This window comes from Gossypium raimondii, chromosome 5, assembly GCF_025698545.1.
Source record: "Gossypium raimondii isolate GPD5lz chromosome 5, ASM2569854v1, whole genome shotgun sequence".
NCBI classification, from domain to species: Eukaryota; Viridiplantae; Streptophyta; class Magnoliopsida; order Malvales; family Malvaceae; genus Gossypium; species Gossypium raimondii.
Genome location: NC_068569.1, coordinates 38,788,282 through 38,860,370, shown reverse-complemented (window position 1 = coordinate 38,860,370; position 72,089 = coordinate 38,788,282). Strand labels below are relative to the sequence as shown.

Genomic DNA, 72,089 nt, shown 5'->3' with positions numbered 1-72,089 from the left:
TTGTAGTTCGGCTAACCATGTTTCTTTGCATGTAAGTCCCTAGGCTATCCATTTTTAATAATTTTTCTATTTGTGAGATCGCTGCAACTAGGTCCAGTTTGCCCATAACTTTATTTTTGAAACTGTTAAAGATTTTGAATGATGCCATTGATGAATCTTTGTGATTTTAGATGTTAAATGATGAAATTGGGGTATTATTTGCGATTTAAAAGTATTTTTTAAATGATTTTTGATGAATTTGTCGATTAGGGACTAAATTGTTGAAATTGTAATAGTTGAAGGACTTGATGTGAAATTATTGTAAAAATGGACTAAAATGGATGCTATCAATATTCGATTGGCATGGGTTTGCTATAAAAATAGTTAATTTGCATGTTGTTGGCTTAGGGACTAAATTGAATAAAAGTAAAATGTTAGGGGAAATTTTGTAAAAATGTCAAAAATGAGTAAATTGCATAAAATAAATTGTTTTACTATCTAAATTAATGAATTGAATGAAATTCTTAATTTAGATCAAGAACGAGTGGAAAATCGAGGAGAAGATAAAATTACCAAAAAGCCCGTGTACTTAGTTATTTCTGCAATTTAGCCAGGTAAGTTCGTATGTATAGAATTGTACATACATATATATATATAATGTTATTGCTGATTTATGAATATATATATGATGTTTAAAATGTGAGTTGGAAATCAAAATATTATAACTGAATATAAGGTGAGAAAGGATTTATTAGAAAACTATTGAATATTTATGGAATATGATATATGTGAGTTGTTACAACATGTGTATTGAGAAATATGAAAGTGATTAATGGAAGGTGACAATGCTTGTGTTGGCGCATTGACAATATGATTATATATTGATATCATATTATGTGTACGGAAACGATGAAGTGCCCTTGATTGATAAATATGTATAAAGGTAATGGGTTATGTAAAATGCCAGGTTGAACATAGTAATCTCTAGGATACGATTGGCATGCCAATAGGGTTAGTATGCACGGTTGTACTAGATTTGCACTTCGGTGCCCCTGTTTGCACATTTGTGCCCCTGTTATGCATCTATGATGCCTTTGGTGTGTAGTTACCCGAGTATCTGAGTCAAGTTACTAGTTCGTCGGGTTAAATGTGATTGGATTTTACAAAATTATTTTAATGTTAAAGGCTAATGTATGTCAAGATATTAATAAATGTTAAATGTTAAATATTCAATGAATTACTTGATCATATGTGAGTATCGTTATATTCATGATTATTCAGTTAAAGATATATGTTTATGTACATATATGAATGAGTTTGGATTGAATTATTATAGTACAAGAAGCATACAATGAATTATTTTCAATACTAAGCCTATAAGTGCTTCGTAAATGTATAACATGTATGATTAATTTGTTCATTTAGCTTTAATCTTGTTTAGTGAAAATAAGTGATTCCAAAATGATATGTTTATAGGAAAGTTTGAGACGAATGATGAATTACAGAATGATTATTAGTTAATGTGAAAGAGTTATGTTTAAATGCACTAGTTGTGGTTGGCTGAGGTTTATGCTTATGTCTTGTGTGTTATGCAAATGAAACGGGTGAAAATAGATATTGAAATGATAAGTTCATAGATAAGATGAAATATGATGAAATAAAAAAGGATTGTTCAGTTAAAGGACTTACTTGTAAGGAAGGAATTTACTTATGATATATGTAAGTTTACTTCTGTCACGAATAAAAACACTAATTCGTGAATTGACAACGTACTTAAGCTTATGCTAAGCAAATGGAATGGTAAGTAAGTAAATGAGATGATTCATCGTTTTAAGAAAAGGTTGATGATTAAGTAATTCAACTTATAAGACCTTATTATGTTATAAATGGAATGTAACACCATAACCCGTATCTATCGCCATAATAGGGTTATAGAGCATTGCCAGAGTTTACTAATTAATTTTCAGACTTTTCTTCTCATCAAGCATTCATATTTATAACCAATCAAAATCAAAATATTAAGGAGCTAACGTTAAACAATTTCACTTGTACATGCCATTATAACCAGAATCAAATCAGCCAAATTTATCGATAGAACCAATGGATAATGTGATATATCTCCAACAAGCTTCCAACTTAATCGAGCTTCCGATAATCATTTCAATGCATCAAATAATTATACATATTACCAATAATAATTCAATTCCAATAATAAAACACATACACATATATATAATACTCATTACCAAATAGCATTCACTTCAATTAAAATTATACGAATATAGTTCATACGAACTTACGAGGCTAAATTGCAAAAATACCAAAATTGGGGCATTTTGGAAATTTTCTATTTTCTCAAATTTCCACCCAATCTTGATCTAAATTAATATTTCATTCAATTTAATAATTTAAATAATAAAATAATTCATTTCATGTAATTTGGTCACTTTTGACATTTTACAAATTTACCCTTAAAGTTATACTTTTATTCAATTTAGTCCCCGAGCCTAAAATGTGCAAATTATCCATGCTAGCTGAATATTCATATATATATATATATATATATATATATATATATATATATATATATATATTTCCATCTCCTCCTCCTCTCCATTCCAAAACCTTAATTTATATAATATGCTTATAAGTAAGATTATCTATGATTTTACTATTTACTTGTAAATTTATTCAAAATTGTCCATTTGAGTCATATCCACTAAATTATTTTTATCTTGAGATACAGAACTCAAAATTAGGATCTGATAATGTTTCCTGAAACTAGACTCACATATCTTCTTACCATAAAATTTTCAAAATTTTTGGTTCAGCCAATAAGTACTTTTTATTCTTTAAAGTCACCTCTGTTCTGCTGTCTGACAGTTCCAACCCTTCTTCACTAAAACTTAATTATCTCCTTGTACAGAATTCAGATGATATCCCCATTTGTTTTTATTGAAAATAGAATCTTAAAATATTTTAAACATATAAATTATAACCCATAATTATTTTTTATAATTTTTTTATGATTTTCCAAAGTCAGAACATGGGAACCCGAAATTATTCTGACCTTGTCTCACAAAATCTATTATATCTCATGATTTAAAATTCCATTACTTACACCGTTTCTTCTATGAGAAACTAGACTCAGTAGGATTTAATTCCATATTTTTTTCATCCTATAATTTCATTTCCATAATTTATGGTGATTTTTCAAATTTAACCTCTCTTCTTTGTCCAAAACTATTTTAATGCAAAATGTTAATTACTAAGTTTATAACTTCCTTATTCCCTTTCTCTATAATATTTCCCATCACTTTCACTTATTTCTCTTCACTAATATATCAAGAACATAAGAATTTATATTAGAAAACTCTACTATAATATCTTTTCCATGCTATTTCAATAATATCAAACTTAAAAATATATTGAAATCTCAATGTTCTTACCTTGTCCTTTTGATTTCAACCTTTAACTTGATTTTCTCTCTCCTCCAGCTTCAATTTCTTGAACCCAACTTGATATTCTAACTCCCCATAGTCTCCTTGTTATATTTCTCTCTTGATGGCAATGGAAATTCTTTTGATTTCTAAGTGAAAATGGTGAATTTTTTTGTTGGAAGGACCAAATTGTAAAGAAAGCAAAACTTTCTTTCTTCTCTTCTCTTCTAATGTGAATTGCATGGAAAAGATGGCGGGTTGGTTCCTTTTCATCTTTCTTTCCACTTATATATACTAAATAATAAAATAATAAAATATCATTTAAAAATCAAATTAAAATATTAATAAACTAATCTTTAATTAATTAATTAATCTAAAATATCTCCAACATCATCATTATCTTCTAGATTTCTCTCTCTTCTAAACGACCATTTTTCCCTTTATGATCTTTTAAAATTCCATCCTTGAGTCATTACTTAATTTGGTAAAATTACGATTTAGTCCCTCATAATTCTTCACCTATTCAATTTGGTCCTAATTCATCCATTTTTCGTAGTTTCTATATTATTCCAACCTTAAAATATTTGCACTATTGGTCCTTCAACTTTTTCTTATTTGCACTTTAACCCCTCAAATTTTAAGTATTTATCTTGGGCAACAAAACTTTTCTCACTTTTGCGATTTAATCCTTTCTTGGATTAATATGTCATAATTTACTTCTTAATGTTGACATAACTCAAAATTACCTTTTTATCACTTTATTTCCTTATTTTACTATATCAAGAATATTATCTTACTTTCTTACCGTAGTAATTTTGGGTATTACATGGAAAGTATTCGAGATGTTAATGAACCTATTCATTTGTGAGTTGATAGTTATATAGTTTGATAAATCTTGAGGCATTGGTATAGGTTTATTTATGACTTATAAAGTTCATATTTAAAATAGAATATTATGATTAAAGTTTATACGAGCTTACTAAGCATTCATTGCTTTTGTGGTTATCTTTCTCTTACTTTACAGATTATCAGAAGCTTGATCGGGTTGGAAGATAGTCGGAGGTCTATCACACTATCCAGTGATTGTATCTGATGTGATCCCGGCTACATCATGTTACGACACAACTCGATGCCACCGAGATTGGCCCAAACTCGAGGGGCCCAAGTGTAAAATGAAGCTTTTAATTTTAGCTTGTCAATTTGGCTACTAGAAAATAAGGACTTTGATTCATTAATTTTTAGTTATTTTAGTTTGTGTTTTTAATTATGTCATAGTTTGCACATCATTAATATGTGTTCTGCATTTAATAAAGTCATGCATTATGTAATTTTTATGTTAGTTAAGTTTGCATAATTAAATTAAGTCATGTTAGTTTAATTATGTAACTTTCATGTTAGTTAAGTTTGCATTTCAAACCATGCATTTAAGCATCTTAGTTTAAATAAATGAGTTCTTGGACATTTATTCAACTCATCTTAGTTTAATTAATAAGTGTTTTGTTGAACTTTATTTAAAAGTGTTGCTCTTAATTAATCTAGTTACTAGGATTATTTATTGATGCATGAGTAAAGTTCGTTTAATTATGCTTCTTTAATTAACTAGTTGCTAGAATAATTGATGCGTATGTTTTAGTTCATTAACTTAATTTAAGTATTAATGTCTGTTATGTTTAATAAGTGCTTACATGTGTTTAATAACCTCATTTTAATGTGTTTATTGCAGGAGTCTTTTCAAGTCATAACCGTTACAATTCAAGTCTGTTACAAATTAAATAAAGTGCCTGTTCAAGTCATTTTCAGTTAGAAAGTAAAGGGGCTGTTACAAAGGAGGTTTATACATCATTTAAGGAGGTTTTAAGGAGCATTATATCATCTATTTAATTTCGGCAGTAACCTTTTAAACTACCAGCCCATTTTTGCCATTTCAAAGGTTGATTCAAGCATTCAGATACCATTAAGGAGCTGGTGAATAAGTTGGTGTCTATTCGGCTGGCTAAGGGTTAACTCAAGAGTCATTTTTCAAGCAATTAAAGTCATTCATTCAGCTGAGTTGAAGTGAATTCAAGAATGGAGTTATTTGGCTCAATAATGTGAAAAGACTTGAGTTTTATTCAATTTTTTTAAATGGCACATTAAGTTGAATGTTTGTGACCATTTGGCTAGCCTATTTTAGCACTATAAATAGATGAAATCAACCTCTATAAAGGGACTTTTGATAAACTTTTTCCAATTTGTTTAATGAAACTTTGTTTCTGTGAGGTTAACTTCCTCTCCAATTTCGTATGAGTCTCGAGTGACTTATCTAGCGAGCTACTGGCGTCATCCCGAACTTGTTTCTGAACTTATCACCAACCCTGGTGTGGCGTTCGTCCATCTAAATATACCTTCGGTTCCTACTTTGCTAAGTAACGGGTCAAGGTCTATCAACCTATTCCCAACTATCACCTTAAACCATATAAGATTTAGGGCGATACTCGTTATAATATCGAATCTTTCTTGATGTTTAGGTTCTATTATTCTTCTCCATCACTTACTTTTTCTATCCTACTTCTTTGTTAAACCGAGCCCATCGAAAGTTATTCCATCTAAAATCCATCTATCTTTTAGCCACCTTAAACTTATTCCAACATACAATTCCATGCTGAACCAAAATTCATCCATTTTTGAAACCGAACGAAACTTCCTCATCGACGATTGGGCAACTCAAATATGACTCAACTTAACACCGAGGCAGATTGTATCAATATCGATAGATTTTAATGTTTGGTCATGATTATAATGGCATGTATAGGTGGACTTATGTCTAATGTTTAGTTGATGTTTATGGCATGTAATGTTGCTTTGGATTTGTGGTACTTATAGTATTTGATGCTTTGTTGGTGGTTGTTAATATGGTTAAATTGATGCCTGTTTGGAATGACCATATTTGGTATGTTTATAATGTGGCCAAGATGGATTATGCTTTGAGGTAGTCATGAACTATTAGTAATGATATAAATGTAGTCAAATATGGTAAGTTTGATATGGAAATAAGTTAGGTGTGATTGGTTGATGAATGGATCAATATGCACATGTTTTGATAGGTTTGATGAATTGTGATTGAGGTGCCTTTTGTCATATTGGTTTTATGGACACTTGATATAAAGATTTGGTCATTTTATGCATGATGTAGGTATGTTTTAAGGCCTTGTGTATATGTGCAAGTGGCTTGTAGGTTCATGTTTTAAAGGGTGAGAGAAATGACTTGATTTTGGTCATTTTCTTGTTCACAGGGCTTAAGACACGGGCGTGTGTCTCAGCCGTGTATGACACATAGCCATGTGACACGGTCGTGTGTCCCCTGTAGGTTTTAAAGGTTGCATTTTGAAGGTTACATGGCCTGGCACAGGGGTATGTGGCTTAGCCGTGTGACCTAAGTTAGAGAGTTGCACAGGCACGGACACGGACTGGGACATGGCTGTGTGTCCCTAATTCGATTGTAATACGGCCTGAGACATAGGCGTGTGTCTTAGCCGTGTGAGTCACATGGCCTGGCCACACGGTCGTGTGACCCCTACAATTTTAATTTTTCTAAATTTTTCTTTAAGGTTTCATATGTTTCTGATTTAGTCCCGAATCATTTCTAAAGTGTTTCTAAGGCCTCGAGGGCTTGAAAAATGAATGTTATGCATGTGTTGTGTAACAACCCTAACCCGTATCTGTCGTCAAAATAGAGTTACAGAGTATTACTGGAGTTTACAATTCAAAAATATAAAAAAATTTAAAATTTTTAAATCACAACATTATTCATAGCAAAATCAATCAATAACATAAATATTGTCCCTTATACGAGCCCTCGAGGCCCTAAAAAAACATTAGAAATGAATCAGAACTAAATTAGAAACACATTACCTGTCCTTATGTCATCAAATTCAAGCAATGTAAGAACAACATTGTGGTCGATGCCTTATCCCAAAGGTATGTCTTACTGTCTATTTTGGATGCAAAATTTCTTGGATTTGAATATATTTAGGATTTGTATGATGATGATATTGACTTTGGTAATGTGTTTAAGGCATGCAGAAAAGAAGCCTTTGGGAAATTCTTTAAGCATGATGTATTATTATTTTGAGAAAATAAATTGTGTGCACCTAAGAGTTCTGTACGTGAATTGCTTGTCAGGGAAGCTCATGGGGGAGAATTGATAGGGAATTTCAGAATGTCTAAGACCTTAGACGTTTTATATGAACATTTATTTTGGCCTCATATGAGAAGAAATGTTGGACAATTCTGTGAGAAATGCATCATTTGTAAAAGAGCTAAGTCTCGAGTTAACCTTCATGGTTTGTACACTCTTTTGCCCATCCCTAGTGAACCATGGACCGATATTTCAAAGGATTTTGTTTCGGGCTTACCTAGAAGTAGGATTGGTAGGGATTCTATATTTGTGGTTGTGGATCGATTCTTGAAAATGACACATTTTATTCCATGTCATAAAATTGATGATGGTTTAGACATAGCGGATTTGTTTTTCAAGGAAGTTGTAAGACTTCACAGCATGCCAAGAAGTATAGTTTCCGATAGAGATGCCAAGTTCTTGATCTAAGTTTGGAAGACTTTGTAGGGATAAGTTAGGTACTAAACTTTTGTTTTCTACTACTTACCATCCAAAAACCGATGGACAAACTGAAGTAATAAATAGAACTTTATCTAGCTTGTTGCGAGCTATAATACAAAGAAATTTAAAATCATGGGAAGAATGTTTACAGCATGTAGAATTTGCATATAATAGGAGTGTGCATTCTGCAACTAATTTTTATCATTTTGAAGTTGTGTATGGATTTAATCCTTTGACTCTGTTGGATTTAATTCCCTTGCCTTCGAATGAGTTTGTTAACCTAGATGGAAAAAAGAAAGTCAATTTTGTTAGACAACTTTGTAAGAAGTTCGAGACAACATCGAAAGGAGAACAGAACAATAAGTGATGCAAGCCAACAAAGGACGCAAGAAGGTTGTGTTTGAACCAAGTGATTTGGCTTGGATGTATATGCGAAAAGAAGGATTCCTTGTTCAAAGAAGATTTAAACTCCTTTTGAGGGGAGATGGGCCTTTTCAAGTGTTAGAAAAGATCAATGACAACTCTTATAAGTTAGATCTTCCGAGTGAGTATAATATTCGTGTGGGTTTTAATGTTTCTGATTTGTCTCCTTTTGATATAGGTAATGATTTGAGGACAAATCCTTTCGAAGAGGGAGGAAGTGATGTGAGCACCAGAGCATCCTTTGGATCAATATATTAAAAATCCCCAGCAAGCCTCAAATGGGATGAATTCTATAAAGCCAATACCCAATAGGCTACATCAAGCTGAAGAGACCCCATTAATCACCTTCGGACGTACAAACTTCAAGAATGTGAATACTGCAACAAAATATAGAAATACCAGGCAATATTCGCAAGTATACGGGTTGAGTTGTAATATAGTTTTACAATGAAGTAGGTGAGTACTCCAAGGATCGTACCCAAGGGAGGAGAGTGCCAGATCAATTCTAACATAGACATTGAAAGATCTAATTAGTACTTTAAATTAGTTATAGTACGAAAGCATAAAATAAATGATTTTTAGGGTTTTTATAATAATAAATCAAAATATCATAAAAGGAATAAACTTCAAGAGATAGAAAAGGAGAATGAATCAAATCTTGATTATAGGTGATTAGCTTGCTTCGATAATCCCTTTCAACCGTCATTTCGGGTTCCTCATCAATTAACTAGTCGCTACCCTAGCAGGATCTTCCAATCTTCCACTAACATAACGAGTCAACAATGACTACTTATCCTTCGACCTCACAGTCTAGACTAGCTTTGGGTAAAGGTGTTTAGGGATGGGCCATACCAATTTTGGGTTAATTCCCACCTTGATGACTTCTCGGGGTTGTCAGGCTTAGGGTTTGTTTCACATTATTCCTTTCCTAAACAGTTGATTCATTAAGTAACCCTACAAAATAGTCAGTAGATCACCTCCACTCGCTAATCCCCCATAGAGGGATCAATTTCTCATGGTTTTCATAGACAATATAGAATCAATATAAAGAGAAAACATACTAATTAAATCGATAGAGAGAAAGCATACTAATTAAATTGATAGTATAGAGTATATGAAATAGTCTGATTGTATTGAAATTAATTGCGAATCCATAAAGTTTGAATGCTTTGATCTCTTGAGTACAATGAAAAACAATTGAAATATATTCTAAAACCTAGAAATGAAAGAAAAACTAAACTAATTTTACTGAAGAAAATCTAGGCTAAGTGAATGATGTTCATAATGTGTGCTAAAGGAGGCAATTTATAGATTTTAGGTGGCCGTCGTCCTTAACCCTAGGTTAGCTGACGTCCTCAAGCTTGAAGTTTGATTGTGCAGACCAAAATGCCCCTGTTTTGTATTTAATTCCAGTTCTAGAGTCAATGCTGTGGCACACCAGGACTTGTGTCGCGACATGAAGTCGGTATACTCCTCTTGAGATATCTTTAGTTGTGTGTCGCGACACCCTTAGGCTATGTCGCGACATTGAAGATAGTCTTGAGCTTTCTCCATTTTGCTCCTAATGTTGCGACATTGAACATCCCATGTTGCGACATAGCGACCAATATCGGTTTAGTATGCCTTCTAAAGGTCTCTAGCACATTTTATTGAATATAAATAAGACTAAGAAAACATAACTAAAACATAATGAAACTGCTTGTATTCAAGCTCCTAAAATGAAAAACTACTTTAATCTACTACACCGAATTACGATAGATCAAACTCCCCCACACTTAAGTCATTGCTTGTCCTCGAGCAACATAAGTATAAACAAGATATAAAAGTGACAACCCTTGAGCAAATATCATACAAGTATTGACTTCGAATCATATGACTTAGGCATTTCATGCTTACTAACGACTTTAACATGATGAGTAATTGGAACGATGGAAATGTGCAAGTGTACACAATCGCAACAAGTAATAAAGTGACAAGTAAATGTCGAGTTATCATACTTATAGGGACTGTGTGAGAAAATATTTATTAAATGCAATTAAAAACACTTTGGTGAAGGAAAATCTTTTGTTTTGAAAAAGGGTTTAATAAAACTAGATTTTAACTAAGTGAATTAACTAAGAAAATTAAAAAGGTAAAAATTTCAATGCACGATTTTTGAAAAACAAGTTTAATCAATATGACATAATTGTGTTAGATCAATTACATTTCTTAACTTAATATTACTAAAACAATGTTCATGTTGTTACAAATAAATTCACGGCAATTTGGTAATTTGTTAACTATAGTACATACAGACTTACTAAATTAACTAATCTCTTGAACATATTATTATCCCAATTCAAACAATTAATCAATTTTAATAAGAAAGTAAAAGATTAAGTGAAGTAACAATATATTCCTACATTGAAACAGTTTAATCACAATAATCTTGCAAGTTATGCAAGGCTAATGTCTTCGCTTAATACCGTCGCTAATTTAACCCTCAACTACCTTAGAAGATTAAACATGCATCGATGAAGTATTGTGTTAATTAATTACAATTTCAATACGATTAATAATTAATTCATTGGTTACCTTACAATTATAATGCAAGTATAACATTATCATGGTTTTACTTAATCAAACAATTTACCAATACCTATAACAACACAAACATGATTTTAATAACTTAAGTAGACGGAATGCAATCAAAATAATACGAATTAAATTTAAGCCATGTCAATTAAATTTAGAATAACAACATAACAAAAATTCATAGACATGTTCATAACAAAAACAAGGAAAGTTAAAGGATAGGAAACTAGAATGAAATTCAGTGTTTCTCTAAAGCCAGATTAGTTTGCTCCTGTCCTTCTCTGCTCATTCTGTTGTTTCACGTCTTCTATAAGCACTTGAATTCTGCTACCCAAGGTGGTTGAAGTCTCTTTTCCAATAGAGAAATCGGTAATGGAAAGTAGAAGGGAAAAATGGGAAACAAAGAGAGGTTGTGGAATGAGAGGTGTGTTTAATGAATAGGTGAAGAGGGTATTTATAGGTGGGAGTGGCTGCTAAAAATAGAAAATAATTAGCAGCCACACACTCCCCTTGGCCGGCCACACATGTAGCAAAGTTTGAATGTTTCCAATTTTGCTAAATTTAGCTTGGGGCAAATCTTCAGAAGCATAATAAGTAGAGGTGTTTGAATGCAATTTCAAGGAAACTTTGAGGGCTATTTTGCAAGCATAAAAATCACCAAAATTCAGCTGATTAGGTCAGCTTGTTGGATGGTTTTGGGCTGCCATTTCTCTTGTTTGATCAGTCTTCTTTTATTAGCACAATTGGGCCACTTCCTCCTTCAAGCTTTATACTAATTTTTGACCCAATTAAATTTGGATAAAAATTAAATATAAAGTGCATAAAATAATAGTTATTTGGACCATCCTTGTCTGGAAAAATATTTTAATCTTGCCCTTGGTTCACTCAATGCAAAAATTCCCCAATGATTTAAGCCTTTCGAGGTGTCTGCCAAGCCAATTTTCACCTTTTGTGCGAAACTGTTGAAAATAAACCAAATTTGTGAAAATTTATTATAAAAATAATTAAAATTTAATATGCTAATAATTTAGGTGCAAATTAATTATTTTATAATTAAAGTATGTATGTAGAAAAAAATTACTACGAAACTGCATGAATTAGGGCTCAAAAGGTGCTGAAAATGTCTATATATTTTTGTGTTTCCAGACCCCCAAACTGAATTCATTGCTCATTTCGAGTAATGCAAAAACTGAAAAGAATTTCTTGGAAACACCTTTGAAAAATTCCTTAAGAAAACATTCTTCCCAAAATTATGAATTTAGTATACTTATGCCCAAGAACAAAAATTTTGTGATTTATGGCACTTAAGTATACATATCGTTCAAATTTATCTCAATTATTATCATGGTAGAAAAAATAGACTAAACTCAATAAAGACATGTTAAATCCCAACCATTTTGATTTTATTCCTTTATTTTAGATTAAGCTGCAATCATTAAGTTTAATTTATGCCTTCATAAGTTGAACATAGAAATTTCTCTCCACTAATGTAGGTAGCATAGAAACTTGAATCAATAGGTCTTTTAAATAAGTTGTAACATGGCTAGGCTACGGGTAGATAAAAGATATATAAAGTTAGCCTAAATACCCTAGACTCAGCTTGTATTGGACCTTCAGAATAATTATCTTCAATACGCCAACTCATTTTGCTTTTACACACTCTTTTGTACATCTATTTCTTTCGAGTACATATGCTCTGTTTTTTTTTTGAGCATTTGATACTCCTTTTCAACTCCCCCAAACTTATTTTCAAAGAATATTCTAAATAGACCTAGTCTAGTGTTTGAGACAATTTGAAAATAATTAAAAGAGAAGTGATGGCTAAATATTGCAAATGTTCAAATAAAATTAGGCCATATAGTCTCAAAGTTGGGTTTCAAAGGGTAAAAATTCATTAAGGTTGGCTTGAAAGGCTCAAACGGTCCAAATAAAGTTTGCCTAAATCATTTTCAACATTCCATGCTTCCTAGGATTTCGCCTCAATAAATTACTAAGTCAATTCTAAAGACTTAAACTTTCATGCATGCCTAACTTTCCTAAAGAACTAAAAATTTTATGGTATGATTTACATACTTTATTAAGAGTACATTTATGTCATAATCCTGCGAACATAAAAATTATTGAGATAATAGAACTTTATTCATATTGAAGTTTAGCATACTTAACAAAGTTTCAAATTTTTGAACAAAATATAACCTAACCATAATTAAAAGAAAATTTTATTCGAGAGGAAATAATTTCAATTTTTCAGTCCCCCAACTTAACATGAGCAATGTCCTCATTGTTAGAATTGAATAGATACTATACACCATGTAAGATTCTAGAAAAGAGGAAGTGAGTCAATTTGACTGCTTAAGTACCAAGCTCTCTCTAGATCCAATCTTAGACATGTACATATCTATTGCCACACTTCTTATTTTGTAACTTGTTCATTTTTATTTTTCATTTGCACCTCTTATTTTATTATGCAAGAAAAAATCCTAATAGAACCTGATCTTAAAAACATTAAATATCCTAGGAAAGAAAAGAATATAAAGTAAAGATTCCCCCTTCTTATTTATTTGTAGATCCCTTAGAACCTGACTCATCTTTTGCTCCATCTTCTTTGTTTTTGCATGAATCGCTTCGTTCCCTCTTCGATATTGGACTCCATGGTTCAAATATAAAATCTGGAAACTCAAGCACAAAAATAAATGGGTCATTGAATATTTTCGTAAAAGTGCTTCTTATTCAGTCATCCTGTATTTTTGAATAACTCCAGTAAGTTTGTTGCTGCCACAACTTATGTTGCATTATGTCTGTAACACTCTTAACCCGTCTCCATCGCCTAGGGTTATGGAGTATTACTATACAATTGGGAAACATTCATCAGTATAACATTAAATAAATAAATGAAATTCCAAACATATCAATCATAAGCATTTCGTCCCTAAATCGAGCCTTCGAGGCCCTAAAAAATAGTTTTGAGGCAAATCGGGATTAATTTGAAACAAAATAGAAGTTTTAAGAAAAAGGTTGTAAAAACTAGAAAATAGGGGTCACACAGCTGTGTGGCCAGATCGTGTAGCATTTGAACTAGGGACACACGGCCATGTCCTAGCCCGTGTTCTCAACCATGTAACTTACTAAGTAGCCCCGCACGCCCGTGTGCCAGGCTGTGTAATTCACTGGCTTGAACACTAAAAAAATTCTCAAATGACACACGACCGTGTCGCCAGGCCGTGTGAACCTAAAATTTTACGTAAAATCAAGTCATTTCATAACCAACTCATGCATAACTAACCCATTAATTTTGTAACACACCAAACCTAGCCTAGACGTTATGGTCGTATCTGGTGTGCCACATTGAAGTGTCTCTCAAAAATTTGGCTTGTTGACAAATTCATTTCTTATTAATGGAAACCTCTTATTAATAAACAACAGAGCACTTATTTATATGCTTTCTTTGTTAACTGCTTCTTGTTATATATAGTTGATTTAAAACGTAGCATTTTAAAAACTCTAACGTTTAAAGCTCATGTCTTTGAAAACAGTAATTATTTTGAAAATTCGTTTTTAAATAATTAGCAGTATAAGATATAAAAGTAAAAACCCAATTAAAAACTTAAATCCAAATTAAAAGGCCTTATTAGAAAAACCAAAACCCAATTTATTAATTAGAATAAAATAGAAGCTAAGGTGTATAACAGTGATTGTGTGGCCACCTCCAAGTCCCTTGCTGTACCGACCTGCCTATGGCTGAAGATTACCTGTACAGTTAGAAGAGACGGTGAGTTTACGAAAACTCAGTGTGTAATCTTCTAGCAAACAATTAGCATGCAACATGCAGAATCAATTTAAGCCTGATCCCTATACAGTAGCAGTGTGTGGGCCATAGCCAAATACAGCAACCAGTACAAATGCAATAATGCAACCTATCCCAATCTAGCCAACACACCACTCCGTACCACCAACATACCATGTGGGGATAAAATCGACCCACCCAGCCAACACACCAATATCGCGACAAAGTCGCCAAGATCGATAACGCAAGCAAAGTCGACGATAATAGTATCACAACAGAGTCGCTAATATCGATATTGCGGCAAAGCTACGAGAATGATATTTGTGGCCATGCTACCAGAACAGTACACTTCCCCTATATCAGAATCCCAACCCTATGCAGTATGTCATGTCATAAATCATACGTGTATGCAATATGTCATACTCAGTAACAGTCATATAATTATCATAAAGCAAGACGGTCATACATAGCATAAGGCCTTAGCAGTCATTTCATCTCCTAGGGGTATAACGGTTATTTTACCCCTCGGGAGTATTTCGGTAATTTTACCCTTTGGGGGCATTTTGGTAATTTTACTCTTTGAGGGCATTTCAATAATTTTACCCATCAAGGGTTTTTTGGTAATTTTACCCTTCAAGGGTATTTCGATAATTTTACCTTTTGAGGGCATTTCGATAATTTTAACCTTTGAGGGAATTTTTGTAATTTTACCCTTCGAGAGTATTTCGGTAATTTTACCCTTCGAAGTATTTCGATAATTTTATCCTTCGGGGGTATTTTGGTAATTTTACCCTTCGTGGGTATTCAGATAATTTCACCCTTCGAGGGTATTCTAGTAATTTTACCCATCGAGGGTATTTCGGTAATTTGCCCACGAATCGATAGTTGGGCTTACCACTCGAGCGTTCGCATGCTCGTGTAATCTCAATCGCTGCGTTCAGGGCTTTTTCGCTCTTGCCGCTTTGCAGTTGGGAGAGGGTGTGGTTACACACCTGTTTGTGAAAACGCAAGAAGATTCGCGAATACCCCAAAATCTGCATTCAAACACGTTTTCCATTAATCGATAAAAAATAACGCTAATCCCTTTCTTTTACAACCTTGACCCAAAACTAAACTAACATTTGCCTCGACTAACAAAAATGGCTCAGCCCTCTTTTACAACCGATGATGATCGACTTCAACTTTGCTGACAAAGATCTGCAATACAACCACTCATTAAACAGTATTGCGTATTCATGTGGTTAAAATCCATACATAATCAAATACAGAACCAAGAACATCCGACCTTTATATAAGAATACTAGCCTACCTACCTTGGTTGAGGGATGAGAGGATGATTTCAACGACTTTACAATGCTTACACCATAACACTCATCGAGGAAAAACCTTAAGACTACAACAGGCAGCACATTGAAAGAAAAGCATCAATAATCAAAAATCAAAGTATTACGAGGAGGCTATTTAGTTTTAGGAAGAGAGAAAGAAGAGAACAGTAGCACTTACCGGTAGTCGATAATATTTGTAACACAAAAATAAAAAAGAGAAGAAGAGAAGTGTAGAGAAGATTCGACACAAAAAGAGAAGAAAGGGATAAGGATTCGGTAGATGGGATACTAAAGAACTATTCGGTCACTCCAACAAAAGAATAAAAGGGGAAGTAGGAGAAAACAGATGAACAAACCCGAAAGGTTCCCAAAATCCTTTGAAGAAAACTAAACAGAGAAAACAAAAGGGGAGAAAGAAAAGCCAAACAAAACCAAAACTGAGTAAAATTTCAACTGCGAATGAGATAATTCTCTTCAGTACAGAAACTTTAGCAACCAAAAGACCAATTCGGCACTAGAAACCCCCTAGTTGAAATTCCTAGAGTGCCAGAGTCCAAAATCTGCACAACTCTTCCACTCATCAACTCCTCGATTTTCTCCTCAACTCCCTCTATGACCAGTTCAAACTTCCTTCGACAGTATTTCACTCCAACTCTGCCACTTACACGGCTCAAGTAGAAAAATAAATACCCCATTGCGCAACCCAGGACTTGAACCTCAAACCTCACAGTTACACAACACTCCACCTTGCCACTAGACCACAAGCCTTTTTTGTGACATAAAACCAACACTAATATTTATAAGGCTTATAAGCCAGCGTCCAGATTCATTTATGGGAAAACTAAAAATTTTGCAAAAGCCAAGACTTCAACCCAGACTTCTCAAACACTCCAAACACACCCAAATTACTTAACCACTGAAGCAGACAAGCAATTTGTGACAAAACATACAGAAATTAAATACTAGAATTTTAGGGCGTTACAACTCTACCCACCTTAACAAAATTTCGGCCTCAAAATTTACCTGATCAGAATAGGTAAGGGTATTGTCATCGCATCGCCTCTTCGGGTTCCCATGTGGCTTTTTCTGAACTATGATTACGCCATAGCACCTTAACTTAAGGAATAGATTTCTTCCTCAATACCTTAACCTCACGGTCCAAAATCTTCATTGGTTCCTCCTCGAAGGTCAGATTTGGCCTAACTTCAATTTCCTCAGTTGGAACAATGTGCGTGGAATCAGAGCGGTAATGTCTCAGCATGGAGACATGGAACACATCATGAATTCGTCTAATTCTGGAGGCAATTGAAGTTTATAAGTGATTGGTCCCACACGCTTCAGTATACGGTAAGGCCCAATAAACCTAGGGCTAAGCTTACCCTTCTGTCCAAACCTCAGTATCTTTTTCCATGGAGAAACCTTCAAAAACACATAATCCCCCACAGAATACTCAATCTCTCAGCGTTTAAGATCCGCATAAGACTTTTTCCTATCAGATGCTTCCTTCAACCGGTCTCGAATCAGTTTTACCTTCTCTTCGGTATCAAAAACCAACTCTGGCCCCAGAACTCGCCGCTCGCCTAGCTCAGTCCAACAGGTAGGTGTACGACACCTACGACCATATAACGCCTCATACGGTGCCATTTTAATACGGCACTGATAGCTATTATTATATGCAAACTCTGCTAGCGGCAAATAATCTTCCCAGTTGCCTCGAAAATCCACTACACAACACCTTAACATATCCTCCAATATTTGAATCACCCTTTCAGACTGACCATCTGTTTGGGGATGAAATGCAGTGCTAAAGTCCAGTCTTGTACCCAAAGCCTCGTGTAACTTCTTCCCAAACTGAGACGTGAAGTGAGGATCTCTATCTGATATAATAGAAATCGACACCCTATGCAGTCTTACAATTTCAGCCACATACAGCTTACCCAACTTCTACAAGGAGTAATCAATACGGACTGGTATGAAATGGAAAAATTTAGTCAATCGATCTACAATAACCCATAGTGAATCCTTTTGAATAGGTGCTAAGGTCAGCCCACTCACGAAATCCATGGTTACTCTCTCCCACTTCTAAAGTGGAATTTTAACTGGCTGGAGTAACCCTGAAGGAAACTGATGTTCAGCCTTCACTTGCTAACAAGTTAAACACTTACCCACAAAATTAGTTACTTCATGTTTCAGTCCAGGCCACCAGTACAACTCATGAAGATCTCGATACATGTTATTCTCGCCTGGATACATAGCATAAGGACTACTATGCGCCTCTCACAATATAGACTGCCTTAAATCATTATCCCTTAGTACACAGACTGTTCCACAGAAACACAGTACTCCTTCATTATTCAACCTAAAATCTGAAGTTTCCCCATTCTCAACCTGACGAAAACAAGGAACCAATGACTCATCCAACAACTGTTTACCCTTAATCTGTTCAGTCCACGTCTGTCTAACTTGTAACTTAGCCAACAAGCTACCATCATCAAACAAGCTGAGACGAGCAAACATCGCTCTCTCAAATCAGATACAGCCCTACGGCTCAGTACGTCAGCTACCACGTTAGTCTTACCAGGATGGTATTCAATTGAGCAATCATAATCCTTAAGCAATTCTATCCATCTTCGTTGCCTAAGATTCAACTCCTTTTGAGTGAAGAGATACTTAAGACTCTTGTGATCTGTGTAAATAGTATACTTCTCACCGTAGAGATAGTGCCTCTAAATTTTTAATGCGAAAACCACTGCGGCTAACTCTAAGTCATGAGTAGGGTAATTTTCCTCGTGAGGCTTAAGCTGATGAGATACATAAGCAACCACCTTATCCTCCTGCATCAGTACACAACCCAAACCAACTTGTGATGCATCGCTATAGATAGCGAATTCCTTTCTAGACTCTGGTAAAGTTAAGACAAGGGCCTCAGACAAAACTTTCTTCAACTTCTCAAAACTTTCTTGCTGCTTATCAGTCTAATTAAATGGTACCCCTTTACGTAACAACTTAGTCAGAGATGTAGCAAATAAGGAAAACCCCTCAACAAAGCATCTGTAATAACCTGCCAGACCCAGAAAGCTTCGAATCTTAGATACGATCTTAGGTGGTTTCCAATCCAATACAGTTTGAATTTTTTGAGGATCAACCCTAATCCCCTCGGCAGACACCACGTGACCCTGAAATGTCAGTTATCGCAGCCAGAACTCACACTTGCTGAACTTAGTATACGGTTGTTTCTCCCTTAGAGTCTGCAGAATAATTTTAAGATATGCATCATGCTCACCCTCGGTTCTCGAATACACCAAAATATCGTCTATGAAGACTACCACAAACTGATCCAAGTAGGGCTAAAATACTCGATTCATTAGGTCTATGAAAGCAACTGGTGCATTCGTCAGCCAAAACGGAATCACTAGGAACTTGTAATGGCCATAACAAGTCCTAAACGCAGTCTTATACACATCAGTCTCCTTAAATTTTAACTAATGGTACCCAGAACGAAGATCTATCTTGGGGAAAACTGAAGCTCCTTGCAATTGATCAAATAAATCGTCTATCCTCGGTAAAGGATACTTATTCTTAGTAGTCAATTTATTCAATTACCGATAGTTGATACACATGCGCATGGTCCTATCCTTTTTCTTTACGAATGACACTAGTGCTCCCCATGGAGACATACTAGGTCGAATAAAACCTCGATCCAACAGTTCTTGGATTTGAGCTTTTAATTCCACTAACTCTTTCGGTGCCATCCTATAAGGGGCAATAGACACTGGATCTATTCCAAGTAGAAGCTCAATTCCAAATTCAACTTCACGGTTCAGAGGCAACCTAGGGGGCTCCTCAGGAAAAACATCAAAAAAATCCTTAACAGTTCTAACGTCTCCAACAGAAGGACCCTCAGATTCAGATACATTAGCATAAGTTAGAAACGTCTCACAACCCTTATGAATCAGTCTTTCGGCCCTTAAAGCAGATATCACATTAGACAAAAAGTCCCTTCGCTCCCCAATCACAGCCACCTCCTCATCCCCAATAGTCTTTAATACCATACGCTTAGCAGCACAATCCAAATTAGCATGGTGTTTAACCAACCAATCCATCCCCAATGTTAGGTTGAATTAACCAAACGGTAGGTCCATCAAGTTCGCTAGAAATATAACCCCTTGAACCTCTAGGGGTACATCTCTGAACAATTTGTCTACCTTAACCGATTGTCCCAGCGGACTTAACACAGTCATCTCATTAACAGTACTCTCACACTTGATACCCAAAATGGCAAACACAATGCATGCAATGTATGAATGCGTAGAACCTATATCAATCAAGGCAGTATAAGGTACATTATGAATTAATAACATACCAGTTATCACATATGGAGTGTCACCATCCTCTCGGCGACGAGCAATATAGACCAGTGCTGGCTGCCTCGCCTCAATGTTACCAACCCCTCTGCCATACATTCCACGACCTCGTCCTACACCATTACCACCTTTAGCCTACCCACGATCTCTCGGTGGCTGCTGAACTCCTCTCACTAGTTGAGCAAAACCCTGCCCTTGTAGCTTGCATCTGAGTAGGCCTCTAAGAACAATCCTTAACTTGATGTTCCTTAGACCCACATCTGAAACATGCCCCAATCTTAGACCCACATCTGAAACACGCCCCAATCTTCTTCCAACACTCACCCAAATGATGTTTCCCACAATCAGCACAAGGCTACGGTCTTGCAACAGAAACCTCAGCTCAGACTGGCCCATCAAACTTGACCTTCCTTTTAAGCCTTCTAGAAGAACTTGATGGCTCTGAATCCCTCTTAAACCTGCCCCTATCTTTCTCACGATTTTGGCACTCAGAGCGCTTCACATCGTTGGTGATTTTTGGCTTTTCCACAAGGACAGCAAAATCTAGCTCCCTCTGCAAAGCTATCAGGACTCGCAACTCATCCCGTAGGCCGTCATCAAATCGCACACTGTGTTCATACTCAGTTGCCACTATCCCCCGTGAATAATGACTCAATCGCAGGGAATCTGCCTCATATTCTCCCACAATCTTATTCCCCTAAATTAAACTTAAAAATTACTTTCTTCGGGCATCCACATAACTTGCGCCCACATACTTTCCTTGAAAAGCTGACTTAAAGAAATCCCAGGTTAACCAATCGGCCTGAGTACCCTATCTCACGGTAAGCCACCACTGATATGCCTCATCTTGCAGTAGAGACACTGCACCTTTTATTTTTTGCTCAGAAATACAGTCGAGATCATCCATTATTCTTTCCGTGGCTTTCAACCAGTATTCAGCGACATTAGGGGCTACTCCAGAAATACCCCTAAATTTTTTTTCTCCATTTGACCGGAGTCGGTCAAAAGTTGACCCACGGCCCAAAGCACCGGAACTGGTCCCTACAACCCTTTCCAGAATACGGAGCATAGCTTGAAATAGTGCATCATCCTCAGCCGCTCTATCAAATAATCCCGTTTCAGGTGAGGCTGGCACTTCCCTAGCCCCTACATTAGGCATGTGGCCTAATGCCGAAGATCCAGCCCTAGCACTCCTCGGCCTTTGCCGCGGCCTCGAGTACCCCTTCCGTGAGTACCTCTAGTGCTCATTTCTAGCAATGTATTGTCTGTTTTAATAAGTTTTATGTATCAGTTTATAATTCCAATAATTATTAATAGATGTTTTATGAAAAGTAGTAATCAGAGTTTGTTTTTGCAATTCAGGGTCTCCCTACAGTTTCCAGTGTCCTACAGTCTTAGTTTACTCTAATTAAAGAGCTTCATCATATTTCAGTTCTAACAATCTACAGTATATAGAAAACTTACAGATTCAGTGCTAGAGACTCGGTGTGTCACACTTGTAACCTTCATAAATAATTCAAAATAGTTTCCAAGAATTTCACATATTTTTAAAACCCATTCTATAGTCGAGTTTTGTAACCTGGCTCTGATACCACTAAATGTAACACCCCAAACTCGACCTAGACGTTATGGCCGTAACTGGTGTGTCACATTGAAGTTTCTCTCAAAAATTTGGCTTGTTGACAAACTCATTTCTTATTATGGGAAACCTCTTATTAATAAACAACAGAGCACTTATTCATATGCTTGCTTTGTTAACTGCTTCTTGTTATATATAGTTGATTTAAAATGCGGAAGCATTTTAAAAAATCTAACGTTTAAAGCTCGTGTCCTTAAAAATAGTAATTATTTTGAAAATTCGTTTTCAAATAATTAGCAGTATAAAATATAAAAATAAAAACCCAATTAAAAACTTAAAACCAAATTAAAATGCTTTATTAAAAAAACCAAAACCCAACTTATTAATTAGAATAAAAATATAAGCTAAGGTGTACAACAGTGATTGTGTGGCCACCTCCGAGTCCCTCGCTGCACCAAACCGCCTATGGCTAAAGATTACTTACACAGTTAGAAGAGAGGGTGAGTTTACGAAAACTCAGTGTGTAATCCTCTACCAAACAATCAGCATGCAACATGAGAATCGATCCGAGCTGAGCCTATCTGATGGCAGTGTGGGCTATAGCTCAATACAATAACAGAGTGTGGGCCTTAGCCCAATACAGTAACCAGTATAAATGCAGTAATGCAAACCATCCCAATCCAGCCAACACACTACTCCGTACCACCAACACACCATGTGGGAATAAAATCGGCCGACCCAGTAACACACCAATATCGCAGCAAAGCTACTAGTATTACTAACGACAAAAGCGCGAGAATGATATCACAGCAGAGTGCCGATGTCGATGATCGCAACAAAGTCGCCGATATGTGATTTGTGGCAAAGCCACCAGAGCAGTACACTTCTTTTATATTAGAATCCCAACCCTATGTAGTATGTCATGTCATAAATCATACGTGTATGCAATATGTCATACTCAATAACAGTCATATAATTATCATAAAGCAAGACGGTCATACATAGCATAAGGCCTTAACGATCATTTCATCTCCTAAGGGTATAACGGTTATTTTACCCCTCGGGGGTATTTCTATAATTTTACCCTTCAAGGGCGTTTCAATAATTTTACCTTTCAAGGGCATTTTGATAATTTTACCCTTCGAGACATTTCGGTAATTTTACCCATCGAGGGTAATTTAGTAATTTTACCCTTTAAGGGTATTTTGCTAATTTTACCCATCGAGGGTATTTTGATAATTTTACCCATCGAGGGTATTTTGATAATTTTACCCTTCGAGGGTATTCTGGTAATTTTACTCTTTGAGGGTATTTTAGTAATTTTACCCTTCGAAGGTATTCTGGTAATTTTACCCTTCATGGGTATTCCGATAATTTTACCCTTTGAGGGTATTTCGGTAATTTTTCCCAATTGAGGGTATTTCGATAATTTACCCATGAATCAAAAGTTAGGCTTACCACTCGAGCATTTGCACGCCTGTGTGGTCTCAATCCCTGTGCCGTGTTCACAGCTTTTCAGCTCTTGTCGCTTTGCAGTTGAGAGAGGGTGTACCTAGTTGTGAAACGCACTAAGATTCGCGAATACTCCAAAATCTGCATTCAAACACGTTTTGCATCAATCGATAAACAATAAGGCTAATCCCCTTCTTTTACAACCTTGACCCAAAACTAAACTAACACTTGCCTCGACTAACAAAAATAGTTGAGCCCTCTTTTACAACCGATGACGATCGACTTCAACCTTGCTAACAAATATCTGTAATACAACCACTCATTAAACAATATTGCGTATTCATGTGGTTGAAATCCTTACATAATCAAATAGAGAACCAAGAACATTCGGCCTTCATATAAGAATACTAGCGTACCTACCTTGGTCGAGGGATGAGAGGATGATTTCAACGACTTTACAACGCTTACACCGTACCGCTCCTCGAGGAAAAACCTTAATACCACAACAGGCAGCACATCGAGAGAAAAGAACCAATAATAAAAATCAAAGTATTACAGAGGAGGCTATTTGGTTTTAGGAAAAGAGAAAGAAGAGAACAGTAGCACTTACTGGTAGTCAATAATACTTGTAACACAAAAATGGAAAGGAGAAAAGAGAAGTGCAGAGAAGATTCGACACAAAAAGAGAAGAAAGGGAAAAGGATTTGGTAGATAGGATACCAAAGAACTATTCGGCCACTCTAACAAAAGAATAAAAGGGGAAGTAGGAGAAGGCAGATGAACAAACCCGAGAGGGTCCCAAGATCATTTGCCCAAAATGGCACAGAGAAACAAAAGGGGAGAAAGAAAAGCCAAACAAAACCGAAATTGACCAAAATTTCGACTGCGAGTGAGAGAATTCTCTTCAATACAGAAACTTTAGCAGCCAAAAGACCAATTCGGCACTAGAAACCCCTAGTCGAAATTCCTAGAGTGCTAAAGTCCAAAATCTGCACAACTCTTCCACTCATCAACTCCTCGATTTTCTCCTCAAATCTCACCCCTTATCACTCCACCGATTTCTCCTCAACTCCCTCTATGACCAGTTCAAACTTCCATCGGCAGTATTTCACTTCAACTCTACCACTTACACGGCTCAAGCAGTAAAATAAATACCCCATTGCGTAACCCAGGACTTGAACCTCAGACCTCACAGTTACACAGCACTCCACCTTGTCACTAGACCATAAGATCTTTTTGTGACATAAAACCAACACTAATATTTATAAGGCTTATAAGCCAGCATCCAAATTCATTTATGGGAAAACTAAAAATTTTGCAAAAGCCAAGACTTGAACCCAGGCTTCTCAAACACTCCCAAACACACCGAAATTACTTAACCACTAAAGCAAACAAGGAATTTGTGACAAAACATACAAAAATTAAATACTAGAATTTATGGGCGTTACAAATTTATACACACTTTTAAGGGACCTAAGCATCATTCAAATACACATAATCATTCCATTTCAAACAACCTAATTCATCTAACCAATGTGCCATTCCAAGGCACCACAAATATATCAAAGCATTACATACCAAAACAAGCCAACACAACCTTAGTTCATGCATAAAATCTAGTTTAAACACTTACCAAAACTCGTCATAAATAACCATTATCAAGTTATCATAAAATACCAAAAATGAACCTTATATGCAAGCAGTTGAAAGTGCCCAAAATGACAATACTTGGTGAAGCATTAAAGCACACCAAGCCAAACACAACCTTCAAAGCATAAACCTACCAAGACGCCATTACAAAACATCCTATACATTTCAAAACCACATATTTATCTATATATACATGCCACTACCCTAGGAGATACAAAAATTGTAACAGCCTATTTTCAATGAAATTAAAACAGTGGTTTCGAGACCAAAAATCTGACAAGAAAATTATTATTTTCTTATTAATTTAATTTATATAGAATTTTAGTGAGGCCATATTAAAATTTTGTTAAGAAATTTTGATTTTGCATGATTAATTAAGTGAATATGACTAAATCGTAAAAAGTATAAAAGTACAGTTCCATTAGTTGAAAGGATCAAGTAGCTATGAAACCTTGAAGTGGGTGGATTTAAATGGTACCTATACCATTTATAAAGCTAGTGGGCAATTATGGACACAATTTAAATGATTTTTAAGGTTAATAAGTAAGGTTAAAAAGGTAATTTAATAATTATGTTAATGTAAAATATGGTAACAACATAGTATCATCTTCTTGGATGCATTTCTCCACCGAATATAGAGAAGGAAAAATCCATTTATGCACTTTGAAGGTTTGGCTATGTTCAAGTTTTGCATTAAGTGATTTTGAATCCTATTTTTAATGATTTTTATGTTTTTGAAGTCGATTTAGCTTAATCTAGCTAGCTCAGGGATCAATTTGTAAACTTTTCAAAGATTGAGGGTTATGCCATGAATTATTTTCTATGATTCTTGATGTTTAATTATAGATTATGAGTCTTTGTTGATAAATAAACAAGTTTTGTAAAGTGAGTTTTGATGAAAATGGCATTTAGGGACTTCTTTGTAAAAATGGTAAAATTTCATGTTAAATTTATGAAATGATTATAGGTGTGGGTTAGTTTAAGTTTCTAGATAAATCAATTAGCTTGAGAAGAGGATTAAAATGTTTAGATTTCAATTTATGAGCTTAAGGACTAAATTGTAAAAAGTTAAAATATTAGGGGAAAAATGGTAGTTTTGCATAAATATGAATTGTGGACTGAATTGAATAATAGAAGTATTAAATGGATTGAAATTGTATATTTTGATCAAGATATACCACGAACGGATTTAGATTGGGGAAAAGCTAAGGCCTCAGATTAGTTCGATTTCGTTTGTACACCCTAATCGTCGAGGTAAGTTTATATGTACGGATTACTATATTTATGTAATTCAATTGTATGTATTTATGTATTTGTAATGCTATTGAACAATGTATATCCAAAGCAATGCTATGACAGTTATCGAGTCCCGGTTGAACCTTAAGAATTCGTACGATACAACTGACATGTCATTAGGGATTTCATGTTCAGTGCTGGTCTTGAATGTCCTTCCGATGACTGAAGTCTTGCATTTGTCGCGGATACTCCACAGCTCGTGTGAGCATGTCCATTTCACAGCTCGTGTGAGCAACAATGTAAAGGAAAGGTTACGGTTATATGTTTAAGCACACTTCATGTGAGCTTTCCTGAGTATCCGATGATATTTTATTTGGTTCAACGGGCAAGAAATCAACGAGCAAGAAAAGGGATTGAAATGGTAAGTTTCCAAATGGAATTATGCATATGCTCGTGAAAAGGATGTATGAATCAAATGATGTATATTCTTATGAAAATGGCTTATCATGTGGTTAATCCAAATGAGTTATGTATAAATGCATTAACTTGTGTATTGATGATGATGTTAGGCTTGTGCCAAGCTTGTGGTTTGGGTTACATTAAGTTTATACTTATTATTATGCAATGAAATTGTATCACCCCTAACCCATATTTGTTGTCAGAATAGGGTTATGGAGCATTATCATAAAAACATAACTCAAATAATTCATTCCTAACTTTTCATAATCATTGCAAAATCCAATCAAACACATGCATAATGTCCCTTTTTCGAGCCCTCGAGGCCTTAGAAACACTTTAGAAATGATTCAGGACTAAATCGAAAACATTTAGAACTTCATGGAAAAAGATAGAAAAATTCATGCTACAGGGGTCACATGACCATGTGACTCACATGGCTAAGACACATGCACGTGTCTCAAGCCGTGTGGACATTCGAAGTGGGGACACATGGTCGTGTCCCAGCCAGTGTCCGTGTTCGTGTAACTCTCTGACTTGGTTCACACGGCCAAACCACATGCTCGTGTGCCAGACGTGTAACTCTCGAAATGCAATCTTTTAAAAGCTACAAGGGACACACAGTCGTGTCGCGTGGCTGTGTGTCAAACACGTCTGAGACACACGCCCATGTGTTAGGCTGTGTGGACAAGGAATAGGCCAATTTCAAGCCATTCATTTCACCCAATTTAAGCTCATCCTTACAAATCATTTGCACATATGACCAAGGTATTAAAACATGTTCAAACATGCATAAAATGACCAAATTCTAATGACCAAATTCAATTCAACACATATGCCAAAAAGGCACCTCAAACATATACATTAATCATACCTAAAACATGTGCATATTTAACCATTTAGCAACTAACTTATTTTCATACCAAAACATACCAAAATTGACACATACCAACCTTACCATATAAGATTCATGCCATAGCAAAATAACTTTACTATTTGAACCACTTCTCTCATGTATCTAAACCATATAAATGACACAAAACTAGCATTACCAAATGGTTCCAACATCCAATAAATATACATACCAAATTTAGGTCCAAATTGTTATAATTCCACCAAACATACTTGATTAAATTTCATATCAAGACATAGGGGTGAGCAAAACTCGATTCGACTCGAAAAAATCGAAAAAAATTCGAATTTCAAGTTAAACGAATAGAGTTATTCGAATCAACTCGAATTTTTTTTCGAATTTTGAGTTTGAACCGAGTTAAGTTTTCAAATTCGAATAACTCGAATAATTCGAATAATTCGAATATCAAACAATAATATTTTACATTTTTACCCTAAACTCCCAAACTTTTTTACTTTTCCCTCAAAACTTTTACTCCTTCCAACTTTCCCCCCAAAACTTTTACTTTCCTCCCCTCCCAACCCCCCAATCTACCCAAAATCCATTTCCCACCAAAATTTTACTCTTCCATTTATTTTTTCTCAAAATTTTACTCCCAAAAACCCTCAAAACCTTTTATTTTCCCCTAAAATTTTTACTGCCTCCCACTTTTCCCATAAAACTTTTATTCTCTTCCCATCCCACCTCCCATCTACCCCAAACCCTCCCCCTCCAATTTTTTTTTAATATTTTCCCTCCAAAATTTTACTCCCCCTATTTACTTTCCTTCAAACTTTTATTCCCCAAAACTTTTATTTTCCTCCTAAACTTTTACTTCTCACCTTTACTCTCAAATAAAAATCAAAATTATCCAAAAAATCACTAAACATAAATAGTAATAATTTTATTTATATATATTATTTATATTATTAAATTAAATTTCACATTTTATATTATTTATATTATTGAATTGTTTAGTCATATTGAATATTTATATTAAAATTGAATTCTTAATTATGCCATAAAATATTTGTGTTAAAGTTTTAGATTGGTATCAATTTCACATTTTATTTTTAAAATAACTTTTATTAAAAACATATTTTTATATTTAATATATTTTTAATTCCAAAATACACAGTGACAAGAATCAAGATAATTGAAACAACTAAGCAAACAAATAAGCTAACCAAGTATATAAAAAATTAATAAATAATTTATGAGGTGATGAAAGTTAATAAAAAAATTTGATTAAGGTGGACAAATTTTATTACGATGGGTGACAATCGTTACCAGGATCCAAAATTATTTTTTAAATTTAACTTGAACAAATATATTCGATTCGATTCGATTTGAATTTCATCTCACTCGACTCAATTCGAGAAAATTTCAAATAAAGTTAGGATGATAAAATGAGATTCGAAAACTCGATTAACTCGAAAATTTTCGATTCGATTCGATCGAATGCTCACCTCTATCAAGACATGCCCTAAATGATCACTTTGCAAACATGCTGACACGTACCACTTTGGCCATAAAATCATGCATCAATTTGATCATATAAAACACCAAACATTAAGCATCAAAGTGCTAAAAGCACACCAACCATCAAGGCATCAAAATAACACAAGTTTCACAAATTCATAGCAATATTACACGCCAATATCATCAACTAATCAGTAGACATAGTCCACCTATACATGCCATTATAACCACAATCAAAGTATTAAAATCTACCAATAAAATCGATGGATAGTGTGATGAATCTCTTGCTAGCTTCCAACCCAATCGAGCTTTTAATAATCTGTAAAGTAAAGGAAAATAACTACGTAAGCTATGAATGCTTAGTAAGCTCGTATAAACTTTAAGCATAATATTCCATATCAATAATGAAATCTATAGGTTAAATATAAACCTATACCAATGCCTCAAGACTTATCAAAACATAATCATCAACTCACAAATGAGTAAGTTCATTCATGTCACATACATTAATCATTCATAATATGATAGGATTTTATGGGACTTAATAAATAATCAACAACCTTTCTACCAGATTATACACTTTTAATTTACTTTCTTTTCATTCATTTCTCAATGCTTATCATAAGCCTAAACCACATTATCAATTCCCGACTTAATGTATTTATCCATGATATATTCATCCATAGGATACGTAAATTTCTCACATATAATACATCATTCAAACTCATTACTCCCTTTTCATCAAATTTCATTTCAACTATGAATTTACCATTTCATTACCTTTCCTCACCCGTTTCATATGCATAACAACAAGATATACGCATAATATCAACCATGACTACAAACTAGCACACTTAAACATAGCTCGTTTGGAATCAACTACATAATCAACCATTGCATAAGAAATTACATACTTTGATTTATTTTACCTTTTTATGGACATAAGCACGTTACCAATTGAGAACTTACCGTTTCAATGTATTTCATTAAGATTAAACATGATATAATTCAATCATAAACTTAGCACAAGCCTAAGCACCAACAACAACACATGTTAGCATAATTGAATAGATAACCATTATACTTGAGCATGATCCAATTGGATTTATCATCCTTCATAACATATCATGTTTTCCATGTATAATCATTTCAATAAGTTTCATACCCACATGTCTTGGTTCATATTGAACACTTTCCATTTCATTTGCATAACACCAAAGGCATAAACATAACATTTACCATATTCACAACTATTGATTAAACACATAACTTAGCAATATCATCACATGGTAAGATATGATACATAAACATAGCATCACTTAAATCATACCTTTCAAATCATGAATATTCATGCTTTGATCATTGGTACATCATACATTTCCATATTTGTCGTAGTGAAGTCAATCGGAACCCTTATCGGAGCTCACACAAGGATGCTAAATGATGGTCGAAACATTTCCTTTTCTTTTAATTGATTGTCAAAACCATCCCTTTTCATTTTCGATGGTCGTCACCATCCCTTTTCATTTTCGATGGTCGTCACCATCCCTTTTCATAGTTGATGGTCGTCACCATGCCTTTTCATAGTTGATAGTCGAAACTATCCCTTTTCATTAATCGATGGTCCCCCTTTTCATAGTTGATAGTTGAAACTATCCCTTTTCATATTCGATGCTCGTCGATACGTCATTAGAATTTCTATTGAGGCATGATATGATAATATAACATGATAGCATTTAAAAGAACAATTTAAAACACTATTTAAACGTACAAACTTACCTGGCTAAATTACTGAAATGACAAAGTATAGGGGTATTTTGGTAATTTTCCACTCTCCTTGACTTTCCACTCGATCTTTATATAAATTAATAATTTTATTCAGTTTATTAATTTAGATAGTAAAACAATGTATTTTATGCAGCTGAGTCATTTTTGACATTTTTACAAAATTGCCCCTAACATTTAAGTTTTATTCAATTTAGTCATTAGGCCTAAAACATGCAAATTAACCATTTTTAATGCCAATTCACATCAGAAAAATATTCATAGCCTCCATTTCAGCCCATTTTGCAATAATTTCACATCAAATCCTGTACTTTTATTATTTTAATAATTTAGTCCCTAATCATAAAATTCATCAAAATTACTTAACACAATACTTTTAAATAACAACTAATATTTCAAATTCATCACTTAACATAAAAATCACTAGATTCATCAATGGAAGCATTCAAAATATTTAATAGTTTCAAAATCAAAGGTACAAGCTAGCTGGACCTAGTTGCAACGATCTCAAAAACATAAAAATTATTAGAAATGGAACCAAAATGACATACCATGCAAGCTTTTCAAGTTGCCGAAATCTCCATGCTGAAAAATGGCTTCTTTCTCCATTTGAATTTGATGAAGGAAGAATTTTAAAAGATGATAATAGATTTTGGTTTTATTTTATTTTATTTAATTATCAAATTACCATTTTAACCTTGGTTAATAATTAAATAAATCACCAAATCCATGTCCATATATGTCCACCAATTCCTTAAATTGTTTAATTACCATTTAAGTCCCTTTTCCTTTATTCAATAAAAGATTTAATCACTCAAATAATCTAGTGATCAAATTTTACATCTTTTACGATTTAGTCCTTTTTAAGTAATTAACTATCGAAACGTTAAAATCTTTTACTGAAAATTTAATACCACCTTCATGAAACTCAACAAATATTTATCAAAATATTTACGGCTTGGTTTATAGAGACTAGGTCCCGATACCTCATTTTCTAAAACCACTTGACTTTATGGTCTTATCACTTGAACTTAATAAATCAGTCATATAACATAAATTATCATATAAAAAGCCTTTTTAAAACCATACTCGACTCATAAATATTAAATAATATCATTTACGAACTTACTCGTCGAATTTGGTGGCTCCGAAACTACTATTTTTGACACCACTAAAAAACGGGCTATTACAAAAATGGTAAGTTGTGTTTCATTTTCTACGAACTTATTAAGCATTATGTGCTTATGTAGTTTCTTTCCTATTTTTTATAGGTTATTAGAAGCTCGATCAGTTTGGAAGCTCGTCGAAGATCTATCACACTATCCAACATAAATTTCAGTAGTTTTTGAATGTTTTGGCCAAGGTTATAATAACATGTATAGGTGGGCTTGTAATGGTGTTGATACGAGTCACAAAGGCCCAATTCAAGCTCAAGGATGTGATGGGCTCAAATTACCACAAGGCCCAATAACGAGGTCAAAGGCCAGACAAATGCGTTCAAAACTAAATGGAACCATTCAAGAATTTATTAGCAAGGCCTTAGATGCGTACACGAAGGAAAAGGAAGATCAAGATTCACTTTCTTGTTTTCAAGAAAATCAAGAAACCGAATCTTGGTCCAATTTTACTGTTTTGAGCGATTTCAAGAATCAAGAAAATCAAGATTTCAAATCATGGAAATCTTGGTCCAAGAAACCGAATCTTGCAGCTAAGGCGCATTGGATCTCAGTTACGACCATCAATGAACCAATTTCGGGAGAGAATGGATTACAAGCCCAAATGCTCGAAGAAACGACCCAATAAGATGTTCCAAGCCCAATCAAGAAATTTAAATTAGACTTACTTGAAAATCAAGCCAAATTGTCAAAGTGGCCCAATTTGTTAAGTTTTAATTCTTTAAATACTTAGTTTTAATTTTTAGACTTTATGAATAAATTTCTATGTAAAAATTCAGTCCAAGAGGCCCATTTAAAGTCCTTGGCCGAATTTCCCCTTGAAAGTAAAAAAAAAAACTTAGGTTTTTTTTTAGTTTTCCTATTAGGACTAGGAAAATAGTTAGAAGGCCTATATGTATGGCTTGGCCAGCCACCCTTATACATAATATACTTGAATAATACATTGAAATCAGATTTGTTTTGTTGAGTGAAAATTCTCTTTGAGTTCTCCAAGAATTTTCTCTTGAGATTTCTTTAGAAGGAGTTTTAACAATCTTTTTGATTGTGGGAGCCATCTTCAGCCTTCTTCTTGCCATTGTTCTTCATAGGAGGGAAGATTAGAGCCGTTTGAAGGGAGTTCTAAAATCTTTCAGGATTTCAAGGCTTCTTAGGACTTTCTTTATTTTCTTGTTGTTCGTTCTTCTTTATTAATTTCTGCTTGTGCTGATTTATTGATTAACTTGGGATTAATTGTTCTTGTTGCGTTTCTGCCACTCCAAACTTCAAATCTGATTCGGCTTCGTTCTTAGGCATCAAGAAATGTTCTTCATTCATAATTTCTAGATTTCTTGCCGCCCAAGTATTTCTTATTCTATTCGATTTGGGTTTCTTGATCTTACAAGTTTAGTTCTCTATTTTCTGTTTTCGTTGTAACCAATTTATTTATAGATTTCGTAGGACTTTCCCGTGACTTGACTACTCGATCTTGGTTCGCGCGCAACCCCCTATCATTTGGTATTAGATTTTGGGCATTTTGGGTGTTATTGGGTGATTTCTAAACCGATCTTCTTTTAAAAACATTAAACAACAGTTTTTACCCGGAAAAATTTTTGGAAAAAAATTCTTTTGAGGGGGTAAAAGTTTTCTGATTGGTCTGAAATTTTACATGCATATTTGTGGTACTGTGATAGAATATTAAAAAATATTTCCCACAAAACAATATCAATAGAAAAAGTCAAAAAATTTGAAAAAGATGAAATCAAGTAAAAATTAAAAAAAATATTCAGCGGGTTGAGTTTTGTGCCAAAACTTTCCAAATCAAATATAAAATATTTAAGGACATTCCAGTTTAGATTTCATGATTTTTGGAGATCAGGAACACCTCGAACAAAGTTGTCAAGTTACTCCGCAGTTTTTTCAGGTTTTCGGGTATCAACAATTTTTATTGATTCTTAGCTGTAGGTTTTCATTTTTTTTCTTTTATTCTTCCTTTATAATATCTAACACCTTCTTGTTTCTTGTGTTAGTAGGATTTAAAAGTGTGCACAATTCTTCCTCGGTGCGACACAAATCAGTTGGTGTCTCGTCACTTTTTGGACTCATAGTGCAATTAGGATTCCTTGGTAGTTACGGTTCATACACTTTCCAAATTGATTGATATAGACTCTACTAAAGAACTCACAAGACTGAATTCTATCTCTTTGAGAATTTGATTTTCCTTTTGAGTGATTAACGGTGAGGTTTGTTAATTTTTTTTGAGTGTTGAGTGTTTGTTTTGCAGGTTTTAAAATAAGATGTCTAGAATTGGTCAAGACGATGATGAGAATAATGACCATAATGAGGTCCTTGTAGTCCGTCGGACCCTTATCATCCAAATGAGAGACGATGTTGATAATCAAAGGACCAATATTTTCCATTCTAGGTGTTTTATAAAAGGTAACTTATGTTCACTTATTATTGATAGTGGGAGTTGTTTGAATGTAGTGAGCAGTTATTTGGTGGATTCTTTAAAGTTACCTTGTACCGAGCACCCTAAGCCGTATCACCTTCAATGGCTTAATGAATGCTTGAAAGTTAAAGTTACAAAATAGGCCTTGATCACTTTTAAGCTCGGGAATTACGAGAATGAGGTATGGTGTGATGTGGTCCCAATGCATACGACACACTTGCTCCTTGGACGGCCTTGGCAATTTGATCGTGATGTTACACACCAAGGCAAGCTCAATAGATACTCTCTTGTGTTTAAAGGCCGAAAATTCACTTTTGCTCTTTTAAATCCCAATGATGTATATAAAGATCAATTAAAAATGATGAAATTTTGTGAGGGGTGAAGGAGAAAGGACAAATAAAAAAGACAGAGAGAAAAGAGGCTAGTAGTGAAAAAAGTCAAAATTTAAATGGCCCAAAGGTGAGTGAATCCGCAAGTGGTAAAACTAGAGGAAAAAATTTAATTGCAACAAAAAAAGATATGTGGAGAGCCCTACTCAATAAGCACCCTTGTATCCTTGTGAGGTTTAGGCAAAACTATTTATCTCTATCTAACATTAATGAAAATTTGCCTAGTGTGTTTTAATGTCTTTTGCAGGATTATGAGGATGTTTTTAATGAGGCCCCTAAAGGTTTACCACCTTTACATGGGATAGAACACTTCCATTGGCCACATATGAAGAAGGATGTCGAAAAGGTTCCCGAAAAATCAAAAGCTAACTTTCAACTTCAATATCTTTCCGATGAAAGATGCTTTCATACGATCAACATAGGCAAAGATGAAATCATACTACATGATCCCGAAGGTAAGCGAGGTGAGGAAATTTTAGCAACCGAGTCCCGTGCAGATTTGAAAATTATTGATAAAAATTTTGGTGAGTTAGTTCTTAAAAGATCCCTTCATTTTGATCTGATTAATTGTTATTCTTCGATTGTGGTTGATAAAGTCATTACGAAAGGAAGCATGAGTTGTTACATTATGAAAGGAAGCGTGAGTTGTTATTCTCTTGATTTGCCTTGTGTAAAATCCGCGAATTTGTGCAAATCTGTTTTGGTGAATAAAAAAATTTTTGAATGTATGTTGGTATGTATGCGAAAATCCTCATGGTTTAACTTGATTGGTTTAATAAAATCTTCGACTACACTATGCCCCCGATGAGCGAAGGTTTGTATTAAATGGAAAAGGTAAAATCGACCCTTATTCTTCTGCTTATAAAGGTAAGATGCTTGAAACTTTTGAAACACTTTTGTACTCCTCGGATAGTGACAAAGATCGTGTTGATGATTTAATTTTTGTAAAACACTTAGATCGGAAAGTGCTTGACTGTCCTATTTTATTTATTGATGATCTATCTGTTTTGATGGTTGATAAAAAGATTATTGTTCTTGATAATTTTTATGATGCATGTGTGAGTGAATCTATAGTCCATCGATTAATGCATGGTATGATTGTGCAACTCTGTGAACTGTGTGAACCTTTTCAAATACCTACTTGTGACGATAACGTTTACCATTTAATTTATTACTTGCGATTTATTCATGGTTTGTGGAAACAATTTGAGATGATTGAATGCCTTAAAACATGTCCACCATTGTTTCAAATATTTGACGAGGCATTGGCGAGTAAATTAGCTTATTTGCATGGTTATCTGAATCTGTCCATTCGCATGCGTTATACTTGTTTTGTTATGCTTATGATTGGACTACAAGTTTGTTTGTGTTGCTATTTACTAACTCATGGCTATTCTTTTCAGTGGACTCAATTGCCATTAGTCCCGTTCGATCGAGGAAAGTCGAGTCCATTTGATTTTTCAGATTCGAGGATGAATCTTTTTGAGGAAGGAGGGAATGATACGAGTCACAAAGGCCCAATTCAAGCTCAAGGACGTGATGGGCTCAAATTACCACAAGGCCCAATAACGAGGTCAAAGGCCAGAAAAATGCGTTCAAAACTAAATGGAACCATTCAAGAATTTATTAGCAAGGCCTTAGATGGACACATGAAGGAAAAGGAAAATCAAGATTCACTTTCTTGTTTTTAAGAAAATCAAGAAACCGAATCTTGGTCCAATTTTGTTGTTTTGAGCAATTTCAAGAATCAATAAAATCAAGATTTCAAATCTTGGAAATCTTGGTCCAAGAAACTGAATCTTGCAGCTAAGGCGCATTGGATCTCAGTTACGAGCATCAACGAAACAATTTCGAGAGAGAACAGATTACAAGCCCAAATGCTTGAAGAAACGACCCAATAAGATGTTCCAAGCCCAATCAAGAAATTTAAATTAGACTTACTTGAAAATCAGGCCAAATTGTCAAAGTGGCCCAATTTGTTAAGTTTTAATTCTTTAAATACTTAGTTTTAATTTTTAGACTTTATGAATAAATTTCTATGTAAAAATTCAGTCCAAGAGGCCCATTTAAAGTCCTTGGTCGAATTTCCCCTTGAAAGTAAAAAAAAATTAGGTTTTTTTTTTTTAGTTTTCTTATTAGGACTAGGAAAATAGTTAGAAGGCCTATATGTATGGCTTGGCCAGCCACGCTTATACACAATATACTTGAATAATACATTGAAATCAGATTTGTTTTGTTGAGTGAAAATTCTCTTTGAGTTCTCCAAGAATTTTCTCTTGAGTTTTCTTTAGAAGGAGTTTTAACAATCTTTTTGATTGTGGGAGCCATCTTCAGCCTTCTTCTTGCCATTGTTCTTCATTGGAGGGAAGATTAGAGCCATTTGAAGGGAGTTGTGAAATCTTTTGGGATTTCAAGGCTTCTTAGGACTTCTTTATTTTCTTGTTGTTCGTTCTTCTTTATTAATTTCTGCTTGTGTTGATTTATTGATTAACTTGGGATTAATTGTTCTTGTTGCGTTTCGGCCATTCCAAACTTCAAGATCTGATTTGCCTTCGTTCTTAGGCATCAAGAAACGTTCTTCATTCATAATTTCCAGATTTCTTGCCGCTCAATTATTTCTTTTTCTATTCGATTTGGGTTTCTTGATCTGACAAGTTTAGTTCTCTGTTTTCTATTTTCGTTGCAGCCAATTTGTTTATAGATTTCGTAGGACTTTCTCGTGACTTGACGACTCGATCTTGGTCCGTGCGCAACCCCCTATCAGGTGTTTAGTTGAATGTTTAATGGATGAATTGGTATGTATAACTTATGCAAGTTGTCTTGGTTGGTACCATTTGATACCTTGATGCCTTGATGGTTTGTGTCTTTGTGCTATCCCGTGTTGCATACTTTGGAATGGCTTGTGTAGTAGTGTTTTGAGGTAGCTTGACTATAGTGATGTTATGGCATGGTTCGTAATGGTTAAATTGAGGCGTGTTTGGTAAGTTTTGAAGCTAGTAATTGATAAATGAAAAGTTGTAGAATATGCATGTTTAGGTAAGTCTTAGTGATAGCATTTGAGGTGCCTTTGAATGACATATTAGTTAGTTGAATTAGGAATTTTAGAATGGTCATTATATGTATGTTTTGATAGGGTTTTGATGCCTTGATTATGTGCACAAAAGGCTTAAAGGTTTATGCATGATTTGGTGTTGGGAATGGCTTAATTTTGGGCAAATTTATGTCCACACGGTCTAAGACACGAGCGTGTGACTCAGCCGTGTGTCTGGCGACATGGCCATGTGTGACACATAGCTTGGCATCCTGCAAGTTCCTTTGCATGCAAGTCAGTCAGTTACAGGGCCTAGCACACGACCTAGCACATGGGCGTGTGACTCTACTCAGTGAGTTACAGGGGTTGGGACACGGTCGTGTGTCCCTAGTTGGAAGGTTACACAGCTTGAGACATGGGCGTGTGTCTCAGCCATGTGAGGCACATGGCCATGTGACCCTTGTTTATAAAATCTTGTGAATTTTTCTTAAACTTTCCTAAAGTTTCTAATTTAGTTTCGAATTGTTTCTAAGGTATTTTTAGGGTCTCGAGGGCTCGATTTAAGGATGACATGTCTGCGAACGATTGCTTTATAATGTGTTTATGATAATGTATGAAATGTATGTTTAAATGTACTGTTTGTTCAGTAATGCTTCGTAACCCTAATCCCGGGATACAGGTTAGGGATGATAATGTGAGTCGGTTGTTTGATCCTTCCAAAATGTCAGCAACGATAATATACAAAACAATCCACAAGAATCAATAAGTAGAAATACAATTAGTAAGGACATAGTATAACATTTAATCTAAATACAATTAGACACATTTCACATACTTTTGATTCAGTGTTACCAAAGTAGAAATAGGGTCACGTAAGTGCATTTAGGCATACCAAAGTATAAACAGTTCAGGGGCACCGAAGTACAAACAGGGGCATGTATGTGCATCTGGGGATAATTATCTATAAATATATTAACTAAAGAACAATAATATAATGTTACAAGTAGAACTTTACTGTGACAGTCTGTTTTTTAGTGGTGTAAAAAATAGTGGTTTCAAAGCCACAAATTCAATGAGTGAGTTCGTAAATATTATTATTTAATATTTACGAGTCAAATTGATATTAAAATAAATGTTGAATTGGTAATTTATGCTATTTTGAAACAAACTCGTATTGAGATTGAAAACGAGTCGTAAGTTTGCCCGATCATTAAATTAAGTAGTTGGTTTCGTTTAACAAATTGGCTAAATTAAAACGGGATAGATGTTTAAGCAGCGGTTTTAAAAACAAATTAAAAAGTGATAGTATGATGGATGGTAGGCTTAAAACAAGATAGAACCGTTAATAAGGGTTAAAGATCCGAATCTTATAGGTTTTAAGTTAAAATGGATGGATTCAAAACAGACCAAGACCCGCTATCTAATGAGATAGGAACCTTAGGTATTGGATTGAACGCCACTCCCAAAATGGTGATAAGTTTAGAAACAAATTCAGATTGACGCCACTAGATCTGAGATAAGTCAATTTGAACCTTGAAGAACTAAGAGAGTGAATAGCTCACAAAATAAGCAAAGTTTCATTCATAATCAAAAGTTCTTAACTTAGGTAACATTTGAGCTATTTATAAGCTCAACTAAGTCCAGTCGAATGGCCTCTAATGATTACAAATTAATGAGTTGAATTGAACTTAGTTTTCAGCTAGAAACTTCATAATTAATAAGCTAAAATGAACTTAGCTTTTAGCTGGAAATTTCATGGAACAAAATCAATGATGGCTGCCCATTTAGATGCTCGAATAGCCTTTGTGTTGCTGTCCATTGGTGTGCACAAAGAGGCTGAAGGTTGGGTCCCTTGATGTCCACGAACAGACTTTGGCTGTTGACTTAATGCTTGAGCTAAAATTAGCAATGTTCAGCTAATGAAATAAAGGCCGGAATTAAAGGCTCCTAGAAGTTACCACATGTATGTACATCTTGTTATAGCATTTGAGTGGCCATGGTCTAAACATACGGTAATGAAGGAACTTTGTGTGTGAACAACCATAACCGAATGGTCATTGGAGTTTGGTGGCTGTTCAGTTGGAGAATTAAAACAACAAATTCATCCTCTTGCTGAATGGTCATCTAGGAGATTGGAAAGTTCATCTTCAAAGTGCATGCATGGCTGAATGCATGCTCCTCATTAAATGTGTTCATTGGATCAGCAAATTCATGCATCTCCAGTAGCCACCTTAATCAATATGTTAAGACACATTAACAATCCAGTCAAGACATCATCAAACACAATTAACACTCTTAATAAATATGTAATTGACTTAAGTCAAAAACATGAATTAAATCTATCCTAGTTTGAACATATTTAGCCGGTCAAGACATGATTTTACTATGTAATAGGCTAAGAAAACTTAAATATGCAACATGTTTGGACTCATTAGAAATGAACAATAATGACCCAAAAATACTCAGATAACGAATTAAACTGTAGGAATTAAATCATAATTAAATTAGACTAAGTAATTAAAATGTCTAAAGAATTACCAGCCAAACTAGCTAGATAATTAGTCTCAATTTGTGAATCCAAAAGATTATAGATATCCCTAGCTGAACTGTCCAACACTTGATTCATGAGTTCCTTCTTATCTTCTTTCCAAACTCGATCCACCACAACCGAAATAGCATCCTTGAAATGTTTGGCACAGGAACGAGTAATCGGTCCACTAGGCAGCTTGATGGCATCTTGGTTAGCTTCAATTGAATCCCTAAACATGTTTGTATCATCCCTCCCTCTTCAAAATGATTTGTCCTTAAATCGTCTCTTGCAACAAAAAGGGATAAATTAGAAACATTAAAACTCGGTCTGACATTGTACTCATTGAGTAAGTCCAATTTGTAAGAGTTGACGTTTTTTCATTCAAGGACTTGAAATGGGTCATCTCCTCTTGGAAGAAGTTTGGATCACCTTTGCGCGAGGAATCTTTCTTTGCGCATATGAACCCAAACCTAGTCCCCCGGTTCAAAAGCAACGTGCCTTCGACCTTTGTTAGCCTTTTGCATATACTCTTCGATCTTCTTTTCGATGTTGTCCCTCACTTTCTAATGTAGTTGTTTTATGTATTCAGCCTTACGCTTTCCATCTACATTCACAAGTTGATTAGAAGACAAAGGTATAAGATCAAGTGGTGTTAATGGATTAAAACAATAGACTATTTCAAAAGGAGACTGTTTAGTAGTAGAATGAATGGAACGGTTATATGCAAACTCCACGTGCGGTAAACACTCTTCCCACTATTTTAAGTTTTTTCAAATAATCGCTCGAAGCAACGTAGAAAGGATTCGGTTGACGACTTCAGTTTGGCCATTCGTTTGAGGGTGGCAAGTTATGGAAAACAACAGCTTTGTTCCCATAACATCTTCTAGAAATGGCTAAGGAATTTTGCATCGTGGTCAGAAACGATGGTCTTTGGCATGCCATGTAACCTAACCACTTCTTTGAAAAACAAAATAGCAACATTTACAACATCATCGATTTTATGACAGGCTATAAAATGGGCCATCTTAGAGAACCTATCTACAACAACAAAAATAGAGTCTCGACCGTTTTTACTCCTAGGTAAACCTAATACGAAGTCCATAGATATATCAATCCAAGGAGTGTCAGGAACAAGTAAAGGCTTATACAAACCGTGAGGTTTAATTCGAGACTTAGCCTTTTTGCAAGCTAGGCATTGGTCGCAGAGTCGTTCAACATCTCCTCTCATCTTTGGCCAATAGAAATGCTTTTGAAGTGTGGCCAAAGTCTTGACAACTCCGAAATGTCCTATCAATCTGCCACTATGCGCTTTGTTAAGTAGAACTTCTCAGACGGATTCTTGAGGGATACAGAGCTTTCCTTCTTGAAATAGATAGCCTTCATGCCAATAGAACTTTTCAAAGGCTACCTTTTCGCAAAACTTAAACACCTCACCAAAGTCAGCATCGTTTGCATATAAATTTACATATAAATCATTAAGAAATGCAAACCCAAGCAATTTAGAATCCAGAGTGTTAAGCAAGGCAAACCTTTGAGACAATGCATCAACAACTATTTTATCTTTACCCTTTTTATACTTAATGACATAGGGAAAGGACTCGAGAAATTCAACCCATTTGGCATGACGTTTGTTCAATTTTTGCTGCCCCTTTAAGTGTTTCAAGGCCTCCTGATCGGTATGAATCATGAACTCTTTAGGCCATATATAGTGCTGCCACGTTTTCAGGGCTCGAATCGGGCCATACAATTCTTTGTCATACGTCAGGTAGTTCAAAGCAGCACCGTTGAGTTTTTCACTAAAGTATGCGATGGGGCATCCATCTTGCATTAGTACAGCTCCAATCCCTAGACCTAAAGCATCACATTCTAACTCGAAGGTTTTATCAAAATTTGACAAAGAAAATAGAGGTGCATGAGTTAAACAATCTTTAATTTTCAGAAATGCTTGTTGAGTTCTTCTCTCCAAATAAAATTAGAGTTTTTACAGATTACCCCGATTAAAGGTGCAACCAACGTGCTAAAGTTCAGCACGAATCGTCTATAGAAGCTAGCTAATCCATGGAAACTCCAGACTTGGGAGATGTTTGTCGGTCGAGGCCATTCTTGGATTGCTTTGACCTTGTCTTGATCAACTTCTAAGCCTTTCGAGCTGATTACGAAACCTAAGAAAACGATTTTGTTAGTACAAAACGCACACTTCTTAAGATTAACATATAAGGTTTCTTTTCTTAAAACTTCTAAAACAACCTTTAAATGCTTCATATGCTTGTCTAAGGTTTTACTATAAAGAATAATATCAAGAAAATAGACAACACAAAATCTACCAATGAATGAACGCAATATATGATTCATAGGTCTCATAAAAGTGCTTGGGGCGTTCGTTAAGCCAAAGGGCATAACGAGCCATTCATATAGCCCTTGTTTAGTCTTGAAAGCAGTCTTTCACTCGTCTACCTCGCGCAGGCGTATCTGGTGGTATCCACTTTTAAGATCAATTTTTAAGAATAAACGGGCTCCACTCAACTCATCGAGCATGTCGTCTAAATGCGGAATGGGGTGCTGATACTTAATGGTAATCTTATTGATGGCTTGGTAATCCACACACATCTTCCACTTGCCATCTTTCTTTGGAAGTAAAAGAACTGGTATGGCATAAGGGCTAAGGCTTTCATGTACATAACCTTTTTCAAGTAGCTCGTTCACTTGCTTTGGAGTTCCTTTGTCTCCTCGGGATTACTCCGATAGGTAGGACGATTTGGAATGGAAGCTCCTTGTAAAAAGTCTATTTGGTGTTCAATTTCACGAATGGGTGGCAGTCCACTCAGAATTTCTTCCGGAAACACGTCGTGAAATTCCTGCAACAAAGACAACACAAGAGAAGGAAGATTGTTATCAAATTTGTTAGTGCTAAGCAAGCTTTCTTTGTACATGAGTACAAACAAAGGCTGCTTCAATAACATGGATTTTCGGACATCTCTTTCCTTCACAAAGAAATTCTTTTTCTTTATTTCATCATCTTTTTTTTCTCTTTTAATTTTTGTTTCATATTTTCTTTTTTCTCGATCATTTTTATCTCTCTTTTTGCTTTCTTTTTTTTGAGCTCTTTCCTTTTTCTTTTCTTGCTCATTTTCTTTCAATTTTTCAATGGATGCTCTCATGTTGACTTGATCATCATATACCTATTTCGGTGTTAATGGAGCTAAAGTCACCGATCTACCCATGTGCTTGAACGTGTATCGGTTGGTGTATCCATCATGGATAACCCTCCGATCAAACTGCCAGGGTCATCTAAGAAGAACGTGTCTGGCGTGCATTGGTACAACAGCATATAGTAGTTCATCTGACGCTATCCGGCTTGGTAGGTTGAGTCGAGTCTACGTAAGTTACCCAATCATCCACGAGAAGTTCCGTTCGGTGTTGTGAGAAAGGTGTATTTTGGCTAAGTATAGAGGTATATGATGAAATAGGTTCAAAAGGCTAAAAGATAGATAGGATAGGTCGGCTAACAAGAAATAAAAGATGAAAGATAATTGGATGGGCTCGGTTTAACAAATAAAGAAAGATAGATAAGATAGAAACAGATAGATGATGGAATGGACAATGAACTTAAACGTCAAGAGCGATTAACACTATAAAGAGTGTCACCCCGGTTCTTATACTGTTTAAGGTGGAAATATGGTTTAGTAGAAGTAGAGGTGAACGCCACACCAAAGGGTTGGTAATAAGTTCAAGAAGGAGTTCGGATTGACGCCACTAGCATGCTAGATAAGTCACTCGAGACTCATACAAAATAGAGAGGAAGAAACCTCACAAGAACAAACGTTTATTCAATAAAATGGCAAAAGTCCCTCCTCTAGTTTACAAAGCAACTATTTATAAGCCTAATATGCCTATTGATATTCGACCTATTGATATTCGGCATCTATGATGTTCACACTAACTTAAATTCTGTTCACATTTGTATTTAACATGTTCACACAAAAGCATTAAAATTCGGTTGCTGCTTAAAGATGGTGCATGAATTGGCCGAACCATCATGTTGCTTCACTTGATGCATTCATGCATACTTAGCCTTGAAGAATAACCATAATGCCATAAATGTGTAGCCCTTTAATACTCCTACATCTCCCTTGGTCGAATGAGGCTTTAATATGCCTTGAATACTTGAATTGAATGTATAGAAATTCATCTCCCTTGGGGCCAACGTTTATGCACTTTAATAAATGGCAGAATAATCATGCATGTGAGAAGAAATGGTTTGTTCTAGATACTAGTTAGTACTTGCACGGATTTCCCAAGCATTTATCTTCCAATTGTCCATAAATACGGTCCATGAATCTTCAAATACATGAACAATCAACATTTTCCTCTTGCATGAACGTCCCAAATACATGTGTCCCTTTGAATGTTGTCTATTGAACCTCAATGCATGCACCTTGCATTAACTCCTCTTCATGCATTCGACTGAACCTAAACACACATTAAACACACTAAATCAAACATGAATTCGGCTGAACCTTAATAAAACATCATCTAGACATATTGATTAACATATTAAATAAATTAAAACACATTTAATTATGGACTATCTAGTATATTAAATTCGGCTAGCTCAAAATAAGAGAAAACAATTAATGAACTAAATTGAGCTAGGATATTCGGTCATGAGCTGTAACAAATTAAATAAAATAAAACTAATACTTAGTTTATTATAATGATAAAAGAAATGGGCTGAAACTAAGCTAGGTTGAGCTCAAATGAGCTTAAATAAGCTCAAGTGAGCTGATTAGAGCTGAATTGAGCTCGGGGAGCTGAAGATAAGCTAAAATTAGTTTGCACTAAGGTGCAAGGAGTCTTTAAGGTGATGGCCCGAGCTTCTCCATCAACATCGAGCTGGTTTTTACTCCAAAGTTGAATGAATAAAGCTGAAACAGCTTCTTGAAGGTGCCTAGTTCGAGCTCGAGTCATGGGTCCTTAAGGGAGCTCGATGGAATCAAAATTAGAACTTGTTGAGGTCTGTGTGCGTGGTCACGCCATTCCCCTTTCTTCAAAGTGACTTGTCCACAAGTCAGGCCATTTGCTCGCGTAAAAGCGTTCGTCGTCACAAGTCCCTAAGTTGTCATATTTGTAATATTTGCTCCAAGTGACCTGAATATCACACACAACTCGAAAGCAAGGCAGATTAGCCATATACCCTCCCTTTTTAGGGATGAGCTATTTCACAATGTCACTTACATGATTAATGAAAAAATCAAGGACACGAAGACTTAAAAACTTACAAACTCTTTTCGAATTCTCATTCCAAACTTGGGCAACTAAACCAATGTCGGGATTAAAAGTTGGTCTCACATTATCATAATGAAACAAGAAATTTATTGATGGCAACAACCAGAATCACAAGTCCATCGAAAATTATTACCTAAAAAACAACATTGTTGGACTCAAATCCTTTGTATAATGTTATGGCATAATATCCACCGGGATCAAAGACAGTTTTTTCTTACCATTTCTCGCTGACTTACATATTTCTCGACGGACAACATGGTAGAAAAACAAAACAAACTAAAATTATAAGCATGCATATAATGTTCGAATCCCTTAGGGCTTAGCATCGAACAACCTACAGATTCAAAATTTTGATGTTGACCTTTGCTTGGCAATAATTTAAGAAAACATGCTCTGGGTTTGAATATATGATTTTGGTCGTTCATGGTTAAGAGCAACAAAGGCTTTTTTTTCTTCAACAACTCACATATGCGAAACAAAGAAGAAATGAGCAAACAACTATTCAAATAGTCAAACCTGTCACATTTCATCCGAGAAGACATGCTTAGGCAAGAGGATTTTGCACAAGAATTTGAGGGCTCCACAAAACCACCATAATCAAACAAATCAAGTTTTGCATGTGAATAACCCATAGCACACACGTCCAAATTTTGCATATGCTAAATCAATTCAACATCATCAACAAATTTTTCAACGCAAAGCATATCTAGTAAACAATTCTTCATGCCTCCATTTACAACAAAATTGTCATCCACAAGCAGAGAATAACAGTTAACCAAAGCAAAATAAAGAAGTCTTTTGAAAGCTATGTCACTAGCCACTATCTCAACAGCATGCAACTTTTATTGTCGTATTTCAATATCATCAATGTGTCCTACCATTTCATGATGAATCAAGAATTTTATAACCAGCAAACTAGAATGAACAAGGAACAATTTTAAGTTATAATCAGAATATTTAAATTTCGTTTCCTTAGTCAAAGGACAAGCATCAAACAAACATAAATTGGTTGCACAAAATTTAGGATGTAATGTGAGCTTTCCTAAGAGCAACGTAGAGCTCAAACAAGAAGCTATCAAGCTGCCCATTGGTCCGATAATGCGAGTTAAAGCTAAACAATTCAAGGATGCTATTTCAGCAATGGTGGAATGAATTGTGGAAAATGATAGCAAAGAATTCAAAAACGAGCTCAACATGTTCAATTTTTGGGAAGCTGAATTTCGTTCCAGCTAATAAAATTTGTTGATGGAATTTTTAGACCATTTAAATTAAGCATTTAAATAAGTTTTACCACAACTTATAAATATGTCTTTAATTAATATAAGTGTTTAATTTGTCTTAGTTAAATTAAAGATGTCTTGATTTCATTTAGTTTGTCTAAATTAATACATGTATTAAATCTGTCCAGCCGAATTTATGTGTCATGTTTTATTAATATTTAATTTGTCACAATGTTAATTATGATGTTTACATTATGTTTTAATTTAAGTTCAGCTGAATTTGTTTGAATTAATTAAGTTCATTTGTTTTAATTCAGGTGCAGCCAAATTTGGAGATTCAATGGCTAGATGCATGCATGTAGATTCAATGAATGTGAAGATGCATGTGCAGTTGGTGTAATACATTGAAGCTGATTAATTTTGGCTCTCTTCAGGGCAACTATTCGGCCAAGAGTCAGCAGCCAATTCAACACTTTAAGACATGGCCGATTCTCTTCTCAAGGAGGCATAAAGATGTTCACACCATGTTCAGCCATGTTCACACCATATGGCTCTTCAAAACTGTCCATTCAAACTTCCAAATGGCTGTTCAAGTTGCTATTTAAAGTTGGTAATTTTTCAGCAAGAGTTGCTTCATGAATTACCTCATTAAACTCCATTAGCCGAATGTAGCTGCTGCTAATTTCTGAACTTCATTGGAAGCTACTCCTTGGTCTCCATTCAGCCGAACCTACATTGGCCAACATTCATAAATTAAAGCTAAATTTTAGTTCAATGTTTGCTTAGAAATTAAGCCTAGAATCTATCCATTCGGCTACTAGCCATTATGCTATAAATAGTTGCTAATTTTCTTATAAAATGACTTTTTGCCAAATTTTTGAATGAACTATATTTTTGGTGAGTTAATTCACTCTCCTTATTCTCCAAAGCTCAATTGACTTATCTTCACAAGTGGCGTCAATCTGACTTTGTTTTCGAACTTATCACCCGTTGGTGTGGCATTCTTCATACCGAAGGTTCCTATTTCACTAAATAGTAGGTCTCGGTTTTATCCTTAATCTTTTCATTTCTTTGAAACGATTTAAGCCCGTCTTATTTGCTAATAAGGGTTCGTTCTTGTTTCAATGGAAACCAGCAAATATCATACCGTTAAACACTTTCGTTTCCTAAGTCATTCCACCTTCAAAACTCAAGGACTGAATTTGTATTAAACCGACACTACCTAATTTCGATCGGGAATTATTATGACTCGTTACACCTTCTGAAACAAACTCATATCAGTTGGTATCAGAGCTAGTTAAATTAGGTACGTAAATTGTAATTTCGAAAAAAAATTTGAAAAAAACAAATTCGAAAAAAAGGAAGAGAAAGAATATATATTACAAAAATCATAAAAAAAGAATTTCGAATTAAAAAAAATTGCAAGTGTTGATTGTCGTTCCGACCAAGTGATTCTCTTTTTAAGTATTGACTCGTTATTTACGCCACAACTTCAAACCAAATTTTCTTTCTATCGAGCCTACCCTAAACCATAGAATTTTCCCTTGTTTAGCCTCTTGAAGCCGACCCACAAGTTGTGGATAAGTCGAAGGTAGCTTTTTAGAATATCGAGAGTTGGATTTGAGAGGTAAAAGGCAAGAGAGTTACATCAATTTAAAAGCTAAAAATAGAGTGAAACATGAGAGGAGTGAATTCTTTTCTTGTGAGAGAATTTGTGAGGTTCTTATGGTGAGGAAATTTTCTTATTTTAATCATCATGTCTAGGAGTCCGGAATGTCGAGCAACAAGTGGAGGAGCTTCGAATGCCGCTGGTGCAGGAGTAAACCTTCAACCAATAAGGAATGTTCCCGGAGGTGGAGTGCCCGATCTTCAAGTACAAGCAATTGTATGAGAAATTTCCCGATTGTTCCAACCCTAATTCAATTCCCTCAATGAACATATGGAACAAATGGAGGAGCGAAGTCAACATACGAACACCCTCCAATCCCAAGAAGAGAGAAAGAACGTCCTTGGCAACATGCAAATGACTTATACGAACCAAGTGACGTAGAAAGTGAACAAGGTTCACGACAAAGTGCAAGGCGACGAGGCCAACGAGCACGGGGACAAAGAGATCGAGAGCGGCCTGATGATGACTTAAAGAACATTAAGATGGTGATTCCTGCTTTTTAAGGAAGGTCGGATCCCGAAGCCTATCTTGAATGAGAGAAGAAGGTTGAGTTAGTCTTCGAGTGTCACAATTACATGGAGAGCAAGAAGGTTAAATTGGCTGCTATAGAGTTTTCTGACTGTGCCAAAATATGGTGGGATCAACTCACTTTAAGTCGACGACGCAATGGCAAACGTCCCGTGTCTATATGGGCGAAAATGAAGGCAATAATGAAAAAATGATTCATACCGACTTACTATCACTGGGAGTTGTATCAAAAGCTCGAAAGTTAACTCAAGGCCAACGAAGCATGGAGGATTACTACAAGGAGATGGAAGTAGCCATGATCTGTGCTGATGTGGAAGAAGATCGAGAAGCCACCATGGCTCAATTTCTCGCCGGCCTTAACCGAGATATTGTAAATATCGTCGAACTACACCACTACGTCGTGGTCATTGATATGGTCCATATGGCCATAAAGGTTGAAAAACAACTAAAGAGAAAAGGTACGACACGTTCTTTCCCTAACACTTCTTCTATGTCTAGGTGGGGGCAAGGAACCAACAAATGTGACATGCCGAGTCGGAATAAAGAAGTAAGCGGTGCCACCAAGTTCAACAAACTGATTGCCGAAATGAGTAAAGGAAAGATGGATGCCTAACCAAATAGATCCCGAGACATAAAGTGTTTCAAATGTCTTGGAAGGGGCCACATCGTGAGCCAATGTCTGAACCAAAATGCGATGTTTGTTCGAGACGATGGAGAGATTGAATCTGAAAGTGAACAAGAAAATGAGGCCATTGAACAACCCGAAGATGAAAAAGAAGTTGAACAAGCTGAAAATGGAGAAATCTTAGTTGTGAAAAGAAGTCTTACTCTGCAAGGCGTTGAAAATGAACAACAACGCGAAAACATATTCCATACGCGATGTCAAGTGCAAGGTAAGATTTTTAGCGTTATAATTGATGGAGGAAGTTGTACGAATGTGGCTAGTATGATGATGGTGGAAAAACTCGGATTGGCCACCACCAAACATCCTCATCCGTATAAGCTTCAATGGTTGAATGATGGTGGAGAACTTAAGGTGACAAAGCAAGTGCTTATTTCTTTTTCAATCGGAAAATATCAAGATGAAGTGATGTGTGACGTTGTGCCGATGCATGCTGAGAATCTTCTTCTTGGACGCCCCTGGCAATTCGACAAGCGAGTGATTCATGATGGATACACAAACTGATTCTTCTTCAAACATTTGGGACGAATGGTGACGTTAGCTCTGCTAACACCCAAATAAATCTATGAAGATCAGCTCAAAATGAGGAGTTCTATTGAAAAATAAAAAGAAAATGAGCGAGAGCAAAAAAATGAAAAGAACAAAGAAAAGAATGTAGAAAAAAAGAAAAGCAAAAAAATGAGTGATAAAAAAAGAGAGAGTGAAACAAAAGAAAAAGAAAAAGAGACGAGTGATGAGAATGAAAAAAAGAGTTTGTATGTAAAAGAGAGAGAGGTTAGGAAATCGATGTTGTTAAAACAACCATTGTTGGTTTTGTTGTACAAGGAAAGTCTGCTTGGTACTAACAAATTTGATGACAAGTTACCCTCTTCTGTTTTGTTTGTGTTGCAGGAGTTTGAAGATGTATTTTCGGAAGAAATCCCGAGTGGGTTACCACCTATTCGTGGAATTGAACATCAAATAGATTTGGTGCTGGGAGCCACGATTCCAAACCGTCCTGCTTACTGAAGCAATCCTGAAGAAACGAAGGAACTACAAAAACAAGTAAATGAACTTCTTGAGAAGGGCTATGTGCGTGAAAGCCTTAGTCCCTGCGCCGTACCTGTTTTGCTTGTTCCTAAGAAGGATGGGACGTGGAGGATGTGTGTAGACTGTCGTGCTGTAAATAAAATAACCATCAAGTATCGACATCCTATACCGCGATTGGATGATATGCTTGACGAGCTAAGTGGCACGAGTTTGTTTTCAAAAATCGTTCTCAAAAGCGAGTATCACCAAATACATATGCGTGAAGGTGATGAGTGGAAGGCTGCTTTCAAGAAAAAGCACGAGCTTTATGAGTGGCTCGTTATGCCATTTGGTTTAACAAATGCCCCAAGCACCTTCATGAGACTTATAATCATGTTTTAAGACCTTTTATTGGTAGATTTTGCGTAGTTTATTTTAATGATATATTGATTTATAGCAAGTCTTTGGATGACCATGTATTACATTTAAAAGATGTTTTGGAAGTTTTGAGGAAAGAGACTTTATATGCTAACTTGAAGAAATGCGATTTTTGTACTAACAAGGTTGTGTTTCTAGGTTTTGTTGTTAGCTCTGAGGGCCTTGAAGTTGATCAAGAGAAGGTCAAGGTAATCCAAGAATGGCCCCGTCCGATGAATGTCTCCCAAGTTTGAAGTTTCCATGGATTAGCAAGTTTTTACCGTCGATTCATGCCAAACTTCAGCACCTTAGCCACACCCTTAACTGGGGTTATCCGTAAGAACTCTAACTTTGTATGGGGAGAGGAACAAGAAAAGTCATTTCTAAAAATTAAAGATTGTTTAACTCATGCACCATTACTAGCCTTGCTGAATTTTGATAAAACGTTCGAGTTAGAATGTGATGCAATAGGTTTAGGTATCGGTACCGTGTTGGTGCAAGATGGACGCCCTATCGCGTATTTTAGTGAGAAACTCAACAGTGCAGTACTAAACTATCCGACGTACGACAAGGAGCTCTACTCGTTGATTCGAGCCTTAGAAACATGGTAGCACTACCTTTGGCCCAAAGAATTCGTAATACATACCGATCACGAGTCCTTGAAGTATTTGAAAGGGCAACACAAGTTGAACAAGCGGCATGCTAAGTGGGTAGAATTTCTCGAATCTTTTCCCTATGTTATTAAATATAAAAAAGGTAAGGAAAACGTAGTGAGATACGCCCCAGCCTCGTGGATGATTCTGAGTCGTTTTTGTTGCCCGATCGTTCTAACGATAAAGTTTCGTTCGACTTGATTCAAAAGGTTATGTTTGTCCAACAAAGATGTTAATGGTTCAATCAAGGTTAAAATGGCAATGGTATATAAGGTACTTTCGGCTAAAAATGAAAGAAAATGTTTATTAAAAGGTTTGGAGTTTCGTTTTAAGGTAGAATGGATGGAAAGCTTAAAAACAAGAGTGAACCAACTTTAAGGATTTAAGTTGACCCGATTCTTATATGTCTTTAAGGTGGATTAAGAATGATGTAAATAGGACCTCGACCCTCTATCTAACGAAGATAGGAACCTCGGTATAGTTGAGCATACACTTGGTTAAAAGTGATAAGTTCGGGTTGCAAAGGACAAAGGTTGACGCCACTAACTAGTAGATAAGCCAACTAAGTCTTTGGACGAAATTGAGAGAAGAATTCCTCACAAATACTTAATTCAATATTCAAAATGGCAAAAGTCCTTTTACAAATAAACAAGCAAATATTTATAGTTCTTCAAAGGCTAGCCGAATAGACAAACTTAAAAGCTAAGAAAAATCAAGAAAATTCGAATTAATTCCTCAAAAGATTAATTTGAATGGGCATTCAAATGGGCAACTTAAACATGAAGCAAATGCACCTTGCAAAGATGAATGCATCGGTAGATCAATGGTCTTGTCCAGGTTCGGCCTTGCTCTTAAATTACTCCTTAAATTGCAACTTGTTGGCTGAAAAGATAGGAACATTAAAGATAGTTGTTGAATAGCCACACAAGTGTGAAAAGTCGGTTTGAAGAGTCAAATATGTGTGAACATCATCACTGAATAGTCCCCATGTGAACACTTAAAATAGGTGAATGTAGATGTTTAAAAATGGAACATTAATTTGAACATTCATTTGGGTTGCCATGCATGAATCGGCCAAATGCAATGAATCTAAGATGCATGCACCTTTGCAGTCAAGGTAAATTTCGCACCAAATTAAAACAACAAATTTATCATGTATAAAACAAATTAAATTTGACAAATACTTGTAAAAATCGCACATTTAATCATGTATTAGTTTAGGACATATTTAAAACACTTGAACTAATTAGGACATATTTAATAATATCTAATTATTGTTTGACCAGAATTAATAACTTAAATACTTGGACTTATGACAAATTAAATAACTATTCCAGCAAAATAAATATAAAGTCAAATAAGTCTAAGATGAGACGAATGAACTAAAACAAGCTCATTGAGCTTGAAGAGTTTTAAGTAGAGTGCACGATTTGCTCATCTTGCTGGTCCATGAGCCCTCAAGTAGACCGACCACGGATTCACCCCAAATCTGATCAACCAAAGCTGAAATTCCGTCTTTGAACTTCTTAGCCCTAGCTCGGGTAATAGGTCCTTTAGGCAGCTCGAGGGAGACATTGTTTGCACTTGATAGCTCATGGGGCTCGATTGCATCATTCCCTCCCTCTTCGAGGCGATTTGTCCCCAAATCTCTACCTACATCAAAGGGAGATAAATCAACCACGTTAAAGCTTGCGCTAATATTGCAATCCCCTGGGAGATCAAGCTTGTAAGAGTTCTCATTAATTCGTTCCAACACTTGAAAGGGACCATCTCCTCTTGGTAGCAGCTTTGACCTTCGTTGTGCCGGAAAATGTTCTTTTCTCATGTGAACCCAAACCCAGTCTCCGGGTTCGAACACTATTTGCTTTCTTCCTTTATTTGTTGAACGCATATATTGTTCGGTTCGAGCTTCGATGTTGGCCTTCACCCTTTGATGAAGTTGCTTGACATATTCGGCTTTTCTCTTAGCATCAGAATGGACAAGCTGATCATTGGGCAAAGGAAGCAAGTCTAACGGAGTTAGAGGGTTGAACCCATACACAACCTCGAATGGTGAATGTCTAGTAGCAGAATGGACGGATCTGTTGTAAGCGAATTCCACATGCGGTAGACAATCTTCCCATGCTTTGAGGTTCTTTCGAATAATTGCTCGCAATAAGGTTGAAAGTACGCGATTCACAACCTCTGTTTGTCCATCCGTTTGAGGATGACATGTTGTTGAAAATAGCAGCTTCGTTCCTAACCTTCCCCATAGAGTTCTCCAAAAATGACTTAGGAACTTTGTGTCTCGATCAGATACGATGGTTTTCGGAACTCCATGAAGTCGTACAACCTCCCTAAAGAACAAATTAGCAATATGGACAGCATCGTCAGTTTTAGAACAAGCTATAAAATGTGACATTTTGGAAAATCTATCTACAACAACAAAGATAGAGTCCTTCCCCGTTTTGGTCCTTGGTAGTCCTAGGACGAAATCCATTGAAAGATCGACCCATGGTGCGTCAGATATGGGCAATGGTTTGTAGAGTCCATGCGGATTGATTTTGGACTTGGCCTTCTTGCAAGTTATACATTGACTACTGAGACCGCTCAACATCTTTTCTCATCCTGTGCCAAAAGAAATGCTCATGGAAGGTTGACAACGTCTTAGCCACCCCGAAATGGCCCATGAGTCCACCACCATGTGCCTCGTTCACCAACAATTTCCTTATTGAACCTTGCAGCACACAAAGCTTACTTTCGTGAAAAAGGAAACCATCAAACCTGAAATACTTATCAACAGCTTTGTTTTCATAGGATTTATAAATATCACCAAAATCAATGTCATCAACATACAATTCCTTCAAAAAGGCAAATCCAAGCAATTTTGAATCCAAATATGATAGCAAAGTACATCGTCGAGATAACGCGTCAGCCACAATGTTTTCCTTACCCTTTTTGTATTTGATGATATAAGGAAAAGATTCTAAATACTCTACCCATTTGGCGTGTCGTTTATTCAATTTTGCTTGTCCCTTGATATGTTTCAACGCCTCATGATCCGAGTGTATGACAAACTCTTTTGGCCACAAGTAGTGCTGCCATGTCTCGAGAGCTCGAATTAGAGCATACATTTCCTTGTCGTACGTCGGATAGTTGAGAATGGCTCCATTTAACTTCTCACTAAAGTATGCCACGGGCCTTCCATCTTGTGTTAAAACGGCTCCAATTCCGACACCTAATGCATCACATTCAACTTCAAACATTTTAGCAAAATCAGGCAACACAAGTAATGGAGCATTAGTTAAACATGATTTAATGGCAATAAAAGATTTTTCTTGTTCCTCATTCCAATAGAAAGCAGAAGACTTTTTTATCACACTAGTTAAAGGTGCTGCCAAGGTGCTAAAATTTGGAACAAATCATCGATAGAAGCTTGCCAATCCGTGGAAGCTCCTCACTTGGCTAATGTTCGTGGGTCTAGGCCACTCTCGAATGGCTTTCACCTTTTCTTGATCAACCTCTAGTCCTTCCGAGCTGACCACGAATCCTAAGAAAATAACCTTGTTAGTACAAAAAGTACATTTCTTAAGATTAGCAAACAAAGATTCTTTTCTAAGCACATCCAAAACAGATTTTAAATGCAACAAATGGTCATCTAAGGATTTGCTATAGATAAGTATATCATCAAAATAGACAACGCAAAATTTTCCGATAAAAGAACGAAGAACATGGTTCATCAAGCGCATGAAAGTGCTGGGCGCATTGGTAAGCCCGAATGGCATAACCAGCCACTCGTAAAGCCCATGCTTCATCTTAAAAGCGGTTTTCCACTCGTCCCCTTCACGTATCTGAATTTGGTGGTATCCGCTCTTTAGATCAATTTTAGAAAACAATCGAGCACCACTCAATTCATCCAACATATCATCGAGTCGTGGTATTGGATGTCGATACTTAATAGTGATCTTATTCACCGCGCGACAATCTACGCACATACGCCATGTTCCATCCTTCTTTGGCACCAATAAAACCGGTACGGCGCATGGACTAAGACTTTCTCGTATATATCCCTTCTCCATAAGTTCATTGACTTATTTTTGCAATTCTTTGGTCTCTTCGGGATTTGTACGATAAGCTAGACGATTGGGAATAGAGGCTTCGGGAATGAAATCAATTTGATGTTCTATTCCTCGAATGGGCGGTAACCCATTAGGAATGTCTTCCAGAAACACGTCCTCGAATTCCTGCAAAAGAGAAAAAATCGAAGAGGGCAAATTTGGATCCAACTCGTTAGTATTCATAAGAGTTTCCTTGTACATAAGTACAAGAACCGATTGCTGCATCAAATAAGATTTCCTAAAATCACTCTCTCTCGCATAAATACTCATTTTCTTTTGCTCTTTTTCTTCTCTCTTTTTTCGTTCGATCGATTTATTGTTTTCTCTCACACCTTTCAAAGGTTTTTCTTTTTTCTTCTCAATGTGTTTTTCGCTCTCTTTTTCATTCTTTTCTTTTTGTACATTCTCTCGAAATTTTTCAAAAGACTCTCTTAACTTCAATTGATTTTCATAAACCTGCATTGGCGTTATTGGAACTAAGGTTACATTCTTCCCTTCAAACTTGAAAGTGTAGCGGTTTGTAAAACCATCATGAATAGCTTTACGGTCGAATTGCCATGGACGACCCAATAACATATGACCAGCGTGCATAGGTACACGTCGCATAAAACCTCGTCGGAATATTTTCCAATAGTAAACGACACCAAAACTTGCTTAGTTACCTTCAACTCCCCTCCATCATTAAGCCATTGAAGCTTGTAAGGTTGAGGGTGCTTAGTTGTTGGCAAGCCGAGTTTTTCAACCATTAAGGTGCTAGCCACATTTGTACAACTCCCACCATCCACGATCAAGCTACACACCTTGCCTTGGACATGGCAACGTGTATGGAAAATGTTCTCCCTTTGTTGTTCGTTTTCAACACTTTGAAGACTAAGACTTCGTTTTATGGCGAGGATTTCGCCATCAACAGCATATTCAAGTTCGTCTTCTTCTTCGGCGACTTCATCAGGTTCTTCATCATCATCTTCCTCCGATTCGAATTCCCCATTAGCCCGCACGATCATGTTACTTCGGTTAGGGCATTGACTTGCAATATGGCCCCTCCCTAAGCACTTGAAGCACTTTATTTCTCTCGATCGATTCGGAATGGCAACTTCTTTGACTTTGCTAGTTTCGCCAACGGGTTTGTTCATCTTAGAAGACAAAGATTGATCCTTAGTACGATTAGAAAAGTCTTTCTTACCCGTGCCTTGGTTCCACCTTTGAGGATTATTGGTGCTAGGAAAGGTTCGGCTAGAACTTTTTCTTTTCAATTGCTTTTCAAATTTGATAGCAACATGCACCATATCAACAATATCAACGTAGTGTTGAAGCTCCACCACATTGGCTATGTCACGATTAAGTCCGCCAAAAATCGAGCCATGGTTGCTTGCGATCTTCATCCACGTTCGCGTATCATGGCAATCTCCATTTCTTTAAAATAGTCCTCCACGCTTCGATTTCCTTGCGTAAGATTCTGCAACTTTTGATAAAGTTCACGATAATAATAAGAAGGTATAAATCTCCTACGCATTACGGCTTTCATTTCGGTCCAAGTTGAGATTGGCCGCTCCCCGTTCCTTCTTCGACTTGTAGTAAGTTGATCCCACCATATCATTGCGTAATCGGAGAATTCGATTGCCGCCAATTTCACCTTTTTGCCCTCCGAGTAGTTGTGACACTCGAAGACCAACTCAATTTTCCTCTCCCATTCTAAGTAAGCTTTTGGATCGGACTTCCCTTGAAATGGGGGAATAGATAGCTTAATACTTTTCAAATCATCACCCACTTGATCTCGTTCTCTAGGACCCCTATTCCTTTGTCCCCGTCGCCTCTCACTTTGATTCGACGCTTGGTCACTTTCCACCTCGCTCGGTTCGTAGGGATCATTCTCAAAAGGTCTTGCTCGTCCTCGCCCCCGTCTCGGTCCTTGAGGGGTTCCTTCTCGTGTTGGTCCTCCTTCCACTCGATCGAGTCTCTCATTAATAGATTCAAGTTCAGTTTGAAGCATTCGTTGGAATTCCCTTAAGAGGGCTTGTTGACCTAAATCGAGAACTCCTCCTCTGACATTTCTTATCAGTTGTCTTTCGGTCCTTTCCGCCGCATTTTGCTCGGGATTTTGAGACATAATAAAGATTCCTCACCACAAAGACTCACGTTCACTCAGAAAAGAAAGAAAGAACGACACTCACGCTCGTGTTTACACTCTTTTGGCTTTTACCTCCTCTCGAATATGCTCACACACTCGTGCCTTTTTCCTCTCGTTTCTTCTCTTATAATTTCGTATAAGACTTGGTAGGGCTTGATCTTTAGTTTAGAGGGTCGGCTTAAAAGGGTTTGCAAAGGAAAGTCGTATGGTTTAGGGTAGGCTCGAAAGAAAGAAAGGTTTAAAGATGTGGCGTATAAAATGGTTTCACTAATTGGAGAAGAATTTTTTTTTAATAGCGTGAAATTTCACTAAGAGGGATATAAAATAGTGTAGAATATGATTTTAAAAAAAAAATTGTTGAAGTGTCTCCAGACTTTTTTTTACGGATCTTTCACGTTCTTTTCGTCCGCACCTAGACCGTATACAATTTTTTTGATTTTTTTTCGATTTTTTTTTTATTTTTTTTTCACGAGTCTACTTACTCCGACTCTTCTCGAACGTCCGTTCTTCTTGTTTTAACTAGCTCTGATACCAAATGATACGCCCCGGCCTCGTGGATGATTTCGAGTCATTTTTGTTGCCCGATCATTCTAACGATGAAGTTTCGTTCGACTTGATTCAAAAGGTTATGTTTGTCCAACAAAGATGTTAGGCTGATGCACTATCTCGAAGGTATGTGTTGTTAAATATTCTGGATGCTAAATTGATGGGGTTTGTATTTCTTAAAGATTTATATGCTGAAGATGCTGACTTTGGTGAACATTTTAGGTTATGCGCAAATGGAGCCTACGAGAAGTACTATAGACATGATGGGTATTTATTCCGAGAAAGAAAGCTTTGCATACCCCAAGGTTCTGTTTGAGAGGTGTTGATCGAAGAAGCGCATAATGGTGGATTAATGGGGCATTTCGGAGTTGCCAAGACTTTAGCCACACTCAACGAACACTTCTTTTGGCCCAAGATGAGACGAGAAGTCAAACGATTTTGTAATCGATGCATTGTGTGCAAACGGGATAAGTCACGAATAAAGCCCCACGGTTTTATAAACCATTACCCATCCCTGAAACCCCTTGGACTGACATTTCCATAGATTTCGTGCTAGGTTTACCAAGGAGTAAAAATGGCCGAGATTCAATATTTGTAGTTGTGGATAGGTTTTCTAAAATGGCCCATTTTATAGCATGTCATAAAACTGATGATGCCGTGAATATTGCTAATTTAGTTTTTAAAGAAGTTGTCAGGTTACATGGCATGCCGAGGACGATAGTGTCAGACCGCGATGCGAAATTTCTTAGTCATTTTTGGAGGACACTATGGGGGCGACTTGGAACCAAGCTGCTATTTTCTACCACTTGCCATCTGCAAATGGACGGCCAAACCAAAGTGGTCAACCGGATTTTGTCTACATTGCTTCGACCAATCATCCGAAAAAATTTGAAGGCTTGGGAAGACTATTTACCGCATGTGGAGTTTGCATATAATAGAGCAGTTCACTCGGCTACCAAACTTTCACCTTTCGAAATTGTGTACGGTTTCAATCCGTTAACTTCACTTGATATAATGCCTTTGTCTTCTAACCAGCTTGTGCATATAGATGGAAAACGTAAGGCTTATTACATCATGCAATTGTACCAACGAGTTCGAGACAACATTGAAGCCAAGACCAAGAAGTACGGACAACAAGCTAACAAAGGTCGTAAGTGTGTTGTGTTCGAACCGGGAGATTGGGTTTGGGTACACATGCGCAACGAAAGATTTCTTGCGCAAAGACGATCTAAGCTCCTTTCGAGAAGAGATGGACCATTCCAAGTCCTTGAACAAATTAACGATAATTCTTATAAGCTGGACTTGCCAGGTGAATTCAATGTTAGTGCGAGCTTTAACGTTTCTGATTTATCTCCGTTTGATGTAGATTGCGATTTGAGGACAAATCGTTCTGACGAGGAGGGGAATGATGTGAGCTTGCCTATCAGCAACGTAGAGCTCAAACAAGAAGTTATCAAGCTGCCCATTCGTCAGATAACGTGAGCTAGAGCTAAACAATTCAAGGATGCTATTTCAGCAATGGTGGAACGAATTGTGGAAAATGATAGCAAAGAATTCAAAAACGAGCTCAACATGTTCAATTTTTGGGAAGCTGAATTTCGTTCCAGCTAATAAAATTTGTTGCTGGAATTTTTAAACCATTTAAATTAAGCATTTAAATAAGTTTTACTACAGCTTATAAATATGTCTTTAATTAATATAAGTGTTTAATTTGTCTTAGTTAAATTAAAGATGTCTTGATTTCATTTAGTTTGTCTAAATTAATACATGTATTAAATCTATCCAGCCGAATTTATGTGTCATGTTTTATTAATATTTAATTTGTCACAATGTTAATTATGATGTTTACATTATGTTTTAATTTAAGTTCAGCTGAATTTGTTTGAATTAATTAAGTTCATTTGTTTTAATTCAGGTGCAGCCGAATTTGGAGATTCATTGGCTAGATGCATGCATGTAGATTCAATGAATGTGAAGATGCATGTGCAGCTGGTATAATGCATTGAGGCTGATTAATTTTGGCTCTCTTCAAGGCAACTATTCGGCCAAGAGTCAGCAGCCAATTCAACACTCCATGACATGGCCGATTCTCTTCTCAAGGAGGCATAAAGATGTTCACACCATGTTCAGCCATGTTCACACCATATGGCTCTTCAAAACTGTCCATTCACACTTCCAAATGGCTGTTCAAGTTGCTATTTAAAGTTGGTAATTTTTCAGCAAGAGTTGCTTCATGAATTACCTCATTAAACTCCATTAGCCGAATGTAGTTGCTGCTAATTTCCAAAGTTCATTGGAAGCTACTCCTTGGTCTCCATTCAGCCGAACCTACATTCGCCAACATTCATGAATTAAAGCTGAGTTTTAGTTCAATGTTTGCTTAGAAATTAAGCCTAGAATCTGTCCATTCGGCTACTAGGCATTATGCTATAAATAGTTGCTGATTTTCTTGTAAAAGGAATTTTTGCCAAATTTTTGAATGAACTATATTTTTGGTGAGTTAATTCACTCTCCTTATTCTCCAAAGCTCAATTGACTTATCTTCACAAGTGGCGTCAGTCTGAATTTGTTTTTGAACTTATCACCCGTTGGTGTGGCGTTCTTTATACCGAAGGTTCCTATTTCACTAAATAGTGGGTCTCGATTTTATCCTTAATCTTTTCTTTTCTTTGAAACAATTTAAGCTCGGGTCCTTAATTGCTAATAAGGGTTCGTTCTTGTTTCATTGGAAACCAGCAAATATCGTACCGTAAAACACCTTTGTTTCCTAAGTCATTCCACCTTCAAAACTCAAGGACTGAATTTGTATTAAACCAACACTACCTAATGTCGATCGGGAATTATTACGACTCGTTACATCTTCCAAAACGAGCTCATATCAGGATGCTTGAGTTTCTCACATATTGACTTAAAACAACAAATTCCATGTTTGAGCACACGAGCTTAATTTCCATGAGTTTCTTAATTTCCATGTCCCACTCATGTTAACCAAAGAAGATGTGATCAAACAATCCTTCAAACAATCATAAAAATCAAGTCTCACTCATTCAAACTTACTCAAACATGCAAAATTTATACAACAAGGCAAATCCGTCACACCTTCATCACGTTCATATGAACTAAGCACTTTGCATAGCAACCTTTTATTACTTAAGCTCGAAATATATTCATGATTGTTGAATCTCACTTCATCCACATACTGATCAACACATCAATTATCATTAGCAAAATTTTCCTTACCATCTTTAAAATCAACCACATCAAGGTATAGTTCTTTTCCAAAACCCACGTCATAAGCAATGTCTTTACTATGAATCAAATAGGGTTGTTTAAAGGATATAGAAACCTCACCTTGCTTACCTTCTCCACCCAATGTGAACCATCTCTCCTTTGGGAGGTAAAGTAGATGAAACTTATTAATCAATTCTTCAGAAACCTGAAAAGAAACAACATGAGGAAAACTGATATGAGCTCGCCCATGAAGATAGGTGCCAAATCCATGGAGTTGCCTTTGGGGCCAATTACTCGAGCACGTGCCAAGATGTTCCAAGATGCTGTAGCAAGCTATATTGCTCGATTGTGGAGTGATGGGTTGATTGCCCATAAAATGCCCAGCTCAACTAGCTTGATTCGCACCATCCAACAAGTTGATTTTAGCTCGTGTCAGCTTAATTCAGCTCAATTCGGCACTTAATTAGTTCAAGGAGCTGATTATATTTATTTTGAATAAATTTAATTAGTTGTGTTAGTTAGAATCACTCAAAATCATTTAATTAAATAAATGTGTCTTAATCTGGACATTCTTAATTCACTTATTAAATATGTTTTATATTAATACATGCCTTTAATATGTCCATATTAAGTCATAAATTAAATGTGTTTAGTTTAATTACAAAGTTTTAATGTGTCTTGACTTAGACAAATTTATTAGTGGTCGCTAGTTAATTTATCTTAGTTAAATTAATGTGCGATTTTTAATATGTCCGGTGATGATTTCATGAGTATTAAACTTGTCTTAACCACATTTATTTGATGTTTTTCAGCTAGCTTAATGGCAAAGGAAGCTCATAAAGAAGGAGCATGTATTTGGGCACATGCATGGGCGGCATTTAAAGTCAGACTACCTTGTGTTTCCAGTGATTGTTTTGTGTAGCTCAATGGACTTCAAGCTGATATTTTGAGCTTCTCAAGGGTCAATTTCGTGGAGAGCAATGGCCAAAAGGTGCTTCATAAATTCCAGCAACTAATTCACTTGGTGGCTACTCATATTCGACCAAAGAAGCATAATTCTTGAAGCTGTCCATTTCTCTTCTCCATAGCGACAATTAAGCTATTTTAAAACATTAGTTGAATGTGAATTATCATCCTTAAAGGGCCACGAATCATCTCTTCTAGAAGGTTATTATTGATTTTTTTGTTGTTTATGAATGCATCTAGGAAATTGCTAGGAAGTTTCCTAAAGAAGCTTAAGGCTTAAGAATCTGATTAGACTATTCGGCTATCTTAGTCCATCCTATAAATAGGCCATGTAATTCACATTTTGAGGTTAATGAACAATTTGATAGCTTTGCTAAATTGTGAGGTTTTTTTCAACTCTCGTTATTCTCCAAAAACTTGTGAGACTTATCAAACTTCTTTGTGGCATCAAACTTGTTTTTGTTTCTACCCGAACTTATCACTTTAATCCCAAAAGTGTGGCGTTCGATTCATACTAAGGTTCCTATCATTTTTTGATAGCGGGTCGAAGTTTTTATCCATTCAACCAACTATCCATCCACACCTTACCAACCTAAGCATTCTCCTAAGTTACGGGTTAACACATTCCTATTGTGTTAGTTCGGCTTTCGAATCCTTAGCCAAATTGCTTCCATTGTTTTCTGATTCAATTCCTAAACCAACAAACTCTTTTGAGCCTAAATAAACCTCTTTCTTCTAGCCTATTTTGTAAAGCCTCAATTTACTCCTAATTCACGATCGGGCAATCTTTACGACTCAATTCGATCTCGAGGTGAGGGCGTATCAAGTTGGTATCAGAGCTAGCTGAATCGGAGTAAGAATCGTCGTATTCGGTATTACGAGATTGTAAAAAAAATCAAAAAAAAATTCAAAAAAAAATTCAAAAAAAAAAGTTTGTATTCAATTTATTTTTCCTTTGTGTATTCAGTATTGAAAAAAAAATTCAGAATTAAAACAAAAAGTGATTGAAATTCATTTTGAGCTTGTAAAAGCATTGCTTCTTTGCCAAGGACCACATCTATCTGACCACACTAATTTCCTTCTATTTTCGTTGTTTGTTAGCCTACCCGATCCTAAAATATTACCCTACCAAGCCACATCTATTTTGTAAGCCGACCCCAAACAATTTTGATTTGTCAAACTTAGTTTATGGAGAATTTTGAGAAGTGAAACCGAGTGGTAAAAGGCAAGAGAGATTAGTGAGACTATTAGAGAGTAGAAAAGCCAAAGTGAGTGATTATTCTTTGTGAGTGATTGGTGAGTTCTTCTTTGTGAGTCTTTAAAGAATTTAAAAATGTCACGAAGTCCGGAAAGGAATCCAAATGAAGTAGGTGGATTTCGTCCCATAAGAAATGTTGGAGGAGGAGTGCCGGATCTCACTTTGGAAGCCATTATGCGAGAAATGGAGCGATTGTTTGATCGCAAGCTTGAACCAATCGAAGACCGCTTATATCGAGTTGAAATCCGAGGACAACGCGAAGCGACTCCGGAAGATGCAAGGCGAGAACGAGAGCAACCAATTGACAACTTTGATGAAGGAGAATCCGAAGGTGACCACTTGTCTGAACAAGGAAACCCTCAACAGTTCCAACGAAATCGAGTCCCAAGAAATCGAGACCGTCCGGATGACAATCTCAAAAATATTAAGATGTCTATTCCACCGTTTCAAGGGAAGAATGATCCCGAATCTTACTTGGAGTGGGAAAAGAAAATAGAACTCGTCTTTGAGTGCCATAACTACTCGGAAAATAAAAAGGTAAAACTCGCTGCCATTGAATTCTCGGACTATGCGATCGTGTGGTGGGATCAATTGGTGACTAGCCGAAGGAGGAATGGGGAGAGGCCTATCTCTACGTTGGCTGAAATGAAGGCCGTTATGTGCAAGCGTTTTGTTCCCTCCTATTACCATCAGGAGTTGTACCAACGATTGCAAAATCTCACACAAGGCAACCGAAGTGTCGAGGACTACTATAAAGACATGGAAATTGCTATGATAAGAGCCGACGTGGAGGAGGATCGTGAAGCAACAATGGCGAGATTTTTAGCCGGCCTAAATCGGGATATTGCCAATATCGTCGAGCTTCAACACTATGTAGAAGTTATGGACATGGTGCATATGGCAATAAAAGTTGAAAAATAATTGAAACGGAAAGGACCCACGCGGACATATCCAATGACTTCTACCAACAAGTGGGCTCAAGGGACTAGCAAAGCCCCCAATCGGCCTAAGGAGCCTTTCATTGCTGCCAAACCCAATCAAGTAAGTTCCGATGCTAGCAAAAATAAAAACGAGGCTGTCTCAAATCATTCTCGCGATATCAAGTGTTTCAAGTGTCAAAGAAGAGGCCACATTGCGAGTCAATGTCCTAATCGACGAGTGATGGTGGTTCGTTCAAATGGCGAGATTGAGTCAGAAGATGAACAAGAGGAGGAGCCCGAAATTCCCATGGAGGAAGGTGAAGAGCTCGAGCTACCGTTGAAGGAGAATTACTTGTTGTCAAAAGGAGTTTGAATATCCAAGTAGCCGAGGAAGAACAACAACGAGACAACATCTTTCACACCCGTTGCCATGTTCAAGGCAAGGTTTGTAGTTTGATTATTGACGGAGGGAGTTGCACCAATGTCGCAAGCTCTTTGCTTGTTGAAAAACTTGGTTTAGCCACCACAAAGCATCCAACTCCTTACAAGCTACAATGGCTAAATGACGGAGGTGAACTCAAGGTGACGAAGCAAGCAAGGGTGGCGTTTTCCATAGGCAAGTACCAAGATGAGGTGGTTTGTGATGTCGTACCAATGCACGCGGGACATTTGCTATTGGGGCGTCCTTGGCAATTTGACCGGCGAGTAGTCCACGACGGCTATACAAACCGATATTCATTTAAGCACCTTGGAAGGAATGTTACATTAGCTCCTCTCACACCGAAGCAAGTGCATGAAGACCAACTCAAAATGAAGCAATCTATTGAGCGAGAAAAAGAAAAAGAGAAAAACAAAAAGAGTGAAAAGAAAAAGAAAGAAAAGAATGATGAGAGCGAGATAAAAACAAGAGTGACCAAAGAAAAAGAACAAGAGTGTGAAAATGAAAAAACAAGTGTTTTTGCTAGAAAAAGAGAGATTCAGAAATTGATGTTAGCGAGGCAACCCATCTTTGTACTTATGTACAAAGAGTGTTTATTTGAAACTAACGAACTTGAAAATACTTTGCCTACTCCTATCGTTTCTTTGTTGCAGGAATTTGGAGATATTTTTCCCGAAGAAGTGCCAAATGGCCTACCTCCCATTCGAGGAATCGAGCACCAAATCGACTTTGTGCCCGATGCTGCAATTCCAAATAGGCGATATAGAAGTAATCCCGAGAAGCGAAGGAATTGGAAAAACAAGTAGCCGAATTAATGGAGAAGGGCTACATCCATGAAAGCTTAAGTCCGTGCGCGGTTCCGGTATTGTTGGTTCCTAAAAAGGATGGATCTTGGCGAATGTACGTTGACTGCCGCGCTATCAACAAAATCACAATAAAATATCGCCATCCTATTCCCCGCCTCGACGACATGCTTGATGAACTTAATGGAGCCCAATTGTTTTCGAAGATCGATTTAAAAAGTGGGTATCATCAAATCAGAATGCGGGAGGGAGACGAATGGAAAACTACATTCAAAACGAAGTATGGTTTGTATGAATGGTTGGTAATGCCATTCGGACTTACCAACGCTCCTAGTACTTTCATGCGTCTCATGAATTATGTTTTACGTTCGTTCATTGGGAGATTTTGTGTTGTGTATTTTGATGATATTTTAGTATATAGCAAAAGTTTAGAAGATCATATTCAACATCTACGTGCGGTGCTTGAAGTGTTGCGAAAAGAGGTACTTTATGCCAATTTAAAAAAATGTTCTTTTTGTACTAATGAAGTTGCTTTCCTAGGTTTCGTTGTGAGTGCTCGTGGTTTAGAAGTTGACCAAGACAAGGTCAAGGCGATCAACGAATGGCCGCGTCCAACAAACATCAGCCAAGTGAGGAGTTTTCACAGGTTGGCAAGCTTCTACCGAAGGTTTGTGCCTAATTTTAGTTCTATTGCTGCCCCCTTGACAGGTATAATTAAGAAAAATTCTCCTTTTGTGTGGACTGATGAACAAGAAAATTCTTTTAATAAGCTTAAAGAATGTCTAACTAATGCACCATTGTTGTCTTTACCTTATTTTAACAAAACATTCGAGATAGAGTGTGGACGCTTGTGTATCGGCATTGGTATTGCTTTGATGCAAGATGGACTGACCTATTGCATACTTTAGTGAAAAGCTTAACTGAGACTACGTTGAATTATCCAACGTATGATAAGGAACTATATGCGTTGGTCCGAGCTCTCGAAACATGGCAACACTATTTATGGCCGAAGGAATTCGTAATCCATTCAGACTACGAGGCTCTAAAGCATTTGAAGGACAAACCAAGCTCAATAAACGTCATGCCAAGTGGGTGGAGTATTTGGAGTCGTTTTAAATGCGTGATCAAGTATAAAAGGGTAAGGAAAATGTTGTAGCCGACGCTCTATCGCGAAGGTACGCACTTGTCAATTTAATGGATTCTAAATTGCTTGGTTTTGAATTTATCAAAGATCTTTATAAATCCGATGCTGACTTTGGTGAAATTTATGAGTCTTGTTCGCATGGTGCTTGTGAAAAGTACTTTCAGCATGAGGGCTATTTATTTCGTGAAGGCAAGCTTTGTGTGCCTCAAAGTTCTGTGAGAAACGTCCTTGTAGAAGAAGCTCATAGCGGAGGACTTATGGGCCACTTCGGAATTGCTAAAACTTTAGCAATATTGCATGAACATTTCTATTGGCCCAAAATGAAACGTGACGTAATAAGGAAATGTGATCGTTGCATCACTTGTAAGAAGGCAAAGTCACGAATCAAACCGCATGGTTTATACACCCCGCTGCCTATTCCTGATGCTCCGTGGGTAGACATTTCAATGGACTTCGTTCTGGGCCTTCCAAGAACCAAAAGAGGGAGAGATTCAATATGTGTTGTTGTAGACCGTTTTTCAAAAATGGCCCATTTTATACCTTGTAATAAAGCGATGATGCTACTAACGTTGCTAATCTATTTTTCAAGGAAGTTGTTAGGTTGCATGGAATCCCTCGAACCATTGTCTCCGATCGCGACACAAAGTTTCTAAGTCATTTTTGGAGGACGTTGTGGGGGAAATTGGGCACCAAACTTCTATTTTCGACGACATGCCACCTTCAAACGGATGGCCAAACCGAAGTAGTCAACCGTGTGTTATCAACATTGCTTCGAGCTATTTTGAAAAAGAATTTGAAGATGTGGGAAGATTGCTTACCTCATGTGGAGTTCGCATACAATCGAACCGTTCATTCTGCTACGAAATTTTCTCCTTTTGAGGTAGTATACGGTTTTAACCCCATTACTCCTCTTGATTTGATTCCTATGCCTTCTAATGAATTAGTACATGTAGATGGCAAAAAGAAGGCCGAATTTGTTAAACAATTGCACAAAAATGTTAAGGATAATATTGAGAGGAGAACCGAACAATATGTTCGAGGGGCAAATAAAGGGCGCAAACGAGTCGTGTTCGAACCCGGTGACTGGGTTTGGATCCACATGCGCAAAGAACGGTTTCCCGATCAAAGGAAATCCAAGCTTCAATCAAGGGGTGATGGCCCTTTTCAAGTATTGGAACGGATCAATGACAACGTCTACAAGATTGACCTACCGGGTGAGTATGGAGTGAGTGCAAGTTTTAACGTTGCTGATCTTTCTCCTTTTGATGTAGGTGACGATTCGAGGACGAATCGCTTCGAAGAGAGGGAGGATGATATGAGCTCGCCCATGAAGATAGGTGCCGAATCCATGGAGTTGCCTTTGGGGCCAATTACTCGAGCACGTGCCAAGAAGTTCCAAGATGCTGTAGCAAGCTATATTGCTCGATTGTGGAGTGATGGGTTGATTGCCCATAAAATGCCCACTCAACTAGCTTGATTCGCACCATCCTACAAGCTGATTTTAGCTCGTGTCGACTTAATTCACTCAATTCGACTTAATTAGTTCAAGGAGCTGATTATATTTATTTTGAATAAATTTAATTAGTTGTGTTAGTTAGAATCACTCAAAATCATTTAATTAAATAAATGTGTCTTAATCTGGACATTCTTAATTCAACTTATTAAATATGTTTTATATTAATACATGCCTTTAATATGTCCATATTAAGTCATAAATTAAATGTGTTTAGTTTAATTACAAAGTTTTAATGTGTCTTGACTTAGACAAATTTATTAGTGGTCGCTAGTTAATTTGTCTTAGTTAAATTAATGTGCTGATTTTTAATATGTCCATTGATGATTTCATGAGTATTAAACTTGTCTTAACCACATTTATTTGATGTTTTCAGCTAGCTTAATGGCAAAGGAAGCTCATAAAGAAGGAGCATGTATTTGGGCACATGCATGGGCGGCATTTAAAGTGCAACTACCTTGTGTTTCCAATGATTTTTTTGTGTAGCTCAATGGACTTCAAGCTGATATTTTGAGCTTCTCCAAGGATCAATTTCGTGGAGAGCAATGGCCAAAAGGTGCTTCATAAATTCCAGCAACTAATTCACTTGGTGGCTACTCATATTCGCCAAAGAAGCATAATTCTTGAACTGTCCATTTCTCTTCTCCATAGCAACAATTAAGCTATTTTAAAACATTAGTTGAATGTGAATTATCATCCTTAAAGGGCCACCGAATCATCTCTTCTAGAAGGTTATTATTCAGATTTTTTTGTTGTTTATGAATGCATCTAGGAAATTGCTAGGAAGTTTCCTAAAGAAGCTTAAGGCTTAAGAATCGATTAGACTATTCGGCTACCTTAGTCCATCCTATAAATAGGCCATGTAATTCACATTTTGAGGTTAATGACCAATTTGATAGCTTTGCTAAATTGTGAGGTTGTTTTCAACTCTCGTTATTCTCCAAAAACTTGTGAGACTTATCAAACTTCTTTGTGGCGTCAAACTTGTTTTTGTTTCTACCCGAACTTATCACTTTAATCCCAAAAGTGTGGCGTTCGATTCATACTAAGGTTCCTATCATTTTTTGATAACGGGTCGAAGTTTTTATCCATTCAACCAACTATCCATCCACACCTTACCAACCTAAGCATTCTCCTAAGTTACGGGTTAACACATTCCTATTGTGTTAGTTCGGCTTTCGAATCCTTAGCCAAATTGCTTCCATTATTTTCTGATTCAATTCCTAAACCAACAAACTCTTTTGAGCCTAAATAAACCTCTTTCTTCTAGCCTATTTTGTAAAGCCTCAATTTACTCCTAATTCACGATCGGGCAATCTTTACGACTCAATTCGATCTCGAGGTGAGGGCGTATCAAAAACTCACATGTTGGTTAGTGGAAACATTCCTTAGTTGTTCTCGCTCACTATCTTCTTTTTCTTTTGTTTTTTTCTAACTCATTTTCAAACTCTCTTTCATTTTCTTTTTCAATTTCTTTTTCTTTCATCTCTTTTTTTCTTCTCTCGAGTTCATTTAGGATCCACTTATTTTCTCTTATTAGCATCTCTTGTCTCTCGTTTCTTTTTCTTTCTTTTTCTTTTTACCTCGTTCTTTCATTACAATATAAAGATGATACCAATGAATCAGAATGATAAGTTTTTCGATAGGAAGAAGGGGAAGAATCTACATATGAACCAAGTTTAACTCGTCATGAATATTTCTCCATGGATGATTGCATTGACGCACTTGACAAGATATTTCTACTTTCTCGTGTGACATCTCGGAAGTTCTCAAACTCAAAGTTTTCTCTCTTTCTACTTGAATTCCTCAATAAATAGGAATCACAATATAGATCTCTTCTCAGGTAGTCATGGGATATTTGTCTTCGTGATGGTTTTGACTTCGTTTTTTGACTTGGTGAAATTTGCTCACGTTGGGCTAGTTAATTCATTCGCTTCAATATTTCTTTTACAGGTTCTAATTTTCTATTGAGTAATTGACCCATCTCTTTCACCGAATCCTAAAATTCAAATATTGAATACTCTTCTTGAAACATGATTTTATTGCACAAAACCTCACTGGTCACTCGAAAAGAGAAGAAAATAATTTAGCACTCACACTCGTGCCTTTTACCACTCTATTATTTCTCTCGTGATTTCATATTTCGTCTCTTTTGAACTTATTTGCTGCTTTGGGGTCAGTTTCAAAGTGGTCACAAGGGTAATAACGAGAAGGGTGAAGGTAGGCTAAAACAAAGAAATTTCGGGTTTAATGTGGCGTTGGGGGGTAGTAATTGATAGTATGGAACTCACTTGGTTGGGATTACAAAGGATGAATAAACAAGTACTTCAAGACTTCACTTTTCTTATACTCGAATTTTTTTTAACTTCGTGTACTTCTTTTTTTTTTACTTCATATACAATAGAATGATAATAAAAGAACTTTGAATATATGATACGCCCCGGCCTCGTGGATGATTCCGAGTCATTTTTGTTGCCCGATCGTTCTAACGATGAAGTTTCGTTCGACTTGATTCAAAAGGTTATGTTTGTCCAACAAAGATGATAATGGTTCAATCAAGGTTAAAATGGCAATGGTATATAAGGTACTTGACTAAAATGAAAGAAAATGTTTATTAAAAGGTTTGGAGTTTTGTTTTAAGGTAGAATGGATGGAAAGCTTAAAAACAAGAGTGAACCAACTTTAAGGGTTTAAGTTGACCCGATTCTTATATGTCTTTAAGGTGGATTAAGAATGATGTAAATAGGACCTCGACCCACTATCTAACGAAGATAGGAACCTCGGTATAGTCGAACACCACACTTGGTTAAAAGTGATAAGTTCGGGTTGCAAAGGACAAAGGTTGACGCCACTAACTAGTAGATAAGCCAACTAAGTCTTTGGACGAAATTGAGAGAAGAATTCCTCACAAAATACTTAATTCAATATTCAAAATGGCAAAAGTCCTTTTACAAATTAACAAGCAAATATTTATAGTGTTGCATAAGCTAGCCGAATAGTCATGCTTAAT

At 36.1% G+C, this 72,089-nt stretch overlaps 1 protein-coding gene and 1 pseudogene across 1 annotated transcript; both read right to left on the bottom strand.

Annotated features, from left to right (window-relative positions):
* Positions 1-20,621: 20,621 nt before the first annotated feature.
* On the bottom strand, positions 20,622-21,645 carry LOC128041060 (uncharacterized). Its single transcript, XM_052630366.1, has 3 exons — positions 21,307-21,645; positions 20,888-21,183; positions 20,622-20,793 (listed from the first exon to the last, which is right to left on the bottom strand). Exons 1-3 carry the CDS (start codon positions 21,643-21,645, stop codon positions 20,622-20,624), a joined length of 807 nt encoding a protein of 268 aa, XP_052486326.1.
* A 31,782-nt stretch (positions 21,646-53,427) lies between these two features.
* Positions 53,428-58,238, bottom strand: LOC105767024 (uncharacterized; annotated as a pseudogene).
* Positions 58,239-72,089: the final 13,851 nt, after the last annotated feature.

Coding starts and splice junctions, on each gene's coding strand:
- LOC128041060 (XM_052630366.1), bottom strand. CDS start 21,645: ATGCCTAATGTAGGGGCTAGGGAAGTGCCAGCCTCACCTGAAACGGGA. Junction 21,184..21,306: donor CATATCAGTGGTGGCTTACC/GTGAGATAGGGT, acceptor AGTTTAATTTAG/GGGAATAAGATTGTGGGAGA. Junction 20,794..20,887: donor AGGCTTAAAAGGAAGGTCAA/GTTTGATGGGCC, acceptor TGTTGGAAGAAG/ATTGGGGCGTGTTTCAGATG.